At 43.6% G+C, this 72,089-nt stretch overlaps 1 protein-coding gene and 1 long non-coding RNA gene across 2 annotated transcripts; both read left to right on the top strand.

Annotated features, from left to right (window-relative positions):
- Positions 1–37,246: 37,246 nt before the first annotated feature.
- On the top strand, positions 37,247–37,701 carry LOC308459678 (mitochondrial import inner membrane translocase subunit Tim13). The gene has a single exon (XM_080975232.1). The coding sequence runs from the start codon at positions 37,278–37,280 to the stop codon at positions 37,554–37,556; it is 279 nt and encodes a 92-aa protein (XP_080831358.1). The 5' UTR covers positions 37,247–37,277; the 3' UTR covers positions 37,557–37,701.
- An 8,234-nt stretch (positions 37,702–45,935) lies between these two features.
- On the top strand, positions 45,936–56,302 carry LOC308460082. Its single transcript, XR_013978463.1, has 3 exons — positions 45,936–45,999; positions 47,411–47,539; positions 56,236–56,302. It is a non-coding gene; the product is annotated as an uncharacterized lncRNA (long non-coding RNA).
- The last annotated feature ends 15,787 nt before the right edge of the window (positions 56,303–72,089 follow it).

Here is a 72,089-nt window from a genome sequence, read left to right as displayed (position 1 = left end):
CCGTTTGAAGGACTCAGGCTTTTCTTGTGAAGCCTGTGATGCAGCAAGTCACTGCTGATCATAATGCTGTTAAACCTTAGCTGGAAGCTTAGCTATCTAGCTTTTTTTGGAGGCAGGCAGACAGAGTGAGACATGCCAGCGAGGGTGACTGCGACAGGACAGCTCATAGGAAGATTTTGTTTGAGAGGAGAGGGAGAGAGAAAAGGGCTGAACTTTCATGCTACGACAGCTCATTTTATGAGTGTTCAGGAAGAGGTGGGCTATAATTGGCAGCTCTTGAGCTTAGAAGAGCGTGAGGAGAGAACGTTGTTCTCTCCATCCACCATGTGATGAACTTTGAAAACGAGGACATTGCTTTAATAATTCATAAGTCATAACGAACCTCAACCCCTAACAGCCAATAACAAAAAATCCTATGAGTAAACCAGCAGGGAGCTGTGAAAATATTCGTTTAATACTATGAAGGTTTTATTAAACTCTTCCTTTCCATGAAGCTTTCAGGCACACCACACAACCCTCTGGTTCTCACGCTCTACTCAGCCCAAACCTAAGCCTAAGCATGTGCGACTGAAACAGCAATGTCATGCTTCCCTCTTTACTCCTGCCTCCTCTTCCCTCCCTTCAGGACAGGGACCTGGGATTCTGCAAAACAAGATGGACAGGGGGCACAGCTGTCAATAACAGCAACAACCCTTCTTAAGGCAGCGCGTCGCAAAATGTTTCTGCCCCTTGGTTCTGTGCAGAGAGGTGTGCGCCTACTGTCATGAGACAAAGGTTCTTGAGAGCAGAAGCAGGCAAGGCCCAGGCAGTATGGCCTATGAGGCCTACCTGATAGCAGTAAAATGCTGTGTCCCTGTGACTCGTGACTCATCCTGGGTTCCCTATAAAAGTAGCAAGCCTCTCTATGGGCCTCAGTCAGTGCAGAGTGTGTGTCTCAGCCAGTATGTTGTGTTGTTGCAGAGAGAGCGGCTCCAGTACTTCAGTTAATCAGTAACGAAGATCTGTGCCTCTGTGAAGACTAAGAAAGCTGTTATGAGCACTCTGTGTATGCTCTTTAACTATGCTGTTTCTGAACATGTTTATTTTCTTCAGTAAATTTTTATTCTGTTTATGAAGAAGACTCTGCTTGATTAATTTACCGCTGCACAACACCTACGTATGGGTCAGCCCAATGAAATCCATAGGTGACTGGGACGCAAAAGAACTGCACGTCAGGCTGCGCTTTGCACAAAAAGCATTTACGAAATCAAACCATTGCAAAAAACAATCCAAATGGTTAATTCCAGTTAACCATGGCAGCACCTAAAGAACAGTTGTCTATATGTATATTTTATTGAAAATTTTCAGCGAACAAATAAAGTGAAAGAAATGAAAAAAGAACAAAAATAAAAGGTGCTTGAAACTAATGCAATATGATATACAGGTACATAAGTTATGCTATCATTCCAACGAGTATACAATTATTAACTGATCATTATAATGCTTGTAAATGCATTCCAAGTATCATTACATTTATCCATACACAATCTGTGTCTAAAAGCAATCCGTTCATATGTTGCAAAAGTTGTCATCAGTGCTTCTTTTCTGGGGTTACTCAGGGGTATGCAGTACTGGGAACCCGTTTTTCCTAGAAGAAAAGCACTGTTTAAAAGTGTGTCACTTACTGTAATACCACGGTGAATACTGGCACCTTTGTTTCTGGGAGAAAAACACTGGCTGTCATGATTGATATATTGGTCAAAGGGGGCCATATCTTTCCAATGAATCAATATCAGTCTTTTGGCAGAAGTAAGGGGGTGAAGAGTCCTTCAAAGTTGTCCAGCTCTCAAGCCCCATATAATTAGTATGTGGCTTAGAATAATACTATCATTTGACAATTTTAATTTCCCCCCAAATTAGTATTTATGCATCCTAATACTTTTCTTTAAAAAAATTTAAGCATCAGACATAAGAGCAAATTTCTAATGCTGTTGCACTGCTGCTTTTGAATATTGCACAGCAATTTTAAATGAGTATATCTCCCTGACACTGAAGGACACAGAGGATGTCCAGGCAATCCTCCTCATGTACGTATTGAATGCAGGATTGTGCCTTCAAACTGTGCCTCCCACCCTTGATGTGCCTGCCAGACATACCTTTTAGCAGAAGTCTGAAGGGGCCCCATCCCAATGCAGATGGATGCACATTTGCCTTGCTCTGCTAGTCTGTAAATCTTGCCCCACCTTTGAAGGTTTTCAATCTAGTGACACTCAAAGATTCTTTTGAATTGTTTAGTACTGCAACTGTAACCAAATGATCTAACATTCCTTGTAGGAAGCAGAGAAGGTCATGGAAAAAGAGGGAAAGCAGAAAGCATTGAGTGGTGATGGCTTATCTTCACTATAGCAGAGCAAAGGGAAATCCTTGCATTCTGAAGCAGGAAAATATCATCCCTCATGCAGTAGATCTACAATGTACTCATTTTATTGCTGAGCATATTTATTGTATAAAACTGTGTGAGGTCTGAGACAGTGTGTTTAAAGTTGGAAAATATAATGTATTAATATAACGTAGCCCCGGATCAATAGAGGCTTAAGGCTACCAATTGGTGAAGTCTCTGCTGGAGGAACTGAGAAACACTGACATGACTCACCCACCCATAAGTACTCCGTACTTCCACTATACCATATGGCCTCCAAATGGCCTTTCAAACGCCGTTTTGATGACTAGACCAACTAATAAATTATAGTTTACTTTTATATAACACATTTCCTCTGGGGCTCTTTACAAGCTAGTTGATCTGACCGAACAATGAAAAGAAAAATGTGAGCAATTTTTTCTTTGGCAACTACTAGAAGAATTTTGCCAAACTTTTCACTCCAAAACCAATCTCCAAAAACACTTCCACAAATCAAATGAACCTATATCTCAGCCTCGTCTTTGAAATGTGCCTCCAAACTTCAAACTGTTCACTATAGCGTGTTCTCCTTCATGGAGAGCACGTGTTGCAGTGGGGGCCGCCAGGACACTCCAAAGTTGGGGGGTGGGCTAATTGATCGTTGGCCACTGATGCGATTGGGGCTTCCCTTGTTGTTGGGAAGAAGTTAATGTTGCCATTTATTGATTGACAGCCAGAAATAGTAAAACTCCTTGCACGAGGCTAGGGCTTCCTCTTTTCGCCCGTGCATCAGATTGCCCGTCCCTCCCTCCCTAGAATAGGGTTGTTCGCTTTGACCTTGCTATGCCTGTCATGGGGTCGTCTGCTTTGGAGCGGGGGCCTGGTAGGAATTTTGTCCATCTGGCTGATTGGCTGGGGCCATTTGGTTTTTGCCTACTGCGTAGCAAATCATCAGAACTTGTAAGGTTCGCGGTTAGGCATTGGTTTATGGTTTGGTTGGTTGAGGGGCATGGATTGGCTGTGCCTGCCCCTCTAATGCTGCTGCTGCAAGGGATTCCGTTAAAGGAATTGGGAGCTAACTCTTGCTTGTCCACTCTGTCAAGGGGGCTCGGGCCATAGCAATGAGCTCCTGGTTGCATTTGGGGTGAGGGCAGGTTCCCTGCTCTGCGTAACCCCCAAGTGTATTCCCCCATTCTGACTTTCGCATCGTGCGGAATGTCAGTCTGTCCCCCATGGTGGGGTCAGATAGTCGCAACCAATGCCTACGCAACCACTCACAAATTTGTATTTTAATAAAGTTGTGGCCAAAATTATGCCAAAAATCTTAAACAAAAACTTCTGTGTGATGTGTGAGTTATTGGGGTGGACCTGGGGACCTCGACACGCAACTAATCACAGACAGATGTACATATTGTCAAAAACTTTTCATCTTTATAAATGGATAAATCAACACCTTGGTATGAACACACCCAAAAGTTGAGGGATTGGCCAATGTTCCTTCAGTTGACCTGCCCCACATATTCTCTCCTTTTTCTTCCTTCCCCTATGCTTCCCCTGGATTTTTCTCAATGCCTGTCCCTAGAAAACCTCGTCTCCTTCTCCGTTTCATCTCACTCACTTTCAATTTAGTCTTTAAAGCGACACTACTTCATCAACAGAAACTTCCATTTCCGTTGGAGATTAGAAGATGGTAAAAGGGATCTGGTTCTATGATTAGATGATCAAGTTCAATTAAATATTTTGGGGGGAATCTTGAGGTACCTCATGAAAGTGTGGGTGGTTGTTGAAGGCTCTCTCTCTCATACGCACAAATGCATGACACCATTTTGAATCCAACCCCTTAATCCGTGAAAGAAAGCAGCTACAATCAGAATTAACAGTATGGGAATACTCATCTCAAATCAAAATGTGACTCAACATTCTATTGATGTTTGAAACTTAAGTAATATACAGGTGGGTGAAATGATGGGGAAGGGAAAAGCCTGACTACATGCTTTTCAAATGGCTGGTTAAAAAATCAGATAGGGTAAACATAGCCTACCCTATGTGACAAACTCCAAATAAGTCAACTCTGATCTTGGAGGCCAGTGTCTAAACTTGTCCCCTACAGAGGTCCTGATGTTGCAGCAGACCACTTGTTATCTCTTACTGTCTTCTAAAGGATGGTTGCTGCTGCCACCACCAGGTGCAACCATGTTGCATTAAATGCCCATGGACACCCGTAGGCACAGAACAATATACAAACAAACCTCTCAATGCCTTTTAAGGGCAATCATCAAAGTTTAGAGGCATCTACTTCTTTCTTTTACCAATAACAGTAAAATACCCCAATCAATCATCAATCTCAGAATTTTGAGCTCTCTCTATGTGTTCATTGTGCTCATTTGTGTATTGGATTGCAGCTACTAACTACTGTCTTATAATTTTTTTTAAAAAAAAGGCATCTGGGGCTGGGGGGCTGGGATGTGTCTAATATGATCTTGTAAATTTACAACCATTGCATGAATAAAAATTAGACACTGTCTGAATTCAAACTGATCATGAAGGAAGACATCCTCTGCTAGCACAATTCTCTCTCTCTCTCTCTCTCTCTCTCTCTCTCCTCTTTTAAAAAAGTGAACATCTGATAAGGGAAGATTATGCTGCTGTTTGCCCAGTGTTGGAGAACTACCTTTTCAATGTTACTGCATAAACAGTGTTTGGATTTTTCTTGCAGATTTAAAAACAGGTTGGGGCTGGGGTGCCTAAGATCACGTCATTGTGACTCATCTCGCAAGAATGTGCAGTGCCTGATATGAAGCTGGTTGTCTATGGAGGTTGATTGTCTATTGAGTCATGTGGTAAGCGTCTAGATAATTATTCCTTTCCCACCCAGTCTGCGCACAATCAATCCATTCCTGGGCTGAGGAAGGGAAACCACATTCACCTAGAAGGCTCTGTGGAGGCTACACCTAAGTCTATACTGTACCTGCCTCCACCTGTCCACACCCACAACTACCTTTGTCAGGACCGGAGCTGAGTAATAGGCTTTCTCTCCCTCTCTCTCAACAGCCCAGTGGTATGCTGCTGAAAGATTAAGAGAAACAGTAGCAGAGCCACAAGGGAAATATAGTTAATTATAAGGTGTTTTCCAATGGAAATGTATCATGTTAATATAATGTAAGGGAATTTCTAATGGTCACTCTCACCTGTTTGAAGATTGCTCACCGTCCCTGATGTATTTTGGTCTTTCTCTGCCCACTATGAATCAGTATTAGATTGTAGAAACAAACAAATCCTCATTGTCCGAGGTATTTTTCTTATAGTAGACTGCTGACTGGCACTGATGAGAGGGTCTATGAAAATATGAACCCAAATCCACATGTCCGTGTGTTTGTTTATCCACTAGAGAACTATGGGTCACGGGGCCTTGGGCTGAAGGGACTGGGCTCCAAGCTGACCTGGCACCCATGAAAGAGCTTTTAATTTAGCAAACGTTTCTGCTAATGCAACAGGAGGTTGTATTTGGCTGTTTGCCCTCCCCCCACCCCCCGCAGCGCCCTCTTGCCCTGTTCTGGACCATCCCACAACTTTCTGGTGCTGATATTTGGTCCAGCAGGGAGTTGGCAAAAATCTGCTCCCCTCTGGTTCCATTAGTAGAGGCATCCACTGGGTCAAATGCTCTTCTGTGGGCACAAAGGTGCTAGCTGAATTCCACCCAAAGTCCACTCAGGCCTCATTCTTCCAAACTTCTGGAACTTGGGTATCAGTGCCCAAGCACTAAATACACAAGCGATATGTCAAAGGTGAACCATGTCTGCCTATGTGTCTGAATTTGTGCCTGAGTACAAAAGAGTCATAGGAGCCAGCCCTAAAAGAAGCCCTGTGAGATGACTTCCTATGCATATTATTATTATTATTATTATTATTATTATTATTATTATTATCATTATTACACTTTGTACTCTGTAAGCAGTAAGCATAAAACCACTTACACAAACATTAAAATGTAAACCTTTATAATTAAAATACACGATAAAACAATCCAATTAAAACTTTAAAATATATACGTCTATAATTACAACATGTAATAAAAGAATCTCATTGAAACAATACAGAAATTAACACAGGAGATTCAGGTCTTTGTAGCCAATCAGAGAGAGGCTCCAGTCATCAGGTGGAATTCTGAGGCACTGCATCACCAGACTCTGGTCTGGCTCTACTGTCCGTCACTCCCTTACATACTCTGCTCTGGCATGCATAATGAAATCAACTTGATGGGACCTGGTTCTAATCTCAAAGCTTTAGGACAGTAGACATTTTTGGCCTCATCTATTCTACTATGAAGATGTCCATTTCTTTCTGGCAAATACTGACCACACTGGTTCCCTATGTGGCGATGGGACAGCATTTACCACGTTCAGATGTTTCTAGTGGAGGATAAATGGCTTTTCAGCAGTTTGGGCCACTGAGTTGTCAAGTGGTTGAGGGTTTCCTTTCCTCTGTATTGTGTTGACTTGAGTGGGAGGGAAGGGCAATTTGACACTTTCCAGACAACACTCAACACCTCACTTAAGTAACTTCTGGTGTTTGTGGCATGGGCACCTCATAAAGTTTAATAAGGATTTTCCCAATCCACACATGGATTTGAATTAGCAAAATGCTCAAAGTACATCACAATTCATTTGTAATTAATTCCTTCATGCTTGCCAACAGCGTACTGAATGTATTTATACATTTTTATTTGTTTTCACACTATTAGTCAACCCTATTAACAAGATACCAACACTCCCCTCCACTGTTTCGTGTATTCTTCAGATGACTGGCCTTTACAATGACAGGGCAACATGGGTAAAATTCTATCATGAACGGGAGAAAGAAGGCTAAGAAAGGAATTTTGCACATATCCCATGTATAACAATCTCCAGACCCACTAAGAAATTTTGCAAATCTTACTAAAACTGGTTTTTCTTCCCTCAAAATTGCTTAGAAGCTATGCTTGAGCAAGCACCTCCTAATTCACCTTGAAATATCCAGTAGTAATCAGTAGCAATAACCTGGGCTTTGAAAACGTTTAGAATTACTAGATAACAGCATCAAATGTTTAAGCAGTTGTAGAGGACATGTGTCTCTCCTGATGCTCTTGGACTCCAAACTCCATCAGCCCCAGTCAGCATGACCAAAAACCAGGGAGGATAGGACTTGTAGTGCTCAACAACATCTGGAGGTTCACAGGTTCTCACTGGTTTCAGGTGAATGGCCAACTAGGTACCTGGAATTTTTCAGCCCCAAGAAATAACCAAGAAATATGGGTTGAAGCAGAGGTAGAAGAACTGCTGTGCAGCTTCTCTTCACCAGAGATTTCACTCACTCATTCTAAGGAAGAAAGAATTGCATTCTTCAGAGGAAAATATAAAACTTGCATAATATACCTAATTGAGATATATGATGCCATTGGGAGAAAGCTCTTCCTGACCCCAGCTGGTAATCAGTTTATGCCCCAAAGCATGAAGATTAATAGAACTTGTAACTTAATCCTTGCTAGTGTAAATGCAGATGCAGTTATCTTATACCTATCCTATAAATCAAAGGACCTCTGTTTCTTATATAGCACATGCCACAGCTTAATACAGATAAATTATTGAGAGCCACCTCCTCCCCCATTCCTCTTCCCTCACCTTTCGTTTGCAATGGCATCCTGTCCCCACTGCAACTACAACCACTGACTAGAATGGCAACTAATAATAAAAACCATGCACCTATTTTAATAGTGTAACACAACTCAGGATGCCAGAGCAAGGCACCAAACATGTCTTACATAATATATATTGAGTTGGCCAATTCACTGCAGATTAGCATTGTCTCCTAAGCTTCCTTGTTGACTCAAGTGTACAACTGTATATTAAAACTTCCTAAGAACCCGATACTTGTAGTGCTACTCTTAACAGAAGTTCACTCCTCAAGGAGATGTATAGAACCATTGATAGGGAAAGGCACAAAATCCCTTAGCAAACAGCAATAGAGATGGCTCGTACATATTTCCATGTCCACAAGCACCACACATCAACCCACTCTTGTTCTAATTTTGCCACATAGAACACAAATATTTGGATTATCTTGGTGATAACTCCAGCCAACTCAAAGCACCAAGCGGCTGAAGGACCACTGAGTCATATGTTCAATAGATCAAGGAGGTCTCCCAGGATGTCACTGTTTTATCAAGGCCTGTAGTAGATGGTGTGCTGCTTAGCTCCATCTGCAACTGCAGGCATTCATTTTGCTCCAGATATTTAGCAGCAACCGCAGCAGCAGCAATATCCTGCATTTACAGCATAGCGTGTGTGTGTGTTATGTGTGTGTGTGTTGCATTTCAAATGCCAACTTGGATGGATGATGCACACCCCCTGGAAGCATCTGCGTCTGAATTTAAATGGATGGGGGAGTGACAGCAAGATCGAGTTCTCCTTCTGACAAGCCTTTGGCAGATCATTGGTTGTCATCAAACCTATTTCATTCCTTGCTCCCTGCCAGAACTGCCACCTACATGCCTGATGGCAATTAGTCCTTTGGAGGTGCTAATGAATAAAAACAGCATGCATACTTTTGCAGGACTGAGAAGAATATCCTGGTCCACATATATGTGTACACACACACACACACACACACACACACACCCTATCTCTGTGTGTCTGTTGTGTAGTGTGTGAGCACCCACAGGAACATAGCCTGACATCTCTCCTTCCACATACAAGTAAAAACCCAGTTCCCTTATGATATTTGAGGAAGGGGATGTTGTCAGTTCAGTAATAAAAAAGCAGAATTTATTTATAATGAATCACTGCCATTTTTCAATAACTCAGTACTATGAAAGCATTAATTTAGATCTACTGACAAGTATACGTAACACCCATGGTTTTCCCACACTGAACACAAAGGTTACAAGAGAATCCTATCCATGAGACTTTTCCTTATGGATTGACTTCTGAATTTAAGTGTACCTGGGATTTACTGGTTCAAACACAGCTTGGAAGAATGGATGCTAAATTCAGAGTGACAAAATAGGTGTATTTATGGTTTGGTATTTATGGTATTTATGGGTTGGCCAGTAACAGGAATTTCTAAGTAGAAAATCTGTTCTTGTGACATTTCTATCCCAAATGCTGCGTATCTAATGTGTCTGGACAGCTACACAGACTAGTGGGTGATGCACCAAATATTTGTATTTCCTCTGTAATGAAGCAGCATGCTTTTCTATGGAATGATTGTGATCCAGTGTGTACTAATGTCAGGGAGTTTTTGTGTTTGTTTGTTTTTTAGATATGTACTCCTAATTCTTACACACAGAATGGTGGACTACCAGCTTATGGAAATGTTAATCATTTTGCCACATAAGGTTCTCCTTAAGCCCCATTAACATCATCGGTGATAAAAGAAGCTGAGTAACATAATCAATGAGGAAAATGAGCAATCATCTTCAGCCCAATGTTTGCAGTAAGTGCTCTTCAAGAAAGGGCAAAGCACTGTGGCACTACTGTAACAACTGGAATTGGATCAGGCCACTGGAACATTTAAGTCCAGGGGTTTTCTGTGACAGGCAGCAACTCTTCTTAGACTGAAGGCAAGGGTAGATATTCCTGAGATCCCTTTTTCCACTGGCGATGCCATGGATGCTCTCCATGTAAAGATGGAAAGCATGTGCTCTACATGGACCTACAGCCTCTTTCCTCCCCACCCAAAATTATGTGGTGTACATTTCCATAGAAATGGTAACAGACAGTCATAGATCTCCCTTATGTAAGCTATTTTTAAGATACAGCTTCTTACTCAAGCCACACAGTCGTCTACTGCGAATGCCACCAGAATGTTGCTTTTAGATTCTGCCTAGGTGAAATAGAAGGCATCTCTTCTTCTTCTTCTTCTTCTTCTTCTTCTTCTTCATCTTCATCTTCTTCTTCTTCTTCTTCTTCTTCTTCCTCTTCCTCTTCCTCTTCCTCTTCTTCAGAAGGGGAGAGATTTAAAAGGAATAATTGTTTCATCATATGCTGACACACAGAATTTCCACAAATAAAGATGAGATCCTTTTTTTCTCCTTTTTTCCTGTTTGCAAAAATTCTCCTGCAACAGAAGCCAAGGCATTTGTGCTAACAAGGAGTACTTTTGTCGATATATGTATATCAGCAGTGCATGTGCACATACATATACACAACAGGTGCTACATGCAGTTGCATTTTCACAATCCTTGGAATTTTTCCATTGCTCTGCTGAACATGTTCCCACAAGGAAGTCTCCTTCTCAAAGGAGGCCTTTCTGGATGCCAGAGAATGAAGGAACCTCACCACAAATCAAATCACAATAAACAGAGACAGAAAAAAATAAAGAAAAATAAGACAGTGGTACCTCGGGTTACAGACGCTTCAGGTTACAGACTCCGCTAACCCAGAAATATTACCTCGGGTTAAGAACTTTGCTTCAGGATGAGAACAGAAACTGGGCGGTGGCGGCAGTGGGAGGCCCCATTAGCTAAAGTGGTGCTTCAAGTTAAGAACAGTTTCAGGTTAAGAACGGACCTCCGGAACGAATTAAGTTCTTAACCTGAGGTACCACTGTACATACAAAGGCTCTTCATCATATTTACATCATATCCTTTATCCATCCCCAGAAAGGTAGACCTTCCCAGCTCCCACCTGTTTCTTCCCCCGGCCTCCCACCCTGGGAGACCCTTTCTACCCAGCTTCTCATGCGGGAGCCCCCATCTTCCAGCTGTTACCTTCCTGTGAGGGGCCACTTTAGAAGGCTCTACCGTGTAAAAATCTTCTCTGCAAGTAAAAAGAAATAGTACGTCAGGGAGAAATCATAATTTCAGAAATATCACCATTTTTTGCAATGTTTCATGAACTGTCAACGAGGAAAGCATTCTAAGCATACTGAGAAAGCACACTGATGATGGTGAGAATTACACCCATAAGACAACAATTTGAGAAAACAATCGTTTTGTGCTTTCGATCCCCAGCTTTTGCTGTGTAAAAATGGCAGGAGACAGTAGCCACCCTCCTGACACTGCCAAGGCTGCTGCTTACCTCGACAGATCTGATGCAGGGCAGGGTGGCAGTGAGGTCGGGGCACATAAGGGCAAGGCAGTCCTTCAAGTAAACTGGTCCCAAGTACACACACACACAATTCTATCAATGTCTAACTGTTTTTAATGATTTTCCTCCCTAAGTTTATAGCAGTTCTTATTTTCTGTAAGCCACCTTGAGTCCCTGTCAGGGGGAAAGATGGGATAGATAGAAATTATAGAATAGAATAGAATAGAGTAGAGTAGAGTAGAGTAGAGTAGAGTATAATAATATAATATAATATAATATAATATAATATAATATAATATAATATAATATAATATAATATAATATAATATAATAGTAGAGTTGGAAGGGATCCCAATGGTAAACTAGACCAATGCCTGCAATGCAGGAATTCTGCCCACAGTCATCCCTGGGTGGGCTTGAAACACCAACCTTCTGGTTAACAGCCAGACACACTGACCAACAACACCACAGTGCCCCTAATCCCACAGAGCTGGTTCAGGAGGATACCGTGGTCAGAAGTATTAAAAGTCACAGACAGATTGAGAAAGAGGAGCTTGGTCACGCTCCCCTTGTTCCACTCTTAGTAAAGGTGGTTCCACAGCCAGGCCTGAATGCAAATTAGAATGGGTCTAGACCATCCAATAATATTTACACCTGCCCTACTGCAACCCTCTCCACCACCTTCCTTAAGGAATACTTGTGACTGGTATGTTAGTCCAAACAACAGGTCCAGGGCCAGCTTCTTTAGCATTGACCACACCGCCACCTCTTTCGAGGTGCCAGGGACACCCCTCACACACTGAAGTATTACCCGTGCTCTGGACATAACCAGTCAACTTGCCTCTGCTAGATCTAATAAGTGAAGTGGGACAGGGGTCAAGAGGACATGTGGCCAGATGTGCATTTTGGCAACTGGAGAAGAAAACCCCCAAGTGCCTTTCCACCTCCCTGGCAGTACAGATAAAATAAGAATAAATTAATGCCCAATAATTGCTGCCCTTTCATGAAACTCAAAATCTGCTGCCTGAGGCAGCCACCTACCTAATGCTAGGGCCAGCCCGGATTGGGATGTTGATATAATAGTCTAATCCTCATTCAGAAATTCTTCATATAGATGATTCCATTATATTTAATCACCTGAGGTTCTTGGGCAGTAAAATTGTTCTATTTTTCTTTCCAGCTAAATGTCAGCTGTAGAGTAAAAATAAAACCGAGGCAAATAGTAACAGCAATGAAGTAATATTTCAGGTACATGATTATCTTTCAATGTATTTTTAATTATGGCACGATTCAAAATAACTTCGCACACAGTAATCACTCCAACTGTTGACTCATCCTCACGTCCACATGGCTTCATTAAAAAAAATCTCCTTTTTAAATGATCAAAACATAACATTTTGCTGGAACAGATGCCTTGTTTGAGCAAAGTGCGACATTTCTTTATTATTCAAAATGCTTCAATTTTAAACAAAATATGAGTAATAGCCAATGAGGAGGGAAAGGTGCTGAGGGCAAAGTCTGTGGCAAGCCTCGCTCTAAGTGACATTACCCTGAGGCCATTTCCACAACCAGAGCTTGCCTGACATTGAGACATGACTTTAAATTGATTGAACTTAACTTACTTGTTACATTTTGCCTTCAAATTTTGCCAAGTCAAGGCAAAAGGAAGTTCAAAACATTGTAGTCACAGGAACTTGCCAATGATTCATTTCATCATTTTTGATGCTATGAATTACAGCCTACACCTTATTTCTCCTTATTGTTAGGTCCCAAGAAAGACACCTACTCTGGTAACTAATGAAGCTTAATGCATCAGATGATCTGACAGCTCTTCTCATCTCCTTTACATTTCTGTTTTTCCCTATGGAAGCCCCCAAATAACCCTTTCTGAAACATTCTCTAGATGCACAACATAAGCTATTTGCCTTGAAGTTTGTTCTAGCAAGAAGAAATAATGCTTGGTTTTTTGTCATAGCTCCCATTCTATTGAATGCTTTCTCCAAAGAGGCCTGCCTGACACAATCTTTGTCCTTTTTTTCAACAACAGGCAAATATGCTTGTGTTTTCCTGGGCCTTTGGGTAACACCAATGATCGTATGCTTTCTTTAAATTCTAGGTTTTAAATATGCTTTAATATGTTTACAATTTTTATTACTGTACTTTATTTGCTTTGGGACTTTTTGTTGTGAGACGTGTGTCATAAATTGAATCAGCCTAAGTCTAAAGTAGGGACACGGGTGGCACTGTGGTCTAAACCACTGAGCCTCTTGGGCTTGCCAATCAGAAGGTCGGCGGTTCAAATCCCCGCAACGGGGTGAGCTCCCATTGCTCGGTCCTAGCTCCTTCCAACCTAGAAGCGGCTTAGTCGTGCTGGCCACATGACCTGGAAAAACTGTCTGAGGACAAACGCCGGCTCCCTTGGCCTGTAAAGCGAGATGAGCACCGCAACCCAGAGTCGTCTGCGACTGGACTTAACTGTCAGGGGTCCTTTACCTTTTTTAAAAGTCTTGCAAGAACAGCAAGGAGTCATAAGGCACCCTCAAGACCAGAATCTAGAGAACCAACACTTATTTCCATACTAAATTTGTTGGTTTATAAGGTGTCATGAGACTTTTTATAATTGTTTGCTGTTTCAAAAGGTGCATTTAAGATATCCTCAATTATTAATATTTATTTGCAAACGTCTGGTTCCTCTTACGAAAGTTCAGAGTGACTTACCCAGAGCTTCTCATGGTCTTTGATTCAGACACCGATACAATCAGACACACCAAGATAAATCAATGGGCCTTACAATCACCGGGACAATGAGATGGCTAACTCACATCCAAACCTCAGGCATGATTTTAAGTGCGCTCAGGATGAATTACAAGCGCATGTTGGCTCACATATATACATATATTGCCTCCTTGTTCAACAAGGCATGCTCCTGGGAGCTGCTCCACTCCAAGATAATCAGACTCAACAAACACAGATCAGTTGTTCAGACAGTTTTGCTTTGTAATCTAGGGATTTTTTTATTTGTTTTCTGCCACTGCAGAATAAAAAGGTGTGTTTTCATCCCTTTGCCAATCCTCTTTAGAAAAACAAAAGTACATGTGTCATCCTGGATCAGACCACTTCTTTGTTTGGTCTTGCTGCAGAGTCAATTTCACTTGGGGGAAGGAAAAAACCTGCCCAGAGGGTCAGGAAAGTAAATATATGGCAAGAAAGAATGACGTTGACGTTTAATGACTAAAGTCAGACATATCTCCACAACAAAAGCCCAGAAAATGTGAACATACTCAATCCTGGCTTCATAAAGTGATTCATTATTATGTCACACACAGGAAGTTAGAATCACCCCAGTAAAATCATCAGAAATGTTATCAGAAACAGCTTCCTGTTTACTCAGAGCCGAAGCAACGGGCACACATAGCAGCAATGGCCATTGTAATGGATACGGCCTTTGAGTTTATTGTAATAAAGTAAATATCAATCTTCAGATCAGTGTCACAGATGCCCCTCGGTATCCATAGAAACAGGAAGTGCTTTCTTTACCCCCAGAAACTCTCCCATACATAAAAACTTGCTTGCAGCTAAAACATGTATGCAGCTAAATTCTACTGAGAGTAGACTGGTTTAAATTAATGGACCTAAGAAGTTTATCACGTTCATCCATTTCAATGGGTCTACTCTGAGTATGACAAGCATCAGAGGTGGATTTAGGGGAGCGTGACTTGTGCGCCCACATTGGGTGCGGAGCCAAGAGTGTGCTGCAGGGGGTGTCACAACAATGACAAACAACGGAAAGTGAGAACATGGGAGTGTGGTGCCAGCGCAGTGGGGGAATGCATGGCACATGTCCGGGGGCGCAGCCGCGATTGTACCCCCCTCCCCGATGGTGTCGGGGGCAGTGCGCTCCCCCCGCCCCCGTTCCTCCGCCAGTGCCTACTTGTGATTTCCTGCAGCTTCCATTCAAGATCTTCCACACAAAGCTCCACAGAAGCCGAAGTGTGGGGTCAGGGGGAGATCTTTGTGGCAGGGGATTATTTAAGCAGCTGTCTGAGGAGACTTCCACATGGGAGGTTATTGTGGACTTGGTGCCGCTGACGCACGCAAGGTTTGCACAGCATCTACATGACATCCTCCACCTCAAAATGAGACCCTATTTTACAGTGGTACCTCAGGTTACAGACGCTTTGGGTTACAGACGCGTCGGGTTACAAACTCCACTAACCAGGAAGTGGTTGCTCCAGGTTAAGAACTTTGCCCCAGGATAAGTACGGAAATCGCATGCCAGCAGTGCAGCGGCAGCAGGAGGCCCCATTAGTGAAAGCACACCTCAGGTTAAGAACGGACCTCTGGAACGAATTAAGTTCTTAACCCGAGGTACCACTGTACTTTCCCTTTTAATCTGGATTTACCATTTCCATGGAAATCCCCAAGTACCAGTCTGGATTGAACCGGGGGTTAGGGGAGAATGTGGGTTGGCATGATGTATGGACACTGCACAAAACTTACATTTGTAAGCCCACAATAAACTTCCACCCTCAGCCACGCAGCCCAACTAACAAGCATAGAAAGAAAGAAAGAAAGAAAGAAAGAAAGAAAGAAAGAAAGAGGAAGGAAGGAAGGAAGGAAAATTTGACTGGGGGGAGACAAGAAGAGAAGGGGAGGTCCCTTGCAAGGAATGGAAGAGGAAGGGAAAGCTCCAGAAGAGTTTAATGAAGGTGGAAAGGAAGTTGCATTTGACTTTATCTTCTCTTTTTAAATTCTCCTTTTTTTCCATCTATTTTTTCCCCCTATGTTATTCTTGAGCGCCATATGCCCAACTGCACAGAAACTCTTCTCTGTAGAGAGTGGTTTGCCAGTTGATTAATGAGGAAGAGGGGGGAGTGATCCATTTGCGTGTGGCAAGACGTTCTAGATGTGTTCCCTCATTCCCCTTAGCAACAGGCCCCAGGGAAGTACAATAGCTGCCCTCAGACATGAAAGTGAGTCCTTGCTCAAATCCACTCCTGACCATTACCCGGCATTCCCTATTATTTTACAATAATACTCGCTACCCGCCCCCAAATAAATTGATTGGTATTTTAGAACATAGGCTAATCTTCTGTGTTATCTGTGCCAAGACTCAGTTCAATCTCAAAGATGTCTAGTCTACCTTTCATTAATTTGCCATTCCTGCTATCTGATGTCATTCTCTAATACATAAATACAGGAAGGATCATTAATCACAGATACTCGATCAGGAACTTTGAAATGTTGAAACATGCATACAAAGTTTTATTGGCACATATCTATGAGTACAAAGCTTCGACAATTCCACTTGGGAGAAAAAATACTTTCACTTACAAAAAATTTAACATACTTGAAAAAAATATTAACCCTGTCAAAGAATTAACATTAGACAGATTAGGCCGTGCTTTATATATATTTTTATCTGAATTCAGGATGTCAGAATTCTGCTCTAAGTGGATGCAGATACAGACATTTCCTCCATGCGTATATTCATTCAGCGTTCAGTAACACCATGCCTTTAAGCAAATGCAATCTGCATTCATTCACAGTGGGTTATTGTTTTATGTCCACAGATTATACATATTAATAGTGCATTTTTTGACATGTCACTTTCTTTGACATTTCCTAATATTGCTATCATGAGGCTCAAAAGAGGTTTAGAACCCTGCAGGGAGATGCCTAATAGACGAGCTGTTTGCTGCTTCTTTTACTTTGAAGGGGAATGCAGAGGGAATTGAATAACTGAAGCTAATTTGCTTTTAAGGGCTGCCAAGCTATGAGAAAGTATTTATGCACACTGGTGCCTCTTTGCTTTTCTTATGCAGCCTATATGCACTAAGATTGCAATCCTTAGCATGTCTGCTCAGAGGTTAGTTTCACTTGGGCTCTTACCATCATATGAGGTGCAGTTGTCTAAAGGTGCAAAGATTCTAGGTTGTGATCTTCTTGGTCTTTATAACTTCACCCTGGAAAACAAAGGAATTACTCTAGGCAAGTGGTTCAGACAGGTATGGCAAACTGCCCTGGAAAATTTAACTATTTGGTATTGCAATATTTTGAAATATTTATTATGCCCGTGCATGATAAACTTTCACTAAGTGAAAGTTTTATAGAGTAATAAAATTCAAAGCTGTAATTGAATAATATGTGATAGAGTTATAATAATTATAACATCATTGTAATTAGATTATAATTATAACAATTATATTTTAATAATCAGGTTTAATTTATGAAATCATCAGAGACTAGATTTCAATTAGAGGAGACACAAGACCGGCGCTTGAATGAATGCGGTATTTAGGCAGTCAGTTAAGTACTTCAGCAATCAACACCACCATATTTTCAGTAGTTGTGCCTAATGCAAGAAAGGTATTTTTTAATTGGAAATACATTTTCCTTATCCCTACCTAGTCAAACATAATTGACAGAATTCCTTTACATTTTCCTAGACTTTGAGAAAATACTTTATTTATTCATCCCCTCCACCCACAGTTTCACTGCAACATTACTAGGGGATAAGCTTGTAAAAATGAAGACTCTGGTCCAAATTTCACCGGAGTGAAACATACGTTAAGGCTGGGGGGGGGGTCTATTTAGGTAGGGATCAAAAAGGAAAAGTGGTGGATGTTTACTTTAGTACTTTTGAACTGTGTGGGTGTGGCTTAAAAATGCCTTGGTTCCTCTTTTTCTAGACAGGTTGTCTAGACTTCCCTTCCCTGCCACACATGAGTACATGGACCTAATACCGCGATCAGTCTTCTGAACATTAAACAGACATTACATTTCCTCTGAAAAATAAGCACATTCCCCCCCCACACTCACACCTTTTTTCCACCTATGAGTGAATGTAATCTTTCAGAAGGATGTTCACACCTATGCACCCAGACATAGTTTCATATTTTGTCCATTTGTCCTGTGGGAAGGACTAACCTTTGAAGACGCACCCATGGGCCTTTTCACGCCTGCAGAAGTGTCCCTTTTATTCCATGGGAGAGGGGTCCTGGTTCAGTAGCAGGCCACATCAAGTGCAGACAGAAGGTCTCAGGTTCAAACGCTGATGTCTCCAGTTAGAATAATTGGATAGCAAGTGACAATTGGAAAGACCTCTGTCTGATATCTTGGAGAGCCACTGTCGATCACAGAAGGCAATGCTGGTCGAGCTCAGTAAACAAACAGTCTGTCCTGATATAAAGGGAGTTTCTGTGTTCAAGGGAGGCAGGAGATTGCTCCTTAAATTTTTTGGGTTCATTGAACAGCACAATATACAAGAATATACAAGAATACAGGACTGGTAACCAATAATTTTGATAGTAATACTAGTAAACATTGGCCAGTATTTCCATAGAATCATCCGATTGTAGAGTTGGAAGGGACCATGAGGGCCATCTAGTCCAGCCCCCTGCAGTGCAGGGATCTTTCACCCAATGTGGGGCTCAAACCCACAACCCTGAGGTTAGGAGTCTCATGCTCTACTGACTGATAGGTTTGGATCCAGAATATATTAGCTCAATTGAGCCCCCCTCCCTGAATTCAGTGGGGCAAACTAGTCATCACTTCTATTCATTTCAGTAGGAACTAAGTTCAACTAGCTTAGTCTGGATGCATCCCATTCTGTCTGTTCCATTATGCTCCATGGCCAGGTGTACAAGGGGGTGTACCAGGTGCACAAGAGACAACTGATGGTGCAGTACACTTTCTTGAGGTTGTCTCTATGGTCATTTAGAGAAGTATAGTATATCCTCCAACATTTCTCTGATGGAAACAGAAACGTCCCATTCCATAATGATAATTTTACTATTTATACCCCACACATCTTACTGGGTTGCCCCAGCCACTCTGGGTGGTTTCCAACCTATATAAAAACATAATAAAACATTAAACATTTTTTAAAAGCTTCCTGATACAAGATTCCCTTCAGACAGCTCATGGGTTACTCCATACCCTCCAACATCTATCCAATGAAAATAGGGAATCCTAAGGAAAAGCGGGATATTCTGGGATCTGATCAGAAACCAGGATAGCCTCTCTAAATCAGGGCCTTCCCTGGAAAATAGGGACACTTGGAGGATCTGGTATAGATGTTCTCTTGCATAGCTTTAAAGCATTTCAGTTTGAAAAATGCATGCCATGTCAGATGGAAAACATATGGTAAGGAGATATTTATTTTATGTATCATATTTGTATACTGCCCTTCATCTGGAGATCACAGGGCAGTTCAAAAGATAAAAACACAAAATGTTAATAATAATAATATTTAAATATTATTTATACCCTGTCCAACTGTCTAGGTTGCCACTCTGGGAGGCTTCCAACACATATAGAAACATAATCAAACATCAAACATTAATAATAACAATCTGATCTGTTACAAAAAAATCACAATAACTTTGAAATAAACAACTTATATCAAATAAAGCAATATTCAATAATCTATTAGAATATAAAAGTAAACAGTAAAATTAAATATCAGCAAATAATTGTTAAACAGTTTACACTTAAACTATAATCAATAAAAATAATTGCCGAGTCATGATGCATAAAATACCACAAAACATGTAAAAGGATCAAATTGAGAAACAAGGGCACACAACTTACAAAATTATTTTCAAAAAGTATCCCTGAACTCCTCTTCTCTCTTCCCAGCTGCTTATGCTGTTCTCAAAGTCATGGTCTGGGAAAAACTGCTGGACCTGGAAGATGAGGCAAGGCAGGTGGGAAAAACCATTGCCTGGTGAAGAACAGAAAGTCTCTCTCCCCTCATGTTGAATTCTTGGGCTGCTCTCAAAATACATAAAAAAGCAAAAGCAAAACAAACCAATGATCACACCCTCCACAAACACATTTAAATGTCCTAGAATGTTAATCAGCCAAAGACCCAATTATAGAGAAACATTTTTGCTTGGTGCCTAAAGATACTGTATGTAAGGAAGGCATCCGGTGAGCCTCCCCAGGGAGAGTGTTCCATAAGCAGGGAGCCACCACAGAAAAGGCCCGATCTTGTGTTGCCGCCCTCTGGATCTCTTATGGAGGAGGCACACGAAGAGGAGCCTCAGATGATGAGCACAAGGCCCGGCTCAGTTCATATGGGGAGAGGCATCCTTGAGGTATTGCACTCCTGAGCCATTTAAGGCTTTATTCATGGTTTACTGATACCAGGTTGATTAGCCCATTTCATAACTGTCCTAATAGCACTGCAATATATATCTCCATATAAAAATATAAAATGTAAAAATACATAAAAATGTAAAAATCTTTTAAAAATATGAATGCACAAATAAGAGGAAAAAAATATGATTCCTAAACTCTGCACATAGCCTTAGTAAAAACAAGCCTTTAGAGTATAACTTCTTACAATCACAGAAGTAGGGAAGACTTCAGACCTGTACAACAAAACCATTGTAGTTACACAGTGTGGAAAATTCAATCCTGGTTTTCTTTAATTCAGTTTTACGAGCTTCATTCTACTAGCGTTCAGTTATGCTGCAGTACAGAAATGTGTCTTCTTGTTTCCATTACAAACAAGTCTTTGTGCTCTAAATTCATATTGTACCAAAACTTGGCATTCTCAGCCCAAACCACAAAATTACGTTTGTTTGTTTCCTGAGACCTAGGAAAGTATACTTGGCAATTTTTGAGTCGTGTGACAACAGGATTGTTTAGATTTTCCATAGGCTATTCTCATATAATTGCTGCATCCAGCAGTCCTGATGCCAGGGCATGCCAGAGGGATGCTGCAGACCACAAGCAAGAGAGTGCTGTTGTGCTCGTGTTGTGCACGTAGCCTTCTCCTAGGCCTCTGGTTGACCACCGTGAGAGCAGAAGGCTGGACCAAGGCTGGACCATCCAGTCTGGTCAGCAGGATATGTCTTACATATCATATGCTATGTTCTCTGGCAGAGGAATCAATTTATCTACTCAGTTCTGATGGAAATGTATCTATGGATGTAAACAGGTTGAGGATATCATGCACTGTTTGTTGATTTGCCCTTTATATATGGTGCCCTGAGAATTATTATTTTTTAATTAATCTTCTATTCTCTACAGGTTCTCAGATCGACCCCCCCCCCCCCCCCCGGAAATGATAGTTGAACTCTTAGCTGAAAAATACCTACAGATTAAACTTCTGTTAGCAAAGTTTGCTCTGGCAGATAGGAAGCTTTGCTCCAGTTACGTTAAAGCATTGTAATTTCAAAACGTTATACTGTGTAATTTTAAATGTATGTTGTGCAATTCTAGATAAATGTTTATTCATTTCTGTGGAGGCCATTTCCTCAGTGGGGTGATTGATTACCCAGTTCTCTCCTCTTCTTACTTAAAGAACACAAGAGCGCCAATAATTCCTACTCGCTAAGAAGAAGGGTGAACTGAGCCTAGCATTAAGCAGTCATATTTCTTTGAAGCACTCAGGGGTCCCCAACCCATATGCGCCCACTTGACTGCTTCGACAGGCGGAATTGGACCTTTTACAGCTGCCACATAATACCTGCACCACATCTGTAAGAACTCGGCCACGTAGTATGGCAGCACCGACATTTTGGAACTCCCTGTCCATGGATATCAGTCAGGGGCCTCTACTGTATTATTTTTTGGTGCCTGCAGAATGCATTTTTATTTAGACAAGCCTACCCAGATGTTTTAAAAAGTTGTAGGAGTTTTAATCTGTTTTAGTCTATTCTGTGGTGGTTTTAACTTTTTTGTATGTTTTAAGTTGTGATTGTAATTTTTTTTAGCGATTGTTTTATCTTTTTTTCTAAACTGTTTACAGGTTTTTTTTCTGCAATCAAGTAGCACATAAGTTTCATGAAATAAATAATTTTTTAGCACAGGAATGTGAGAGGGCAGAGTGGCAGTGATGGCCTTCCGGGGACACTGCATTTACAAAGATGGCGGCAACTTCAAGGGACCTCTGAGTTGGCAGTGGCAACTGCAGCTGTACACACAGTTTTGCGGTGCCACCACTGCCAACTCAGAGCATCGCCCGTCTCTTTCTTGCCTCACCCCATTCCAGTGAAGGCAGTGCAATATGAGTGCCACTGCCACACCACACACCTTCCCCACACTCTGCTGCTGTAGATAGGATGTCAAACAATGCCTGCTTTAAATTCCTAGAAGAAACCAGCAGGGCATTTTGAAGATAGGATGTCATCTGGCAAAATACTCAGTTGCCCACCAAAGGAAACTATCTTAAAAATGCAAAGCTAGATAGAAAGAAAAAAACCTTGTGTTTTTAGACAAGCGTACCCATAATTTATTTTCATTATCTGTTCTAGATTAATATGGAAACCTATACAGTATGTATTAAACTGATAGATACAGATATACACAGACATAGTTTGAGCAGTTGCATGAAACAAGACTGAAAGTGCAGCAAAAGTACTTCGCCCACCCTCTATTTTCCAAATCAAAATTTTAAAGGTCTGGTTTTGACCCGCTCACCCGCCAGAGCACAGAAAGTGCTCTAAAAAAACATACCCAACCAGCCGTGCTCCTAAAACAAGAACAACCACTGTTTTCTTTAACAAAATAAGCCACAACCAGAAAATGGAGGAGGCTTCTGTTTTCCTAAAGACCTTCATAATGATTTGTTTGTTCTCTGTGGAGAGATTCTCTTTAGTCTGAAGTGCTGGCTAAATCTTCACCATGTATTTGTGACTTCACAAAACCTGCTTACTTATTTATTTTACGACGTGGTTGTTAATCTTGACAGCTCATAAATGATGCGAGGAAGCCTTGAAATGTGTGTGTGTTCTACTCAGAGAATCATTCAGATATTCGGACACATATTAATCAAGACCTCTTGACTAGTTTTTGTGCTGCGGTTAAAAGAATCCACAGGATGCAATGCCCCCCCCCCAGCTGGCCCGTAAACCGCCCAGTGTCAGGCTATGTAAAAATACCTAACGTGGTGAAAGACCTGATTAAATACTTGATGGAGCATCTGTATACCGGTGGATCCATACCTCTCTCTTCCAAATAGCATGGGGGGAGTTAATTAAAATGAATGGAGGGGGACTTGCAAAAAAGGTAAGTATTACTTCGTACACACATGCATTGGGACTGCACGACAAGTTTTAATTAATCAGTAAATGGCTAAGTTTAACCAAGGTGAGCAAATCTGAATTGGTGAGACTGAATTAAAAGCACACTTGTCTATTTTTGTACACCTTTTTTATTCTAATGTGTTGTTGCAACAAGGAAAGCCAACCAGCAAGAGGGGCAAGCCCCCACCATTTTATAAACCGTTCCCCTTTTTATTTAGAGTAGGCCTGAGTGTGCATCTTTTTGTTTTTGTTTTCTTTTGAGCAAAAACAATCCTCCAGCATCACAGCTACCCTCTTTGCACCAACCATTGTACTACTGATACACTATGAGCCCTGAATCTCAGCTAGTGTTAAGTTTGAGCTAAATACAGAGCCCGTTCCCACCCCCAGCCCGTGTCTGGAAGGGCTCTCCTGATTCCATCAGAATTAAACAACACCTTTCCATGCTTCCTTAATGACTAATGCTGCTGGAATCATAACCCCAAAAGTGTGGGAGGCTACAGCACCATAGACTGGAAGGTGGGACTTTCCAAAGCTGCAGGTAGAATTGGCCTGAGGGATTTTTGACCATGGGAAAATCTGAAAAATCCCCTTTGCCTCCCCCACACAAGGCCAAGTGCTATATTTCCGCTTTTAAATCCAGGCCTAAATAACTAATCTGTGCTACAATATTCCACAATTTTTATTACCTGGTTCTCAGCTATTCCACAGACCAATCAAAGGATAAGTCTGGAGGTGGTATAAAACAAAACATTTGGAAATTACCTTTTGAGCAAATGTATCTGAGGTAGCTAACAAGACATACTGAAAAGTGGCACAAAAGCAAACATCATATAAAAGCACACCATGTTTCTCAAACACATCATATAAAACTGTCACTAGCAGCAACCCAAATACACTTCTCCAAAAAGGAGCCAATTCTCACCTCACAGAAGAATAGGTTTCCAAAAAAAGAAATAGATAGACAGACAGAATTTTACATTTATTTATACGCCATTTTTTCCCCTGACAGAGACTCAAGGCGGCTTAGAGATAAAAAGAAGAACCACTAAAACCAGAGAAAAATCAATCATGAAAATATAATTGAACATTGATAGAATTAAAACTACATGCAACTATAAAATTTGTTTAAAACATACCAAGAATTGCAATAAAAGTAGCATGGCACCAGTTAGCCCTGCCTCTTTCCTTAAACAACAGAAATGGGTGTTGGGTTTCCAAGTGTTTTTAGTGAGTTTTTCTCACCAGTCAGAGATGGTCGGCAGAATATGAAAGGGGCTGTTGTTAGTCTTTCTTGCTGGTCCTCATACTCTGCCACTCAGCCACTGACTGATATTGAATAAACTAATTAAAAGGAAGGTTCTCTTTCTTCCTTCATCTATTTCCAGAATGACTTCCAAGGAGCCCTAGTTAACCCTTCACTAGAGAAGATATGAATTAGGTTCCTCTGCACATTTGAAAATGTACCAGCATTGTTCAGGTTTTTGCCCCAGCTTTGGCTACCCCTCCCCATCCCGGTATCCTCCTCTCTTCCCTCTCAGTTGTGGTGAATATGGAAGGCATCTCTGATGTTTGTTGATTTCTCTGGCTTCTTCTGATTTCCCTGATCAACTGTTTTTGTCTCTTCTTATTTCTTATCCAAACAGCCAGGAAGTATGGAAGGGCTGTCTGTTAGAATACATCCAGACTCGGACTAAATATAATTTTGGAAAGGTTTTTACTTTAAATAATATTTTCCCCGGCTTAGAAAGAATTCCCATATACTTCTGAGATATCATTATGCTTCTCTGTGTGATGAGACGTTCCAGGAATGAGATGATTCCCCAGTTTGTTTACCTTTGGAAGAAAGTCGCTGGAGGCTTATTGCATTCTGAAATGTTTGTGTTTATTTACAGTTACGTAGGTTGACCATAGGCGGTGGCACATAGCTTAAGCTCTCCAACAGACAGCATAAAGTTCACTTTTCCCATATCAGATCTCCAGGGAGACAGGCGTCCTCCTAAAATGATTCCAGTCTGCCTGCCTCGATTTGAAAGCTATTGTCCTTTTCACACACCCCTTTCCCTCTCACCTTGGGAGTGGGGACCCAGACAACCCATCTCCTCTAAGAACCATTGCCCCCAACCATTGCCTTCTCAGTTCCCACAGGGCCATCGGGGCCATCAACAGTCTTTTGTCAATTCTTAAAAGTCTGGGCAGGTATTGCCTCAGGCAGCTCAGTTGGCTTTACTTACAGAAATCTGATAAGAGATCCATAACAATATATGTTTGAGATGCTGAAAGATAACATGTATTTCACATGCAGAAACTCTTGAAGTATCAGCTTTAATGCTGCTTCGTTCAGCTATAAGACATTTTATCAACATGATCGTGACATGAGGATTCGCCATTATCCCAGAGTACAAAGATGACAGATAAACCCACTGGTGATGGGTGAACACGGAATGAAACAATTTCAAGCCAGGTCAGAGATGTGCTTGACAAGTTGCTCAGAGACTATTGAACGAGAGTCCGCTTGTGTGGGCAATTACAGCATGAACTTGAACCCTGAAAGCTAAATCAATTGCTCGCCAAATTGTGTCTATTGGGGCAGAGGCTAAAGTAATTGCTCAGGGTGTTATAGACCATGTCCAAGATTGTTTATTCATTAGCATGCACATCTCTAAACTTGTGACACACAAGACACTAGTAAATGGAAGACATGCGATATATCTCAAAAGCTCTGTGCCACCTCACCACACTCCAGTACTTCCAAAGTTCAGGATTGCATTGTGCAGTTTTCCTATACATTTGCCAATTAACAAAGCCGTTGGTTGCCAGGAGGCACTGAAGAAATCACTGACTGGGCAGATAAAACCATGTGGACTCATTTCTCTCTTACACTAGTAGCAGATTAATGCAATTAAAACAGCTTTGTTTTTACTATTGCTGCACAACTGTAATGAAAAATGAAGTGTCTCAGATGTAACTGAGTGATAGAACACATATTTTCCATGCAAAAGGTCTCTGAGAATACCAAATCTCGAGAGCTGGAGACTTGAGCTAGATGGACCAGTAATCTGACCAATAATCTACCATGGATGAGAGCTCAATATCAAGCCTACCAAGTGGTAAAAGCAATGGCAAGGAAGACTTTCTTTGCCACCTCTGTTGCATATGTGGAAAACAGTTCCAGGACACTCTTTCAGGTGGTTCGTAGTCTAACAGAGCCACCTTCACCATTCCGGTCTGGTAAGGACTCAAAAATATCCTGCAATGGTTTTGCAAAGTTTTTTGCAGATAAATTTGCTCGAATTTGGAAAGAAGTAGACTCCACCATGGTAGCAGAGCGTGGGGGGAGAGTGCCAGCACTCTGTCTAATCAAGTTGTAGGAGATCAATTTCAACCTGTTATCTCCATGGATGTGGACAGGCTGCTCAGATGAGCGAAACCGATAGGTAGCAGTGTGATGGTGGGAAGGTGATGAAGAGGGAGGTTACTGCCAGTCAAAGGCTGTTTCCAGGAACACTGGAAACCAAAGTTGGGTTTTACAATTAAGGAGTGGTTTGTTTAATGTGGACCACTGTTTTGCCTGAAAAATCGTTGCATCACAGCCGGCTACTGTTAAGTATGATTGAGGCACTATTTGCATTATTTCAGTCTATTGATAAAAGACTGGTTGCATGGGCATAGCCAGTGGGGGGGGGGGGGCAGCTGCCCAGCCCCAAATCAAGTAAATCAATGCAAAATAGTTAAGTAAAGTCAGGTTCCACCCCCTCCCGCCCCAACATAAATCCTGGCTATGCCCATGAGTGGCTGATCCCAAATCCCCAGGAACTCAGAGCACCTTTTGGATAAAACAAAAATAGTGAAAAGAACAAAAGCAGGAAGTTTAGCACGTAACAAAGACCTGTGTGGATTAAAAATGGCTTGCCTTTGTTTTGTTATACAGTGAAATATCAGTAAATGGGTAATGGTTTGTTCTGGTTCTTGAATGATAATGTTCAATGTTTTGTATATTTTGTAAACTTAATAAAAACTATTTAAAAGATATTTATTTTCAATATGCATTTTATTTCAATGTACACCTTTCTAAAATATGTAATGTCACAGATTTTTCAAAACATGTTTTTAACTGTATAGCAAAAGATATCTGGAGAAGTGCAAAATCTGAATGATAATTACATTTCAATTCATTTATTAGTCCAATTCATCTATTAGCAAAATAGATCCATTTGCTTGAAAATGCAGACCAAATTACATTTTTTTCTAATAAATAGAATTGTAAATCACTTAGAATCCAATATAATAAAGCAGATTTTAAGACTGAACCTTTTGGGTCAGAAACTTTCAGTATTTATTTTGAAAAAGTATTAGTGCAAGCATACTGGTTTCCCATCATTTCCTAGGATATGACTCACAGCAAGGCAAATTTATTCCAAATTATGCAACAGTTGTACAACCTTTCAAGGAACAGTTGCGTGCTGAGGTCCCCCAAAACACCCTTATCCCAAATAACTCACACTTCACACATAATTTTTGTTTAAGGTTTTTGGCATAATTTTTTGGCCACAACTTTATTATCATACAAAATTGTGAGTGGTTGCTTAGGCATTGGTTAAGACTAGCTGTCCCCCCGCCATGGGGACAGCACTGACTTCCGGATTCCAGCGAAAGCCAGTGTGGAGGAACAAGATCAGGGGATAACTGGAGCTGCGACACAGACCCTCAGCTTCTCCCCACATGCTCCTAGGGGCTTACACGGCCCAAACCCGATTCCAGGGGTTTGGACGAAAGGATGGTAAGCCCCTGAATTCCTTTAACGGAATTCCCGTGCAGCAGCATCACCTGAGGGGCAGGCACAGCCAATCCATACCCCTCCACCAACCAATTTAAACCAATGCCTAACCGCCAACCTTACAAGTTGTGACGATTTGCTACGCGGTAGGCAAAAACCAGATGGCACACACTAATCAGCCAAATGGCAAAATTCCTACCAGGCCCTCGCACCAATGCAAACGACCCCATGACAGGCATAGCAAGGTCAAGCGGAAGCCCAACAAGGGAGGGCGGGCGGGTGATCCGATGCCCACAGCGAAAGAGAAAGCAACTCTCTGTGGGCCTTCCTTAAATATCCTCTGATCTCCACCCCCAAAGTGGCAACATACAAATTGCCCCAGCAACACCATCACCAATCCTTGCCAGGCCCTTTCCTTCAATTTTGCCTGGCAACTACAGGGTGCTTTGCCTAGCCCCAGCCGCAACACGTGCTCTCCTTTAATGAGAACACGCTTTGCGTGCTGAGGTCCCCCAAAACACCCTTATCCCAAATAACTCACACTTCACACATAATTTTTGTTTAAGGTTTTTGGCATAATTTTTTGGCCACAACTTTATTATCATACAAAATTGTGAGTGGTTGCTTAGGCATTGGTTAAGACTAGCTGTCCCCCCGCCATGGGGACAGCACTGACTTCCGGATTCCAGCGAAAGCCAGTGTGGAGGAACAAGATCAGGGGATAACTGGAGCTGCGACACAGACCCTCAGCTTCTCCCCACATGCTCCTAGGGGCTTACACGGCCCAAACCCGATTCCAGGGGTTTGGACGAAAGGATGGTAAGCCCCTGAATTCCTTTAACGGAATTCCCGTGCAGCAGCATCACCTGAGGGGCAGGCACAGCCAATCCATACCCCTCCACCAACCAATTTAAACCAATGCCTAACCGCCACCTGAGCCCTTACGCTCACCGCCAACCACTCACAAACCTAAACACACTCTCAACTTAGCCACCACTGACCTCAACCATACATCATTCCCAACAGAGGTAAGATGAACCCCATCAAACCTGTAGCAATCAGTGGCTTTAACATTAATATCTGGGTGGGGAATCACAAGCCCACCCAGATCAGACACCAGCTTGCTCGCAGCTGAATTAATACGCTTTCGCACCCTTTCGGTGGCCGCAGGGCAGGGACTACCCCTCCAGATGCAACGCTGAAGCAACTGTGACCAAATTAGCTTAGTAGCGGGCACCAAGGCCGCCAGGTCCCTCAAATCCTGCAAAATAACAGCACGTAAAACATAACAGGAAAAAGAAACCATATCATTTTCCCCAAGCTGCACCACAATCGCCGTAGGGGGGCCCTCCAGAAGAACACGCCTCTGCATTAGCGGTAAGAACTCCTTCCACCGCATCCCCCTTCTGGAGATCCAGGACACTCGCACGTGCTGCGGAAGGCCGAGGCCAACTCCCAGTTCAGATTGCCGAGCTCTGCAAGCGGCCCAATGCACAATACTGTGCCCCACTATCCAAACCCGGACAGTGGGTAGACCTAGGGTAAAACAAAAGATGTGAGTACACGAGATCAACACCATTTCCGCACATAACCCTTATATGCGTCCGACTTCCAGCGACCCAGGTCTTTAATCCTCCTTGCCGACAAGCCCCAATGGGCGGCTGTTGTTGCAGCCCCAATCCTGAAGGAATGCGGAGCAAACTCAGAGGCTGCATGGCCACAAGCAGCAACGACCCTGCGCAAAACACCAGTGAATTGATGGCGTGCCAATGGACGCCCATCTTCATGAATGAACAGGGCCCCTCCCCCAGGAGGCCGCAACGCCATATATTTCTGGAGATCCTTGACTGGGCAAGGGCCCCCTAGCCCAGTTGCTGGGAGCCGAATAACTGCCCCTCTACCCAGTTGATCAGTTTTGGAACTCCTGACAAGGATCTGCAGTTCTGACTGAGACAAGCTCACGTCCTGCAGCAACAAACCTCTCGAACCTCCATCCTGCTTAGGTTCACACACCACCTCCCCAACCCTCAGGGCTCCAAAAAAGGCTAACGAATAGGCTGCGGAAAATAACCGCGCCTCAAACCTGGACCAACAGATGCCCTTTAGTTTACTTCGCATCCTGGTCAACAATCCAAACGTTATAGGCCTCCTTGTAGCTGGTCTGGAGGGGCAAAGCCTCCCCCACCCCTCCAAAGCCTTGCGCACCACGAACTTCCCACATGGATCATTATTAAAATAAACTTTGCTAAAGAAGGAAATTGCAGCCGCATGCAATCTCAGCGTCCTGGCTGCCCTCCGCATCTGAAATAGATGCGCCAAATATTGGAGCACCTGTGCAGTAGAATGAGGTGTGCATGTTCCCCCTACCACGGATTGCCCAGTGAAATGCAAAAAATCGGTCCAAGCCTTCTTATAGGACCTCAATGTGGAGGGGGCAATAGATGCAGCTACTCCCTGTAAAACTAAGTGCTGCCAAGGTTCCAGAGATGATCCGGGAAAAATTCCGGACGGTCTCGAGCCACTGGCGCCAGGGACCTGAACCGCTGCATCTGAAAACGGGACAGAGCATCAGCAATCTCGTTAGACACTCCAGGAACAAAACGAGCAGAAAATACAATGTTAAAACGTAAGCAATGCAAAACAAAGACCCTCAGCAGGGCTGATACCCTAGGTGATCGTGAAGACTGCTTGGCTAGCACGTTCACCACCGCCAGGTTATCTGTCCAAAAACATACACGACGGTCCCTGAAATGCTCGACCCATAAATGGACTGCCACTACAATGGGAAAAAACTCAAGAAAAGTTAAGTCCCGAGTTATAGCTTCCCCACGCCAAGCTGAAGGCCAACGCTCGGCACACCACCTGCCATCCCAATACAAACCAAAACCCAACGACCCCGCAGCATCAGAGTGCACCTGAAAATCGGTATAAAGGTTCAAGGTGTCCTGCCAAAGAGACACCCCATTGAATTCCTCCAGGAATTCCAACCAAATACGAAGGTCAGCACGCACCTGAGCTGACAGGCGCACCCTATGCCTCGGGGACCTCAAACCTGACATAAGCCTGGCCAAGCGGGAACAGAAAGGTCGCCCTGGGGCGATCACCCTGCAAGCAAAGTTTAGGTGGCCCAGCAAGGACTGCAGCTGCCGCAGAGTAACTTTTTTCATGGGAATGAGTTCAGCGATGACACCCTTCAGCGTGAGTATCTTATCCGCCGGCAAACTGGAAGTTTGCGCCACCGTATCCAACGAAATACCCAGGTAAGTCAGCTGCGTAGAAGGACCTTCAGTTTTCTCCGCAGCTAACGGCACGCCCAGTTCCTCGGTTAAGGCAGCAAAGGCCTGCAGCAACACCACGCAATTCCCCGTATCGCTAGCTGAGGCCAATAAAAAACCATCCAAATAATGAGTGACTCCGCCCAAACCAGTTCTTTTGCGCAGAGCCCAGTCCAGAAATGAACTAAAACACTCGAAGGCCGCACAGGCTACCGAGCAGCCCATGGGCATGGCCTTATCAAAGTAAACTTCCCCGTCGAACTGAAATCCCAGCAACCAGAAGTCATCAGGATGAATTGGAAGCAGCCGAAATGCAGACTCAATGTCACATTTGGCTAGCAGGGCACCCTGTCCAAATTTTCTTATCATTTTGATCGCTTGATCAAGCGAGGCATACTTCACCGAACAAAGCTCCGGGGGAATAACATCATTTACTGATGTGCCCCTAGGGTGTGAAAGGTTGTGTATCAGGCGAAATTCCCCCGGAGCTTTTTTAGGAACCATACCTAAGGGTGAAATATGCAGATTAGGAAAGGGTGGAACGGCAAAAGGGCCTGCCATACGGCGTAGAGCCAGTTCTTTCCCAATTTTCTTACGCGCCACGTCAGGCATATCCTTCACAGACTTCTGGTTTGAAGGGTTTCTAGCTACAGGATTTGCCGCCACTGGGATTCGAAAACCCAGGGAAAAACCGTCACGCAAATAAGATGCTAAGAGGGTATAACTGTAACAATGACAACAACGGCTGTAGCCTAACCGGGGTATGAGCTAAGGAGGAAAGTACACTATTTTCCTGCACCGGCGGCTGCAGCCTGGGGCGCGGCTTTCGGGGGCTGCTGTGAGCCCCACCCCTTCCGAAAGGGCCGTCGAACCCCTGCACAGGCAGAAGCTGGATGGTTCCCTGAACACTTCTCACAACTATGAGAATATCTGCAGAATTGGCGCTGACAGGTTCCTTTGTTAAAATCCCAACAAAAGAACTTGCGACCCGTCTTAGCTGGCACAATCCTAGTTTTTTGCGATTCAGGGATCTTATTGTCAATACGTGGAGCCACATAAGTGGTCCATACATCTAAATCCTTTCGGTCCCAGCGGGCAGTGGGGATCTTGGCAGCCCTGCGTCTGAAATTCTCATCATAAGAAATCGCAGCAGACGCTCCAGCCATCGTAAATGCTGAGCGAACTATGGACAAATAAACCCATAAATGCATGGACCTCCGTGGGTAGGCCGCTGCCACCACTCCAGCGAACACCTGGAAACTATCCAGCCATCGCTCGAAGGTCCTTTCAACCTTTGGCAAAACCACCCTCTTTTTCGTGGCTGCCAAACCTCTATCCTGGGAGTCCTGACACTCCTGAGGGGGTGCCAAGCTAAATATATCAATGTAACGGCCATCCAGAATCCTAGATCGCAGCTTTGTAGTCAAGTGGGCACCTGGTATAATATCCCTAGCTGAGTTGGTGGAAACTTTCACATCAGGCATGAGGACCCCTTCCAGACAGTCCTGCACCGCCCCATACTTTGCCCTGTGAGAGTTTGCCCTCCGCTCCCAAGCCCATTTTGGAAGTCCCGATGTCTCCCCAAAGCCCCAGTATAGCGAAAGCGAAGCTTCCTCATCACTACTGGAGGTTTGAGACGAAGTACCTGCGGAAGAGGATGAGGTGTCTCCCCGTCTCCTCTTAGCACGCTTCTTGGAACTCTTTTTCCGGCGACGGAGCCCACCAGAAGAGGACTTTGGAGGGAGAGGAAGGCTGTCCTCCACCGAAGACTCAGATGCGTCGCCTTGCAGCACAACGCCTGGAACTGACTGAGAAGAGACTACAGGTGAATGACCAGGAACAGACCTCACCACTGATGAGGACTGTACAACTGAACCCCGTGCCGCCCGAATCCGGGTGGATGACCTCCGCCTGGTCGGACCCCTGGGGCCGCCCCGTACCCTTGGCGCTGCAGCCTGGGAGACAGGTGAGACCGACGACTGGGACAATTGATTAGTACGCGAAAGACCCCCAGCTAACAAATCCTCCCCCTCATCTTCAGCCGAAGATGACACCGAAGGAGGTGCGTCAACAGGCGGAGCTGGACTAGCAGAAGAAGTCGTCGGAGTCGAGCAGCGTTGAATCAAACCATCCATTTCAGCCTCAACACGTGCTAACACCACTGGGTCACTGGCCAAGCCAGTGACCATGGACTGAAGGCGTCTCAAAGATCGCTGTGGCACTGGAGAACGCAAAGCTTGGGACGGGCCTTTTATGGGCCGCTTCGCTGAGGAAGCGAGATCAAGCCTCCGTGACACCTTCTTCTTTGGAGCCATACCTGCTACTAGTAAAAAAGACAAATAATAGAATTAATGCAAGGCTACACCAGTGCTCTTTGTTATAATGAATAGTCAATCAGCCTGAAAAACAATCAATCCCGATAGGTGCAACTATATGGCTCACCAGCAGGTGGCGCAGCCAGTAATCAAGGCCAATGGTATAGCTGCGTTTCAATAAACGGCCACTAGAGGCCAGCACGCAATGAGGAGGCAGTAGAAAATGGCGCTCCCGCCAAAATTCCCCAAAATGGAGGCCTCCCAACTGACTTCAGGCAGAAGGCCTCCCCCAATGCCCAAAGCAGGCCGCAAGCAGGCCTCCAACCACCAAAGCCGCTGTGCGCGCTAAGCGCCACCGGCTAAAGCTGGAACGTCCGAGGAGGGCCCCCCCGCAGCCTAAAACGGCCCAACTCCGCAGGCCGCAGGCGCCGAAGCGCGGCAAAAGCCGCTACCGCTCGGAGCCGGGTGGGGGGGGCGCCCAAATAGGCCCCGAGCCCAAGGCACGTCCCACGGCCTCCCCCAGCTCCCCCAGGCACTCCCCGCTATACCCGGGCCAAGAGGGGAAAGGCTTGACTAAGCCTCCCCAAGCCCGGCCCGAACAGGGCCGAATAAGCAAGCGCCGAGCGCCGCGTGCGAATCGGCGGCTCCAACGGCGCCTGCGCGCCAGCCGGCCCGCCCCGGCTAGTAAGAGCGCGCCGAAGCGCGCGAAAAGGGGGCCGCCGCCGTGAGAGGCCAGGGGAGGACTACGGTAAGCACCCGCTTTTTTCTCTAGTAACCCTACGAAGTGGGGGGGGGGGAATGGTAAAGCTCCGAGGGCCCGAAGGTCAACCAGCCCCGTCCCCGGCGCCTCGGCTACGAACCGGGCCGAAAGGCCTAGGGTCCGCCCCCCCCTCCCGGCCACCCCCAGCAGCCCCACGGGACCAAAAGCCCACGAGGAAAGTTGGGGGGGGAAGGCTAGTAAAATGGAAACAAGAGTCAGAACAAAAACAAATAAAAATTGAAAACTAAAGACAAAGAACCTGGAAAATAAATTAAAGAAGGGGGGGGTAGACTTTGGGGAGATAAACACAAAAGGCCAAGATCAAATAAATAAATAAAATAAAATAGGAGAAAATGAGGAATGAGATATAGATTTATACAACCGGTCTTTAGCTGTGTTCGATCCGATGCCCACAGCGAAAGAGAAAGCAACTCTCTGTGGGCCTTCCTTAAATATCCTCTGATCTCCACCCCCAAAGTGGCAACATACAAATTGCCCCAGCAACACCATCACCAATCCTTGCCAGGCCCTTTCCTTCAATTTTGCCTGGCAACTACAGGGTGCTTTGCCTAGCCCCAGCCGCAACACGTGCTCTCCTTTAATGAGAACACGCTATATGGGGCAATGGAAGCCTCAAGGAGGAGTTACAAAGCAACAGAAGTCTTTGCTATATGACAGTCAATCTCTTCCTGCAACTGTTTATCTTAATGTAAATTGCTCACGTTTACTGAGTCCTGCTTTGTCTTGGGATGTGTGAAATCTGAGCATTCATTCCCCACTTTCCTTCGTTTGCCTCCCCACACTCTTGAAGTCTGTGGGGTGACTTTGTTATTTTTTTTTTTAATGATATTTATTAAAGTTTCAAAGAATACAAAAATAGAAAATAAAAATACAAGAAAATACAAAATACAGAAAAAAGAATAAAGTTTTTAAGATATAACAAAAATAAATAAATAAAAGGAAACATACAAAATAAAAACAATTAAAAACACATCGTTAGTTTTCCATAACATATCTTCCTTTCACTTATTTCCCCGGACCTCCTCGTACCTCCCTTTTTTGTATTCCAGTTCAGTTTGTTTGTTCAGCAAGTCCTTACCATTAAGCTTTTACCCATTTATAAAACCTTTTTTCGTATCTCTTAAAGCATTACAGCTGGAAACCACTTAGTTTCTATCCAACATCCTTCTAAAATTCCTTAATTTTACAATATTTCTGTAAATAGTCTTTAAATTTCTTCCAGTCTTCTTTCACCGACTCTTCTCCCTGGTCTCGGATTCTGCCAGTCATTTCCGCCAATTCCATGTAGTCAATCACCTTTGTTATTTTTGCTCATCTCTCCCCACCCCTGGAAGTCAGTTGCATAAACTGATACACATAGAAATGGTTAGCTGTTGCTAACAACCTTGTTATTGATCCTGGTAGAGCTTTCTTGTATAGATTTTGTGACAGAAGGAAAGGTCTCTGTTGTCTCTTTTTAGATTGGATCTTTCTGGCTTGCCATGTTCAAGTTCGGTACTCAACTCAGCCCGGGCAGTCTGTAGCATATGCGCTGCTGGGGTGCAAAGATCTGCCCAGCGCCCGCAAATTTAGTTTAGCCACCCTTTGGGGGGGCGAACTCTTTTTTTTGGGGGGGGGGAATTGCTCACTTGTAACAATGATGCAGCGGGAAAAACTGCTTTTGTTTCCTGACTCGTCAGGAATATTTGATGGTACGGAGTAACAGAGCGATGGAGGAGCAGGGCGGGGACTTTTGCTCCATTGCTTTTCACTGCCGCCAATCGAGAGGGACCGGTATACAGTAGGGATACATTTGCCCGCCCGCCCCTGAATTCGGCGCCCGGGTGCACCGCACCCCTTGCACCCCCGGGTAAATACGGCCCTGAACTCAGCCATAGCTTTGATGATGCATTGTCCAGGAATGAGATGGCACATTTCTGTGAGCTGCCCCAGAGGGAACCAGAGATTATGCCAGCAGAGCCCTGGGATCTCAGAAGACAGAGGCAGGCAGGCAGGCAGGCAGATGGAGCCATAATGTTGTTACTCAGTGTTGTAGCACTCAAGCAAGTTGTTGGAGAGCAGCTGGGAGTTCAGTGCTTTTAGGGCATACAGTGATTGAGATCAAGCTATATATAGTGAACAAGAACATGAGAGGTTTCCTCTGAAATAGCTCCTTGGGTAGTTCTATTTGATTTATAACAAAACGTTTCTCAATTTGATGGTGTTGGAATTTAATGTCCAAAATGGCCCCGGACTCACTCACTTCAATAATCATCTCTTCCTCTATGAGCCTGTCTGGTTCAGCTTGCTGCCATCCCATGTGAGGAGATACTGTACTGGTTGTTTTAAATGTATACGTATGTATATCTGCAAAATTCTCTAGCTAGTTTACCCAAAAACTTGAATTATTTAAAAAATCAAAATCCAATAATTAAACAAAAATCAATTCACAATATACACCATACCCTAGTAGAGACAGAATAAAGAATTTGGATTAAAACCATACTAAAAGAATGAAAACAGAGGTTTATTTAAAACTATATTAAAATACTTTTTGTTTTAAAACTCAAGTTTAAAATGCCTGGATGGGGGGGGGGGGGAGGTCTTCACCTGAAGAGAGCATAAAGAAGTTCCTTCCTTCCTTCCGGCGGCGGGTCTGGAGCGGCGATGGCGTCGGGCAGCGGGGACTTCGCGTCGGGGGGTCGCCTGGACCCCGGGGCCCTGATGGAGCAGGTCAAGGTGCAGATCGCCGTGGCCAACGCGCAGGAGCTGCTGCAGAGGATGACAGACAAATGTTTCCGGAAGTGCATTGGGAAGCCTGGGAGCTCACTCGACAACTCCGAACAGAAATGCGTCGCGATGTGCATGGACCGCTATATGGATGCCTGGAACACCGTCTCGAGGGCCTACAACTCCCGGCTGCAGAGGGAGAGAGCCAACATGTGATGGGGGCCAGTGGGGTTGCTGAGGAGCCCCACCATGGACTTGGCTGAGGGACCTATCCTGGCCACCCACCAAGGTGGTTTAATTAGGGTGGGCAGGATTTTGGTCCGGGTGGCAGGAAATAAAATGACAAACCTGTAAAAAAAAAGAGAGAGAGAGAGAGAGCATAAAGAAGATGCTCATCAAGACTCTTTGAATAAGATATTCCATAACTTGGGTGCCACCACTAAGAAGGTCCTCTCCATAGATTTTAAGGTTTGGGTAGATGTATATAGGAAGATCTTTCAGGCAGCTTGGTCTCTTTACCCAATCTCCATCAATTTTAATATATATATACACACTTTCATAAAGAAGGGAGAGAAAAACAGTTGGATACCCTCCAACATTTCTCTGACGAAAATAGGCACACCCTAAGGAAAAGTGGGACAGCTTCTCTAAATCAGGGATGTCCCTGGAAAATAGGGACACTTGGAGGGTCTGCAACCAGGATTAGCAGAAGCTGGGTATTTTTTAAAGCACAAAGTTAAAAAAGAAAAAGAAAAAGACAACAGCTGCTCCTTCAGCCTTATAATATATCCACATGGCTACAGTGCAATGGGTTCAATGGGGCTCGCTCCTAGGTAAGTGTGTATAAGATTGCTGCCTTAAAGACACTCATATATGTAAAAACATTATTTGACAAAATAAAAGCTTCTAAAAATGAATTCCAATATTGTAACATAGTCACGGTCACCATTCCAAGTGGCATTAGTTGAATTTTTGAGCAATTTTGAGTTTTTGAACATTAAAAAACAAGACTGCTAATGTAAATACAGTCAATTTTTTCCATATGGCCTCAAAGGAGCAACTTGCACAAGAGTTCATCTGGAGTATTGCAGACTAGGGCCAGGATTCAGGTTGATAAATAAGAAATAAAAATTATGGGAGGGTAGGAATTGAATTACTACCATGGATTCCCTTGATCTGAGGCATGCCTTGTTTTGTGACCCAGAGTGATCTGCTTTGCATAAATTTGGAGGGTTGTCAATGCATTTCACAGCGAAGTTCATCTGTTTGTGTTATGCACTTGTTCTCTCTTTGTACTTGAGACACAGTTGGAGCATGTTACGATCACATTTCTGCCTGAGTAAACACTTAGGAATGATATGTGCACCCTGAGCCTAAGAGGGAAAAGGGAGCAAAAACCAGTAGAGGGGAAGGGGAAGCATGCATAAACTCATAACCTTATGGCACATACTTTGGCCATCCCAGTTCTTTGCATTTTTGAGACCCATACCTATGGGAAGTGGAAGCAGGTGGCAATCCATAGCAGTTATGGCTATCTTTGCTCTACTTCTTGATCTGAAATGAAGTATTCCTTTGATGCCAACTCTGTACATGTCCAGAGGCATTTTGACTTGCGGAGGAGCCATTTGCTGCTTTGCCTCAGGCAGCAAAAAGTCTGGGGGCCGGGGCTGACCAAAATCTTGTTACGTACCAGAAGTGTCAGCGTGTGCACATTTTCCTTTTACACTCTTTCCATGTAAGGAAGAATTCATGGTAAAACACTTCTTGGTGTCTTGATTAATTAATCCGACAGGCCACAGCAAGATCCAGAAAGGAGCCAAGCTTTTCTGCAGTGTTCAGCATTCTTGGTCTAGCAGAATTTTGCATGCTAAATCACCTGGTCTCTGGCGGGAAGCAAAACAGACTGGCGTGATGTCACTGCATTTGACTCCTAACATCATGCTAGGATGTAAGAGAAACTTAAAGGAGAAATTTGCTCCTAAGGTTGTGGTCTGAAGCCCATGTATTGGGAATAAGCAAACCAGGCCTGGATGAGAGACAATTTGGTCCAAATCAAACATATTTGCTGTGTTTCACAAAAAATATGGTTTCAAAATGGTTTATGAAGCCACGAACAAGCACCAGGGCTGGGTGCCCCTCCCTTGCCCTTCTCCTTGCTTTCCTGGCAACTCTGGTTTCCTATTGGTTAAGTAACCAGGATTATAAGTATACTACTATGAGTTCTTTTGAGGAAATGTGAGCTACACATGTAACAAATAAATAAGTGCATACCATTTTGAACTTTCCCAGATCCCTTTCCCCCCAAAACCACACCTGGGTGTGTCCCATCCTGATACCATAACATCTGTCTGGAAGAAAGATGAGGTTTGTTTGCCTTTTAAGCTGAACATGACCTTCTGACTGCCATCTGTAAACAATTTAAGGCAGCAATTACAATATTATCTTACTTTTGCTGAAAGAAACACAATGTTTGCAAAAAATATTTGATCATGAGAATTTATCTAGAATGTAGCTCTACAGTGAATGAACAAAGGAACATATTGAAACCATCTCCTGTTGCTTTCAATATTCCTGTTGAAAGCAATATTAGAACAACTTTAAGTGCAATCATATATATGATGTCTTTCCTAAAAATAATTAAATTGTCAGTATTAATTAGTCAAAGAAGTTGCTGATTACATATCCAGAACATTACCTGTGTTGAGGTGCTGTAACATTGTGTTTATGCAGACAATGAAATAATGACTGTATCTACTTAAAAATAAGTTGCTTAATTAACAGATAGACTCTCAAGGTAAAGCTCAGCCCAATCCCAGAAAAAGGGGACTTGTACAGAGATTACATGTCTTCTAAGCCTTGGGAGTACCAAAGCCTAAACTAATGACTTAAACCTGTCAGTGCCATATTTATTCTCTGGTGGTTGGGGAGGGAAACACCAACAGTGGCAGCAAGAGACAATAGAGTCGATAGAGGAGGACCATAGCTCAATGGCAGAGCATCATCTTTGCATTCAGTAGGTCCCATGTTCAACCCCAGGCAACTCCTGGTAGGACCGGGAATGTCTCCTGCCTGAAACCCGGGAGAGCAACTACTGGTCAGGGAGGTCTTTAAGCAGAGGCTTGACAACCATATGTCAGGAGTGCTCTGATGGTGTTTCCTGCTTGGCAGGGGTTTGGACTCGATGGCCCTTGTGGTCTCTTCCAACTCTATGATTCTATGATTCTATGAGAACATGGACTTCCTACATTGCTCCTGCATGTGACAAAATGGATGCAAAGAGGCAGCAGGTTGGGTGATAGAAAGCAATGGGAGAAAATATCAAGCTCTAGCACCAAATTCCAACTTACAGACTGATCCTATGCATGTTTACTGAGGAAGTCCCATTGAGTTCAGTGGGAGTCTCTCCACAAAAAGCGCACATAGGATGAGAGCCTTAGTCTCGCTCGATATGCTAACTACAACAGCATGATTGTCAACACCTCTGTGGTTTCTCCCTTGCTGTGCATCTGCTATATGTGGCTCAGGAAGACCGAATGCTTATGTCCCATGCTCAGAGCACATCTGCAGGTATGACTTGGGGCAGCATGGGAGTAACCACACCCAGAGGAGATAACATGTGAAAGGGGCCACTCCTTTTAGACGGCTCCTAGCTTTCTCAGTTAGGAGAAAGTTCAAAGCTAGGCATCTGTCTGGCATATTGCACAGCTGTGTTTTGGTAATGTATACTGAACATCAGTAGTTCCATATGTGAAAATGCTCCCGCTCAATTAAAACAACAACACTTAGTGGAAAGAGACAGATTAGCCCATTCACTGCCTCTGATATTTAAACTTCCAGGAGCTGCTGAGTCTTGCCCCTGTGAAAGACGAGGCAGTGGCTTTGAGGGGCTATTGGTCTAACCTTGTGTGGTTACTGATCATCCGCAGGGAACAGGTAGCAACAGCACATTTCAGCGTGGTTTCACAGCACTTTCGTTAAGGCCAAGTGCGCCTTTGAATCATAGCAGGCAGCGGCTTAAAACTTTTTTTTTTTTTAATAATATTTATTAAATTTTAAAGGGTTACAAAAAGAAAAAAATAAAAAACAGCATATTTAAGAAATACAAAACATCACATCACAATAATATAAAAAAAGCAAAAAAAAAGAGAAAATACAATAAATCTTCCCATATCTTATCTTTCATTTGCTTATTTCCTTGACCTCCTCACACCTCCCTTTTTTGTATTCTAGCTCAATTAACTATTTCAGCAAATCCTTTCCCTCCTTTCCAGTTTTTGTCCTCTATTTTATCTTAATATAATGTAACTTTACTTTCCCTCCTTCACCGTTTAGCAATCTATTTTTCCTTAATCCTTTATAACATTTCTGCTAAAACCGCATTATTTCATTCCAACATCCTTCTAGCATTCCTTAATTTTACAATGTTTCTGTAAATAAACTTTAAATTTCTTCCAATCTTCTTCCACCAACTCTTCTCCCTGGTCTCGGATTCCGAGACGGCTTAAAACTTAATTCCTATAACACTAAAGATTCCCACTGGCAAAGGTGAAGATGGTTAGATGGTCACTGCTTTTGCTTCCTGCTTGTGCATAAAATGGTTACAAGCAGAGCAGCACACCCAAGCCGTAATAATCACTGAACCTTCTATTTATTTTCAAAGAATGCCTTCCTTCCTCTGGGTTTCCCCTCTGTCTTTCGCCCCCACAGTCTAACCCTGCCCTGTCTGGTATGTGGGCTTATTTGTTTCTAAGCATAACAAATGTAAGTTAACTTTTAGCCATGGTGACTTATCTGACAGCTCAGCACGCCGTTGGGTTTTGATGGGTAGAGCCCTGCCTCACAAAGTGGCAGTGAGCCAAACCACAGGGTGTTTGGGGTGTTTTTAAAATGGATTCTCTCCCCCTCCCCCATATTCCTCATAATTTTCTATTTAGTTTTCACAAGAGAGGAACCTGCTGTTTTGAGGGGAAACATTATTTACTCTTTCTGCATCATACTTTGCTGATGTGTACAGGATGCAGGCTGATAAAGTTAACTGGTGGGTTTTTCCCCTGTCTTCTCCAATCTCCGTAGAGAAAAGCAAACAAAACAGAAGTCTTCCTAGAAATCTCCACTGTTGATAAACTACAGCTTCATCTTAACTATCTGCTTTCCAAAGTGCACTGGCCCAACTTCCTGCTAAGACTGCAACCTCAAACGCACCACAAAGATAGCGTTTAAAAGTATAAGGTGCTTTATAGATTCTTTTATTTCCTTTTAAATGACACCACAAACCAACAGTGTTGTAAAATCCTGAATATATCTTCCCCATTGGTTCATCATAAAGTTGTTCTCTTTTTTTTTTTTACTACATTGTTTTTTACAAAGGTAGCCACAGGTACGGCAAGGGAATGATCATTAAAGCTTGTGGACAACAGTGGTACATTTTCAGGTGATCCCCAAGACTATGATAAAAAAGAAGAAAATATCTATGGCCTTTTCCAGAGCAAATACACACATGAAACTGCTGAGTGGGGCTATCCAAAGTTTTTGGAATGCATTGTCAGCATGATGTTGATGACACACAGCTCTACTTCTCCTTTACACCTTCAGGTGAGGCAGTGGATGTGCTGGACCAATGTCTTGCCTTGGTAATGGACTGGATGAAAGCCAACAAACTGAAGCTCAATTCACTGTTAGCGGGTGGCTCCCTAGACCGGATGGCTGAGAGGCTGCCTGCCCGTAATTGGGTTACATTCTCTCTGAAGGAGCAGGTATGTTGCTTGTGGGTACTTCTGGATCTTCTGCTGTCCCTTGAGGCTCAGTTGGTGCTGAGTGCCTTTCTACAGCTTTGGCTGGTGGCCCAGTTGCGCCCCTCTCTGGACAAGGATAGCCAAATTTCTGTTGTTTACGCTCTGGTAACCTCTAGGTTAGATTACTGCAACACTTTATACATAGGGCTGCCTCTGAAGACAATTTTGAGACTTCAGCTGGTGCAGAATTCAGCGGCCAAATGGCTCACTGAGGCAAGATGGTTTGAGTGTAGAACACCAATCCTGGCCCAACTGCTCTGGCTATCAATTAGTTTCTGGTCCCAATTCAAAGTGCTGGTTTTGACCTACAAAGTCCTAAATGGCTCAGGACTGCAATACTTCAAGGACTGCCACTCCCCATACAAACCGACCCAGACTCTGCATTCATTACCTGAGGCCCTCCTCCATGAGAGGCCTGGAGAGTGGCAACACGAGAATGAGACTTTTCTGTGGTGGCTCCCAATTTGTGGAATGCTCTCCCCAGGGCGGCTCGCCTGGTGCCTTCATTACATATCTTTAGGCACCAGGCAAAAACATTTCTCTTTAAACATGCTTTTGGTTTATTAATATTCATTTTAAAGGTGTTTGTGGGAGACGGGTTATTGGTTTGTTTTTGTTCTTGTTTTTATTATGTATTTTGTGTCCTCATTTTGTATTTTTATGTTGTTAACCACCCTGGGATCTTCAGATGAAGGGCAGTATACAAATTTAATAAACAAATGAATAAGGAATAACAAATAAGTTACATGCAGGACGTATCCATCTTCATGATAAAGTAGGCCTGTGCCCGAGGCAAAACGCCTCTGGTGGTCTGCATTAGATTTTGTGGGGTTCTCGCGAGACCTTGCTGAAACCCAGAAGCCGCTGCCACAACTTCTCACTTCTTCAGCAGCGGTGGCGGGAGGATGGGGGCACAGAGGTGTTCCTTAAATCCACCCACTTTAGAGCAAAGGTTTCTCTTTCCATTCACTCTTCACATTCAGAAAGGCCAAACTTGAATGTTGAAGGCAACTACATTAGGGATGGGAGGGAAAAGCCACCTACCAGAATGATCTTGTCCTGCAGCTGCAAAGTTGGTGAATTATCCATTAGTGGAGTCAGCCTGGCCACATTTCGCATTTGTCAGCCTCTCTGTGTATAGATATACTTTGACCATATGTAGCCAAATGGTCAATAAGACAAGGGCCCAAGTCCTGAGTCATGTTTAACTCAGCTGCTGTTGAGTCAAATATCAGTTGACTCAAATCCATTTAAGGACCTTAGGGGAAGACCTCAAATGATCAGCCGTATCACCCCATTGCGAGTCACAAAGGAGTCCAGGCATGCACACTCTACCTGTGTCTGAGAGTTCTGTCTATTGTCTAGCCCTTGGAATAGCAGATTTTCAGTTGATTATGAAACATCAGGACTGAGAAATAAGTCAAGAATGGAAAGAAGAGTGCATCATTTGATTGGAAGGATGGGTAACTTGTGATTAAGGATGATGGGAGTTGTAATCCAATGACATCTAGAGGCCCACATGTCCCCACAGCTGCTTTCATAGTTTCCTGTCTGTGGTGGGTTCTTCAACAGTTCACCCCACAAAATACAAAAAGCTAACAGATTTTCTCATCCATACAGATGTTTCTGCATTACTTTTAATGCAGCTTTCATGCTACAAAATGCAAAGTTTGAAATCAACATACTACATACGGAAAGCACACAGGCCAAGGACCTGCAAGGCCAAGGAAGTCAAGAGTTTGATGTTCCAAATCTATAAGAATTTGCTGACAGAAAATTAATCATTGTATTAAGATTTCTATTTTTCTAAAAATCTTCTCAAGCAATGCCAAAGGAAAAGAAGAATGAGAAGCAAAATTATCAGGACACAGGCCATAGCTGGCTCTTCCTTGACTTGGGGCAGTCAAGATCACCAGAAAGAGAAGAACCCAAAGAGGCTGGAACGGAATCGCTAAGAAGCAACTCTGAGAAATCACATTGTTTCTCTACTGTTTTAAAGCCAGAAAGGAGGATTAAATCATGGCTTCTCTCATCCCACTGATATCATTCACACTCTGTTCTTATTTGTTCTATGAGAACAGGAGTATCTGGTTTGCTCCAACAAAATGGAAGGAAAGGGTGGCTCTGTTGTCATTCATGGCTGCCAGGAAACTCCAGGCTTTGAACTTGCATGAAACCAATTTTCCAGATACATTTTAATAAGGGTTTAGGCCCAATTTGGGCATGGAAACTGCCTTGGTTTGCCTTGTATGGTGACCTTTGTCAGGAGAGAGACTGTGGGAGTGTGTCCCTGTTAATTCTGTTTGAGTTGCAGCTGTTTGAGTTGTGCATGGGTGGCATCATTTTGTGGTGGTTCCATTCTATGTGGATGAAGGGTGGTATAACAACAACAACAACACACAAAACTGTTATTAGTCTTTTACTGAGTTAGTAATAACAAAGCTAATGCACATTGACCAATCTGGTTTTCTACCAGGCAGACAAATTGCAGATCTGATTAGGCAAATGTTAAATTTGATTCATTGGTGCAAAAAGACTAATTTCTCTCTAGCATTACTGGCCATGTGCAGTTAATGCAAGAATCTTGAACTTGCCTTGGTAGTTAATGGGCAGCCAGTGCAGCTGTTTTAACAATGGTGTCGCATGTTCTCAAGCAGAAGCTCCCATCAACAGTCTGGTCACCACATTCTGGACCAGCTGGAGCTTCTGAATGAGACCCAAGGGCGGCCCCACATAGAGCGCATTACATCACAATCTGGAATTCTTAGACTCTCTTTTCTGGTGGAAATTGCTTCCCGCTGATCTTCTGGGTTCTACACCATATGACTACTGGTCGAAGGCCTGGCCACCTCATCAAAGATTCTGTAGTAATAAAAAACAAACTCTCACTTTGTTATTGTTAAACATTGTTATTGTTAAACATGGCATACATATGAAACTACTGCTATGCATGGGGCCTTGGATGCCAATAACTTGTATTTCCTGTTTTTCTGAAGATGTACAGTTAATACTGTGCCTGGATTTTTCCTTTCTTCATTTCTGCTGATTATAAATGTCTGAAAATCAATAGAGAATAATAGTAGAGCAGGCAGGAAAGAAATAAAGAAACATAGATCACTGATGTTAATTAAAATTTTATCAGAGTTGTTTTTGTTGATAAGACATATTTTTTAGATCTACTGTTTTGACACTGTTGGATATTTTATTATTCCTAGCGGTTTTATCATTATATTTACAAAGTTGTCTTTAATAATAATATTAATAATAATAAACCAACAAGGCAATTTGCAAATGGTTAAATAAGTATTTTCCTTTTACTTTGAAAGTAAAGCAAAGCTGCACTGCAAGACCCAAGCATTTAAACAACCACCACCCAACTTTCTGGCTTCATTAGTCTCCATAAACAATGTCATTGTACGGCAACCAAATAGCTGTGAAAGATAACTAAGACATTTGACTTCTAGACAAGTTGAAAATACAGTAGTAGCTGCTAACCCATCACAGTACGCACATAGCAGTGGCCACTCAAATCTAATCATTTTGCAAGAAATATTTAGCATTGTTTTGCTCACACAAAAATGTGACCATAGGACAATTACATCCAGAAACATGGGAAGCTAAAATGTCTGTATATACTGTGAATATGCTAAGCACACCAGCTGAAGACTGAATACCTTTGTGTTTTCCCCCTTTCTGCGCACGGATATTTCCTGCATTACCACGGCCTATTTAAGAGCCAGTAAATTTTTGTTATGTCTAGTAATGCTTCTTGGATGACTTTTTGGCTCTCATTTATTTTCTATATCTTTGGCATAGATCATGCTTGATATTTTGGATGTGAGCAGAACCCGGAAAGTCATTAAGTTATAGAGCAAAATAAATAACGTAAGAGCCAGTGCGTGGTGTGATCTCCCAGCCCCTCCACCCCCATCCCAGCTTGGCCTTGGATGGAGGTCAGCGGTGGGTCAATGGGCAAGGCCTCTCAACCTGCTCAGAGCATGAGAAGGAAAAGGGAGAGGCAGCATGTGAGAGAATGTGCACATGAAGACAGAGCCACATGGACTCGATCCTACAGACTGGGGATTTCATTGGCTTTGTTATGTAATAGCAAGCCACTGAGTAATAAACAGCATATTCACTCCAGAAAAAATGCAGATACAGTGGAAGGTTATACTGTGAAAGAAGTACCACAGGGTTAGACTTGTGACAAAACCCAAGAGAAAGGTGTTACTGATCAGCTTTCCCGCCTCTCTCTCCTCTAATCCTTCTCTTATACAGTAGCTACAGGACAAAGGCTTTTGTTCAGATTCCAGAGAGTTATCAGGAAGGTTTGGAAAAGGCTGCTCCCATGAGAAACTTATTTGTCCTCTACTCCCATGAGAAACCTACTTGCAGTATAATAAAAAGGTAAAGGGATCCCTAACCATTAGGTCCAGTCGTGACCGACTCTGGGGTTGCGGCGCTCATCTCGCTTTATTGGCCGAGAGAGCCAGCGTACAGCTTCCGGGTCATGTGGCCAGCATGACCAAGTCGCTTCTGGCGAACCAGAGGAGCGCACGGAAACGCTGTTTACCTTCTTGCCGGAGCACTACCTATTTATCTACTTGCACTTTGACATGCTTTCGAACTGCTAGGTTGGCAGGAGCAGGGACTGAGCAACGGGAGCTCACCCCGCTGCAGGGATTCGAACCGCCGACCTTCTGATTGGCAAGTCCTAGCCTCTGTGGTTTAACCCACAGCGCCACCCACGTCCCTGCAGTATAATAACCCCTGTATTAAAACATGGGTGACAAGGGAGCTGACTGTGTGAAACCAGTTGGTGAGCTTGGATGCTTCATTTTTGCTCTTGACGAACCAGTTCAGCCTGCCCCCTGCAGAAGAATGGCGAATGAATGAATGAATGAATGATAAAAAACTGTACCTTGTAGTTGTTTGTGGACCGGCATTAAGTACCTCTGAAACCCCAGATTTGTTGTACGCCCTGATAGCTTTGGCACACTATTCAAAACCCACAATCTTCCTTTATAAGATCCTATTGCGCAATGGGAAATTTGATGTGAATGGCCTAAAGGAAGACTGAAAGAGGGAACTGGACTACTCCATACCCTTGATCCACAGTTATCTTTCCTCTGCTCTTTCCAAGCACAGTTTGCACTTTAAAGCTCCGTGCCTGAGTGTGCTTTTGTTTGCTCCAGTTTTCCCTGTGAAAACCCGCTCCTTCGGGGACATGTTGGACTCATCATTGTCTTTGTCAGAAATGCCTTGCATCCACAGATATCTTCTGGTGCTGTGGTACCGTGGGGTGGCACTGGAAAAAATATGATCTGGCCATTCCTTATACTAGCTCTGTTTCGCACCCAAGTAATTGTCTGTATGAACTAGGGCCTGGGAGAATTCCTGACATTATCAGATGTTCATTCTATACTCAGTGATATTCCAACCCTGTGGACCTTAGCAGAGAGGCAACATCATTGGACTTTGCACACATTGTTGGGTGGTCCAAAGGCTGGTGTTAAACCCTGAGAGGAGTTGTTCATGGTAGTGGTTGTTCATGTGGTGTCTTAGCCACTATCCTACAGCAGAATGTGCCACTCTGAAGAGGCCTAACACAGCCTGCACAATGGCAGAACCATTGTGGATCCCTCCTCCCAAATTCCACAGCATGTTCTTCCCAACTAGATGTTAACATTACCCATCAAGTGCAAGGATTTCCCATATTCCTAAACTGAGACAAGTAAAGTCAAACAGCCATTTTAAACTGTCTCAGAGAGAGGGCGGGGGGGAGACCGACCTGTCAAACTGAAGATATGGCCATGAGATGAAAAACATTATTTTGCCTTTTTAAGATATTCGTTCTGTGGTGTTCCCACTTATGCTCCAGTAGAGCAGCTGCCAAGGTACTGATTATTTCTTTTATTATAAAGTAATACAATACAAGATGGTAGGGTTTTATTATTTGTTTTACCTTCCACCTTTATTATATTAGAAGCCTGACACACTGTTCTCACTTGCTTCCTCTGCCAGGCTGAGGCTCCCTCTTCCTACTAAAATAAAACCCTCAAAAGCCGCCCAGGGAGTTTCCTTCCAAAATATAACAATCCTCTTAAAGAGATATCACAACGCACACCCCAGCCCTTCCTCTTTTTTATTTTATGTTAAAGACTTAGTGGTGTGGTGCCCCCCCAAAAATGTATGACTTCATGAGGAAAAGCCCATTTGGAAGAGACATTCATCATCTTCCCAACCAGATTGAACTGTTCTAGGACTGAGCCCAAGCGACTCGCTCTTTCTCACAGGCATTTCCAGCAATGATAAAAATGTCTCCCTTTTCCATGTCATTCATTGCTCCTTGAGATGATGTTGGCTTGTGCTCAGTTACTTTCAGTGTGTCATCATGCAGTCAAGTCTAAGGTAAGCCACATCTGAACCAAACATTTAAAGCACTGTTACGCTTGCTTTATGCATGAGGCTCCCCTCAAATGAGCAGGGAAGTGTCCTTTGCTATGTGTGCTGTGCATTGTTAGGAGACTCCCCTGTTTCCCCCACAGAACTACAATTCCCAGAGTTCCCTAGGAAGAGGGATTGACTGCTAAAGCCCACGGATTATGGTGGTGGTAATATATAAAAGGAAGGGCTGGAGGACTTGGAACGTTGGTACTTGTGTGGGCCACCTACCAGAGAATCTGAGATTCTCACAACAGTAGCAAGTTCATCCAACAAACACCCCAAGGAGGCAGTAAAGTATTATTACCCCATTTGCAAGTGCATTGCCAAAAATGACACAATTCTGAAACAGAACTGGGAACAGAACCAATCAATCCTGAGGTCTAGTTCAATGCTTCTCATAACCACAACTCCCTCCTTTCCCATGTTTGGTCTGGACACCTGTTCTTTGGACTAAGCCGGGCCACTTCAGGTTTGAATTGCATTTGAACCAACTTCTTAAGACGTGGAAAGCTACATATTCCATTACCAGGACCTCCAGAGACAAAGTGCTAATCAATGTAAATATGAGCTGGTAATTCCAGCTCAGTTTCTAAACCAGCAAATGTCAATATGCTTTAAGTTACTGGGATTCAATACAGTAAAGAGGGTGGGTTCTTTTTCCTTTCTTTTCTTTTTTCCAAGGGAACATTAGAAAATCAACTGCAAGGATGTGAGCAAAGTTTAAATGTCAGCTGAAAAAACAGCTGCTAGTAAAAAAAAGAAAGAAAGAAAAGAACACCATTCTATGAGCCAAAGGAATTGGGTTGGGAGGAAGTTGAAATGAGAGATGTTTAGCTCTTTAATGCTCCCGTGTGAGGATAAAAGGGCGAGACATAGGGAATCTTCTTTGGCATAAGGTCATTCTGGAAGTTTCTGTTCTGCAAAATCTGATCTCTCCATATGGCTGATTTGTGCAAGGAAAGTGGTCCAAGCATATGTGGCAGTGATGTAACAAGCCTAAGAGCTCATGCACCTGTGGCTGCTCACGGCCACATTGAGCTCTCCAGAAGCTGCTCTGTGACTTGCCAGAGCAGTTTTCCATCACAGATGTGTAAAACATTTTTGCAAATATGGGTTTCCTGACCCATTCGAGCTATTTTCCCCCTCTCCTTGTGTTTTCGTGAATATGGAGATTAAATTGCTTCTGAAAGAAAGCTTACCTTCTGTTTTAGAATTTATCATTCACTTCTCTTTAATATTATGCCACACGTCAGTTGTCAGCTAAAGAGATTGTTATCTGTCAGCTTTGGCTTTGGGGCATTGAGTAAAAACAGTGAGCAAGACAACAAAGAGTTCAATGGCACCTTAAAGACTAATAAATTTACCAAGGCAGAGCCTGCCTCACCAGACGGATGAGGAATCACTCGGACGCTCAAGGCCCAACTAACCCCTTCTTTAGCAAGCAAGTGCTCCTTCTTGCTTGTGCTACTACAAGCACCGGGACCCCTCTGCAACAAAGCAATGCCCTTTAATTCAGCAAAATATCACTTTCCACATAACAGTTCTGATCTTCAGATAATTGGTTTATTATGCTGTAAGCCAGGGGGAGGAAACAGAAGGCTTACATGCTGTGCTGTGTGGCAACTTTCTCATGCAGTGGCTGCTTCACTGCACTTGTTGTCAGGCAGCCCCACTGGGGATATAAGGGGGAAAGAGGAGGGGGGATTTTCTGTGGAGGAAAGCCATATGTCGCGGGAGTGAGTCCTATCTGAGACTCCGTATAACTGCAATGGAAAAGCCAGAGGTTGAGGGATTTCTCTCTCCGACTGCAGCACAAGCCAAAAGAGATTGGGGAGCATGACCTCCCAGCATGCTGCTTACTTGGAACATTAAAGGATGGGGGAAATGTGGCGTGGGGAGACGGGGAGAAAGAAAAAGAGAGAGAAAGCATGAAATATTCACAGATAAGTGGTGGGAATAAATTGGCCACAAGACAATCCTGAATCGTGCTAACTTGGGTCATTAAGGGCTCATCCACACACCTGTTTGCTCCACCTCTTTTGTCCTGGAAAACCCAAGGTTTAGTGCTCAGCTGGAATAAATGGCAACCAGGTTTCCCACAGGTTTCCTGTTTGTTCTGATTTAGCGCTAAAGAATGGGTTTTCCAGGGGAAAGCAGCGGGGCAAAGGCAAAGCCGCTCTGACCTGTGCCTAGAAAATACGGGGCAAGCGGAAAACCTCTCAGACTCCTGCCTTCTGGGCACGGGATGAGTGGAAGTGTGAACAAGCCCTCTCTCTCTCTCTCTGTAGACCATGGTACTAAGTGAGTGTTGTAAATCCTGCTCCTTCTAATCTCAGGTGAGAATAAGCATAAATGAGACCAATGGGGAGGACAGAAAGCCCCTTCACAATGATGCCTTGTGTAGGGGGAACCCACATGGTGTCTTCCAGTTGTTTTGGACTACAACTCCCATCATTCGCTGCCAAAATAGCCAGTGGTAGGGGATAAGTGGAGTTGTAGTCCAAAACATTTGTACAGCATCATGTTGGCTAGCCCCGGCCTGGTTCTTCTGTTTACTGCTATGCTTAATTCATATTCTACGCGCCACAGGGAAGACACCAAGAATACAAAAGTCGCCGTCTTCTGCACAGAAGGTCATTGTTCAAATTGACCTTACTGCACAGGTCAGCCCAGTAGTACGGCATGTCTCCAAAGAAGCACCACATGTAATATTTACACATGCAGTAAATCCAATATAAATGCTATGCCCCACTCACTGCATGGAGCACCATCATGCACAAGTGTTTTTGGCAACCTCCATATGACATGATTAAATTCTGAAACAGCATCTAGTCTCCAGATTTTTTTTTTTTAAAGATTGCAATTTACCAGTAATAATGGCATTGTGAATTGCCCTGCCTTTTGACAATTGCTCTGCCTTTAGAGAGAATGTTTGCATCTAATACTTTTTCCATTGTGTTATTGTTTTTATTTTGATTTTATATACTGTGATCTTTTCTGTGAACTGCCCTGAGACCTCCAAGTATAGGGTGGTATATAAATTCTAATAATAATAATAATAATAATAATAATTCAAAAGAGAAGTGGAGTCACATGACTCCCATAGTGTGCAGCTGCCCCTACAAACTCCTCACACTGAGCTCCAGGGCCAATAGGAGATGGAAGGACAGGGGTTGTGGGGCGTCACCGTGGAACTGCAGACGCCAATTAATTTTTGGTTGTAATGTCCCAGATTTCAGTTTTTGCCAGTAGTCGTCACTCAACCCCTTTGCAGTTCATGGCCGAACAATAATTTGCTTGACTTCCGGGGTCAAACCCCAGCACACTGGTGCACTTTTTTCTGCCTCTTTCCCACTATCAGAAGTAGAATGGGGTGCACAAAAGCCAAAATGCTCATAATGTGCAGCCTCCCCTCCCTCTAGGGGTCCTCAATTAACCTCAAACACTGAGGGCTGAGTCACCTTTAAAAAAAACACCTTCAGGCAAGAGGAGCACATCACTTTAGGCCATGTATGGTTTGGCCTAAGCAGTCCTTTTCTTATAGAAAAAAAATGTGTTGGTATTCACCATGAAGCTGCTACAGTAAGCGCCTCACTTTTAATCAGTGTTTTTAATCTAGAAATAAAGTGCTGCTACTGCAGACCCTTGAGTACCCCCAGGGGGAAAAAACCACTGGCCCTAAGACTCTCAGGTCAGGGGCTTGAAAAAAGGCAGCATATTTTCAAAGAGTATGTATTGCGAAAAAGACCAAAGACAATTGAACAAGGGCTTAAGATTCATACATTTTTTTAAAGTGAAACTTTTCTATTTTGGAATTCCACAACATCATTGGTGGTTACATCAGAGTACTTTCTCAGGGATGAATCAGGCCCTCAACATTGTGACTGTTAAGAGCAGACCCATCTGCATCAAAGGACATTTTGTTAATCATTGATCGCTCATCTGCTCAGATCCTGATGTCAAATGTATTCATCCTCAAAGTTCCCAGACAAATGCTACCTCACAGAGGGACGCTGCCACAACAATTTCAAGTCACCTGTATATAAACAACTCACCCCACCTGTCCATATGTATCTCCACAAGAGCTTTGTAGGGAAGCTTGAGGAATTCAGTTTTTGTGGATTTCAGCATGAACTGCCCCGATCCACATCTACCAGACCAATGTGCAGATGGGGACTTCATTATCTACCATCTTCCATGCTTTCCAAATGTTCCAACAAAGTTCTAAGTTAAGAGGTAGGCCAGAATATGTTTGAAAATGCTTATTTTAGGAAAAGAAAATACGTTCAGAAATGGGCAATTTTTTAAAAAATTACTTTGGATCCAGACTACCCATGGGCAGAATTCCATCTGTGAGGAGAGGCAATTTTTGCTGATGCCTTGATCCCACTGCTGTCCCCTTTGCCTCACAAAAAGCTGTTCTGTAGCGGCAGAGGGGCCTCTTGAGCACCATGGGGTCAGGAGAGGGAGAAGGAATCAGCAAAAATGGTGGCTTTCTTTTTGCCCTGTTGAAGCTTTAACTGAATCTCAGTCCCTTCCAAGAACAGAAGGAGTCGTTTTGCTCTGGGAAGGGTAAATCTGGCTCAAACCTATAATATTTAAACATTTCCATCTCATGTGGATTTTGTGGGAATGGGATGGATGAATTTATGAAGCAGTAGGGGACGTGGGTGGTGCTGTGGGTTAAACCACAGAGCCTAGGACTTGCTGATCAGAAGGTCAGCGGTTCGAATCCCCGTGATGGGGTGAGCTCCTGTTGCTCGGTCCCTGCTCCTGCCAACCTAGCAGTTCAAAAGCACATCAAAGTGCAAGTAGATAAATAGGTACCGCTCTGGTGGGAAGGTAAATGGTGTTTCCATGCGCTGCTCTGGTTCGCCAGAAGCAGCTTAGTCATGCTGGCCACATGATCCGGAAGCTGTTCGCCGGGCCAATAAAGTGAGATGAGCGCCGCAACCCCAGAGTCGGCCACGACTGGACCTAATGGTCAGGGGTCCCTTTACCTTTAGTGGCGCAGGCTGGAAACAAGCCAGCTGGATCCCTATCTGGGTGTTATCATTAAGAGTACAGAAAACATATAGGGGGAGGGACAGTGGAAATGAGTGTGCCAGCACAGGCCCTTCCCCATTGCTGTTTACAACCTCTTTAAACTTGTGGGGGAGAAAAGCCAGAAGAGGGGGGAAGACTCCTGTAATCATGGAGGCTTCTTACATATTTCAGAAGACAGAAAAGCCTCAATTGTAGCCTCAATTGTTTCATGAAACATCCCACAATGGGGATGTAGCTAGTACAGTGGTACCTCAGGTTACAGATGCTTCAGCTTACAGACGCTTCAGGTTACAGACGCTTCAGGTTACAGACTCCACTAACCCAGAAATAGTACTTTGGGTTAAGAACTTTGCTTCAGGATGAGAACAGAAATCATGTGGTGGCGGCAGCAGGAGGCCCCATTAGCTACAGTGGTACCTCAGGTTAGGAACAGTTTCAGGTTAAGAACGGATCTCCAGAATGAATTAAGTACTTAACCCGAGGTACCACTGGACACACATCCCCCCAACATGCTTTCTGTACACTTAATGATAGCACCAGAATAGGCTTTTTGCTGAAAAGGGTGTGGAAGATGGCACGCCAGACTCCAGGCTCTTCCATCCAAAGGCACTGCCAGGCACAGGCACTTTTCCCTTCAAACTCTTCACTTGCCCCAGGAAACAAGGGCAGGGAGCTGATATTGGTACTTTCCCAGGGTCCAGTTTCTGGCAGCTAATTCATAATATAAAGTGATTAAAATGAGAGTTGGGTTTTGTTTTGTTTTTCATTCTCATTTCCAAGGAGAGCAAACCATTACCAAAGTTTCTGGTTCAAACCTTCCATTTCATTGGAAAGACTCTCCAGACCTCTGCTATCCAGTTTCTGGGAAATGGGCATTTTTAGAGTAGCAGATGATAAATGGGCTGTGGACTTTGGCGCATCAAGTCCAGTCATTCCAGAGCAAGGAACATCTTCCTGGCTGGCACCATATATGGGCAAATTGGTCATTCCCTGCACCATACCTTGCATGACTGTGTGCTGAATACACACCAGTCTTGACTGCGTTGTGTGAGGGTGAACCCAGAGTCTGGAAGGTCAGCACATCGGCAGTTCACTGGCATTTGACATTGTTTGTGACAACGCCAGCAAGGAATCATAAGTGGATGCTATCAAGGCTTGCTATTTGTGTATTAATGAGTCACATTGTGCCAAATTCACAACAGCCAGATGTCCCAACTGACCCAGACAAGGCACTCAGACAGATCCCACGCGTTTCATGTGTCAGTTATACCCATTCATAAAAACAGCTCCCTCCTCACATCTAATTCCCTGGGAAGGCTTAAGATCATTGTGCAATTTTCAGTATTCTTTCCATTGATTTCCTCATCAATTTGTGTCTTTCTTACTTTGTTACGTCCATAAAAATCATCTTGTGGTTAATAAAAAGGGTGGGACAGGAAGCATTGTCCATCAGAGAAAAGAATTCAAAAAAGGACACGGAGTCCGTCCTGGAAAAATAACATTATTCTGTGCTCTTATAAGTGTTACAGCTATAGAAACAATCTTGTGGACCAAGTCAGACAGATGTTTTTCCTTTTTTTCCCCCTCCCCCTTCCTCTCCCTTTGAATAGAGTTTCTCAACAGCACAGCTGAAAAACCTTTGGAAAAAACACACAGGCGGGCGTTGGAGGTGTCTGGGGCAGAGGATTGCAGAAGTTCAAGCTAGCTCTCCCTGTCAGAAATACAGCTGCACAAAAGATGGTACAGTAGAGCAGCCCAGAGCTCAAAATGACTTTTCCGGTTCTCAAGAATGGCGCAGGTCTTGAAAAAAAGCAGCTGTTCCCTCATCAGATGGAATATTTTGGCTGAAGCTATTCATTTCCCTGCTCTCTTCTGCTTATCCCAAATAGATGCCAACCTGTTCAGAGCCATAATAATACTGTCCTGTGTGCTGCACGTTTCTCATTCAGACTGCAATCCCAAACACAATAATAATAATCTATATAGCAGTAACAGCGCACATGGCATCTTCCAAAGCAAAAAGAGCAAGCCCCTGAGCCAAAGAGCTGTATTGTCAGTGGGAAAAGGCAATAGGGTGACAAGAAGAGGGGGAAAGAGGAACAGGATGAGGAAATCCAGGCTACAGACTGACAATAGTTTCCTTTGGGAGTTCAAGGCTGTTTGGAAAAGGGGCGACTACTTCTGGTGTGTGCATTCATGCCCTTTTCAATTCTGGTAAGCATGTGGGCAGGAGGGGGGAGTGTATTGCTTCAAAAGCTTGCAAAACGTGCTTGAGCACATCCAACCAGAGCCCTTCCCCAACAGATAATCCAGGATGAGTGGAGAGGGATCATGGGGACAAACGCTGGCCCAGGCCTCCAGATAAGTAAACCTGAGCCCTACGCACAGACAAACAGTATTGGCTTGTGCATGCCGTCTGTTCTCACACTGTCTGCCACCAGGATCCTGCTCACACTATGCGTGCTGGTTCACCCTCCTTGAACCAATTACCTGAAAAGGATAAAAATTGTGTACTCCATCAGAAGTGGGTGTAGCCTACCTTGATTTCAGCAAGGCATTTGACAAGGTGCCCCATGATATTCTTGTAAAGAAGCTGGTAAAATGCGGTCTTGACTATGCTACCACTCAGTGGATTTGTAACTGGCTGACTGACCGAACCCAAAGGGTGCTCATCAATGGTTCCTCTTCATCCTGGAGAAGAGTGACTAGTGGGGTGCCACAGGGTTCTGTCTTGGGCCCGGTCTTATTCAACATCTTTATCAACGACTTGGATGATGGACTCAAGGGCATCCTGATCAAATTTGCAGATGACACCAAACTGGGAGGGGTGGCTAACACCCCAGAGGACAGGATCACACTTCAAAACGACCTTGATAGATTAGAGAACTGGGCCAAAACAAACAAGATGAATTTTAACAGGGAGAAATGTAAAGTATTGCACTTGGGCAAAAAAAATGAGAGGCACAAATACAAGATGGGTGACACCTGGCTTGAGAGCAGTACATGTGAAAAGGATCTAGGAGTCTTGGTTGACCACAAACTTGACATGAGCCAACAGTGTGACGCGGCAGCTAAAAAAGCCAATGCAATTCTGGGCTGCATCAATAGGAGTATAGCATCTAGATCAAGGGAAGTAATAGTGCCACTGTATTCTGCTCTGGTCAGACCTCACCTGGAGTACTGTGTCCAGTTCTGGGCACCACAGTTCAAGAAGGACACTGACAAACTGGAACGTGTCCAGAGGAGGGCAACCAAAATGGTCAAAGGCCTGGAAAGGATGCCTTATGAGGAACGGCTAAGGGAGCTGGGCATGTTTAGCCTGGAGAAGAGGAGGTTAAGGGGTGATATGATAGCCATGTTCAAATATATCAAAGGATGTCACATAGAGGAGGGAGAAAGGTTGTTTTCTGCTGCTCCAGAGAAGCGGACACGGAGCAATGGATCCAAACTACAAGAAAGAAGATTCCACCTAAACATTAGGAAGAACTTCCTGACAGTAAGAGCTGTTTGACAGTGGAATTTGCTGCCAAGGAGTGTGGTGGAGTCTCCTTCTTTGGAGGTCTTTAAGCAGAGGCTTGACAACCATATGTCAGGAGTGCTCTGATGGTGTTTCCTGCTTGGCAGGGGGTTGGACTCGATGGCCCTTGTGGTCTCTTCCAACTCGATGATTCTATGATTCTATGATTCTATGATTCTAGAAGCAAAGCCTGTTTAAAACCACTTCCAATTATTATGTGTCTGTGGAAGGGGCATTGTAACTCGTTTCCTTGGTCTTGATATCACCTCTGATCCAGGTTGATGAAGCATGGCAGAAACCTGCACACCTGTTTGGGCAAAGACAGTGAGTCAAGAAGTCTGTGCGTGCAGCACTAGAGGCGATGACAGCTGGAGCAAACCACGTTCAAGGGGTTGTGGGGAACAGTGACCTTTCTCAACTGCACTTTAGACAACCCTTTTGCTGGGGATGAGGACTGCAGGAGGGGTGCCAATTTGAATAAAATATTGGGGAGGGGCAGGTAAGCCCCATCCCTTCACAATCACAGTGAAGGCGGTGAAGGTCCTGTGTGAGTGTCTGGAGGCGGTTGGAGGATGGATGGCGGCTAACAGATTGAGGTTGAATCCTGACAAGACAGAAGTACTGTTTTGGGGGGACAGGGGGAGGGCGGGTGTGGGGGACTCCCTGGTCCTGAATGGGGTAACTGTGCCCCTGAAGGACCAGGTGCGCAGTCTGGGAGTCATTTTGGACTCACAGCTGTCCATGGAGACGCAGGTTAATTCTGTGTCCAGGGCGGCTGTCTACCAGCTCCATCTGGTACGCAGGCTGAGACCCTACCTGCCTGCAGCATGTCTCGCCACAGTAGTGCATGTTCTAGTTATCTCTTGCTTGGACTACTGCAATGCACTCTACGTGGGGCTACCTTTGAAGGTGACCCCAAAACCGCAATTAATCCAGAATGCAGCAGCTAGACTGGTGACTGGGAGGGGCCACCAAGACCACATAACACGTCTTGAAAGACCTGCATTTGCTCCCAGTACATTTCCGAGCACAATTCAAAGTGTTGATGCTGACCTTTAAAGCCCTAAACGGCCTCGGTCCAGTATACCTGAAGGAGCATCTCCACCCCCATCGTTCTGCCCGGACACTGAGGTCCAGCTCCAAGGGCCTTCTGGCTGTTCCCTCACTGCGAGAAGACAAGTTACAGGGAACCAGGCAGAGGGCCTTCTCGGTAGTGGCACCTGCCCTGTGGAACACCCTCCCACCAGATGTCAAAGAGAAAAATAACTACCAGACTTTTAGAAGACGTCTGAAGGCAGCCCTCTTTAGGGAAGCTTTTAATGTTTAACAGACCACTGTATTTTAATACTCTGTTGGAAGCTGCCCAGAGTGGCTGGGGAAACCCAGCCTGATGGGCGGGGTATAAATAATAAATTCTATTCTATTCTATTCACAAGACATGGTACACACACCCCATTTGAATGCCTATCAACTTGGAGGGGGCTCAAATATTTTATTGGGACCTTAGCCCCTAGGAGTTTGCTCCTATGGACTGAGGGTGTATTTTTTTCTTAGCACAGTATGAGCATGAACATACAGAATGTGCCTTGCTTTTGGAAAGAAAGGAAAGAAAGGAAAAGACACACAATCATCTTTGTCTGCCAAACAGATAAAGCAAATGGATTACAATTTATAGGCATGCTGCTGAGGTGTTGTCTTTATTTAACAACAAAAATGTGTTTCAAGGCCATAGTTCTCTTCAAGGCCATTGTTCTCTTCAAGTCTTCCACACACCCATCCATGACGAGCCTGTTAATCTCAAACTGTGGAGCTTGGGCAGGTGATGACTGCTGAGAGACCCCCTTTACAAGCTGAGGCACACCGCAGCTGGGGGGCTGCTTTGTCTGCTGCAGTTGGTCTGAACCTCCACCCCAGTGCGTGTCACATTCAGTTACAGCAGCATCCAAAAGTTGAAGGCAGGTGACTACACTTTCAATGATCACCGTCACCCTCCCTGACAGCTGGTGACTAAAGAGTGCGCAGGAGAATCCCCAGTTCACCTCTTACCTCAGCCACGACTTCCTGAGGTAGCCTCTGGGCCTAACTACACTTGAGGTTAATGATGCAATTTGCAATTGTGTCATGGGTTTCAAAAAAAAAATTAAATAGTATGTATTTAATAGTAGTCACTGGCGCCACAATGCGCAGGGAAGCAAGACTCCAGCTTTTCCTCCACAGTTGTAATTTCAGTAACCCGTCCCTCAACCAATGTAGCAGTAGACTTTTAGAATAAACCTCCCATTGGTACCATCAAGACTCCCCACTCTGGTATTTAAGCTTGTTTAAAAACCACAATGTGGTGGCTAATCGCATTATCGCTGTAGTGGGTAGTTGGCCCCAGACAAGTCTCTCTCTCAACCTCACCTGTTGGCTCTTCCCTTCTCCGCCATAGCTGGCTAACAACAATGGTCTGCCTTACAAAACTGTTGCAAGGTTCTAGTGCACAAAGGGGCTAAATCCAGGCTAAATCCTCAGGCTAAATCCTCACTAAACCATAAAGCCAGACTCAGGGTTGTTGTGAGAATAAAGTAGGGGGAAGTCCACATCTTCTCATCAATTTTAAGCTCCTCTTAGGAAGGGTACCTCTAAGCCGTCTAAGTTGTGGACATCACCAATGTACAGGGAAACTGCTACTAAACACTTACACAGCAGCTCGATTCCAGCATTTGAAATCTCTCACATAAAGGGAAGAGTAAAGAGGGGGCCACTTGCTCCACCCTCAACCCATTGCCGCCACCTCCCACAAGTTGAGGAGCCTGTTTTCCTACTCACAGAAGCTCCCCATGCATTTTGAGCCCCGGTTTTCCAGTTCTAGATTGTGTGGAAGTTTGCATGAATAGAACAGGCTCTTTGTTTTGAAGGAGAGCAGCTTGGACAATGATGGGGCAGAGCTAGAGTGCTCAGCCTAACTCTCCATCACTGCAGGAGAGATTTAGAATGGAACTACAGGTGAGTAGTGGAAGGAAGGAGGTGCATTTATACAAACATACTTTACTAATTGTGCACATAGTTTAGAAAACAATAAAATGCAACCAGGGAGAAATGGTGAATCACATGTGGATGGACAGCAGATAATAATAATAATAATAATAATAATAATAATAATAATAATATAGGTGACTAATGTATCTTAAACTTCACAGAAGAAATACAAACATAGGGAATGAGCAAAAAGAAGAGAAAATGGGGATGCAATAAACAAAGAATATCAATATAACTCTACAAAAACCACACCATTTTCACATATTCCATAAATATGCAGAGGCTGCCGTCCAGGATTGCCCTGTAAGTATATTCAGTAAGATCTCTAAGAAGTTGCATATTTGTCTAAGGGATTGATGTGTGTGGCGTTTGCCCTCTTAGGTGTGTGACATCATACTGGGTTCGTAAGGAAAGGGTTAACTAATTGTAAAATGACTAACCAATGGGAACCCAAGGGGAGGAGTTAGAGTTAGAGTTGGGGTGGTTGAGAAGTGAGTCTGGAGAGAGAAGAGACAGAGAGGATAAGTCTGTGGGTTGGGCTAGTCTGGTGTGAGAGAGTGAGAGACTCTGTTAAGAGGAATCAGTCAAACAGTTGATATAATCAGCCAGAAGGTATTAGGAAGGTATAGGCCAGTAAAGAAACTAAAGTTAAGAAACTGACAGAAATATTATCTGAGAAACCATAAACTTGTTGATGCTTATAAAATAAACTTGTTTATTTGGTTCAATTTTAACAACTGTCTGGACTCAGTGTTTTACCTGAGAGTAACGGGTTGGTGGCAGCGGGGAAGCGAGCACAGTGGTGGCACAGGGATCAATAGACTGTTAAACGTCTGGGGACCCTGTGTGATCGCCACAATGTGTTTAAAAAAGTAAAATAGAAATCTTATCTCAAGCCCTGTTCTCTACAAGATGGGTATAGAAGACAGATTGCATTTTGCCCCTTTCAAAATGTGTCAGGATCTCACTGTGCCTAATTCTATTCAGGCTTCCCTTCTAGCCATGCAATGCAACATCAAGGCCCCCATTTCATGATGAGACAACTGAAATAGTGCCATGGCTCTGATTCTCTTAGTTTCTCCTTAAAACAATAAAACTGATGCCTGCAATGTTCTCTTCTCTTTCCTACTCCCACTGCTAAAATGATTTTTGCCGTTCTTCAGTCTGATTTTGTTGCTTCTCCCTTCATATCCCTCTACTGGCTTCTTTTTTTCCACGCAGATCAAATTCATTTTTCCATCCTCAGAATCAAGTCTCTGCACAACTAATTCAGCCCCTCCCTCCTTCTCAGCTCATCCCCCCCCTTTGAATTCACTATAGCTACCATATGAAAATATAAGGATACATTGGATCTGACTCATCTGCAAAGTACTATATCCTGGATCTCTAGAACCAGAGAACTATGAATTCCAAGAAAACACACATTATCAGCAACCCATTGACTCCATCCTAATTACTGAGCTATTCTGAGCACCAAGTGCTTCAGGCAAGTGGCCAACTCTAAGACTGGCTTGGACAATATCTTCAGGCTGATCCAACATTGTACGGAGCAGAGCACACTTGCCCTCTCTGTCCTTGCCATGGATGGCATGTCTGAAGTCATCCTACACAAGTCAAATCCAATACACACTTAAGCCTCAATAATGCAGCCAGTTTCCTGGAAACACTGGAGAATTATGCAAGCGATGAGGCCAGTGTTCATTGAGTATTAAACACACAACTGGATTTCAGGTATGTCATCACCGCAGGGGTGGGAAGGCTAGGACTGGCAATCCTGGTGAGCAGGAAGGACTCAAGTGCCGTTATTCTGATCTATTTGATAGCCAGATTGACTCAAAGGTATCATTCGAACTCTATCATAAAGAAGGTTCAAGTGGCCCAGTCAGATGGCCTACAGAAATATTGTGAAAGAGGTCATTGGTGTGGGTCAGGGTAGAAAGATGGGGTAAGTGATATAAAAACTAGCAGTACATGGCAGTATTGTGCCAGGAAAAAGTTCCAAGCCCAGCTGCTGGCCCTAAGCTTTCAGCCAAACACAAAGTGAGATTTTTATGTATTTATTTTGTTGCATTTGATTGATTGTTTGATTAAAACATGCAGTTCCAGCCTATATCCAGTTTGGATTTTATGCAAGTGTAACATAGGATGAACACATTCTAACAATAACAATAACAAAACAGATGCTAACACGGTAACTGGACTCTGAGGCTCCTTTGGGTCCAATGGTGCCTTCAATGAGCCACACTAGCTAAAAGCAGACAATGGGTCATTTTAAATATGTAATCCTATGGAAACTAACCTGAAAGTAACTGAATTCAATGGGACTCATTTTTTTGTATGCATGCATAGGATCAGGTTGTAAATGTGCATGTGTTTAAATGAGATAGCCCAACAAGAGTATAGCATTCAAACAGCATAGAACAAAACATCAGCCAGTAACAACTGAGTGAGAAAACAGATTTATTATAGAAGAATGATACTAAAACTAAGACCCAACATGTTTTGAGCTGCATTCAGCACCTCATCAAGGAAAATTCAATTGCAATCTGATTTATGAGAAGTGAAAAGTTATTTTTCCCCAAACACAACAGCAGTGTTCAGTATGAAACATTGAACCTCCTCATTCAAAAGGAAGCAAGTCTGAAAATGGTTGAGTTATATGTCCTCCTGTTGAGTTACTCATACTTCCAAGTTCTCTTCACACTTGACGAAAAGAATCTCCAGTGTGTCAGATCCTCGTTAGGGAAATGTAATTGCAGGCTGATACATTGAAAGGTATTTTTGCTTTAGTGTGAAGGGAACTCGTCTACATGTAACAAAATTATTTTCAAGCTTATTCCTTTAGAATTAAGATGTTAAACCTTTGTTCTGAAAAGCCTTCCTAAATCAGTTTTCAACTGAATTCTCCATGATAGAGAGCTGCATGCTATTTGAAAGGCATTGTGCCTTTTAGGCTGCAACCCCTGTACAGGGAATAAGCCCCACTGAACACAATGGGGCTTATTCTGAGTAAATCTGCACAGGTTCCACTATCGGTCTGGTTTTGCACTTGGTTAAGGGCTGCTGCTTTTGTCCTCCATACATGCAAATGTGCTTTGACCATTTTCCTTTTATTCGAGGGCAGGCGGCCCACCTTGATGATTCATGCCTCATGGCAAACTGGTCATATTATGATAATGTACAACAGAGATGGGGACTCTGGGTCCTTCCAGATGTTGTTGGACTCCGACTTCCATCATCCCTGACCAGAGGCCATGCTGGCTGGCACTGATGGGAGTTGGAGTCTAACAACATCTGGAAAGACCCAGTCTTAATGTATAAGCACCACACATGTTCTTTGGTGATTGCTAATAATCTGTAACAGGGAAATAGATTATAGCTGTAAAAACACCAATCTTTTACCATGTACTGATATAGGAATTTACTGCATGTAGCTACATATTTCTAAACATTCCAAAACTCTGTTTCACATAAAATGCTTTGATGAGACTATAAAATTGTTCCCAGGTGCATGCCACTCACATATATAATCAAATATATACTCTGGCCAGGGTTCAGTTGATTTCTACGCTGCCCTTTGGCCATAAGGGGCCCACAAGGTGGCTTACAGAGTCATAAAAATAATGTAAACATCAATTGTAAAATTAATATATAAACATAAGAACATAAGAAGTGCCTTGCTTGATCAGACTAGAGGCCCATCTCGTCCATCGTGCTTTTCTCCCAGTGGCAAACCTGGTGTCTATGGGAAGCCAAGAAGGTAGGGACCTGCTATAAACAAATACAAAAGAGGCTAGATATTCAAATAACATATATTTATTGATCAAATCCTTTGTTGCCGTATCATAGGTCTGCCTGCTCCCAGCCCTTCCAGTTTGGGAACAAGTAATGGATTAGAAATGTATTCCTCATGCAAGGTCATTTTCAAAGCGCTCTTCAAACAGGTATGTGGTCTTCAGCATCATTTTTCCCAACTTCTTGTTGTTGTCAAGCAACATATTTGATAGTTATGAAACTGAGGAAATAATATCACTGGCTAAGTCCAGACAGAGAGGTCCCCCAATTGCGTTGATATGGGCCGTGATAAAAAATCAAGTGGGCTGGATCCAGGGCAGTGTAAGCAGACTACTTTGAAGTATAACAGCAAAGAGCCTTCACAAGCAGATACTTGAGTGTTTTTCCAAAACAAATGCTTTGACAAGCGTTTGTTAAGAATTACAGTGAACGCTGACATAATGCCCTACAGTCATGTGTCCAAAAACATAACTGAGCATATGCAGCTGTCTTAGTTAAACTGCTGCTCAATTTAGCCCAGCATTTTGTCTCCTCCGATTGGCAGCCGTTTTCCAAAGTCTCAAGGCAGGAGGCCCCCTTTCAGTCCTGCTACTTGAAAGCCTTTGCACTGAATATTCTCAGGACTCGCTGCATGCAAAGTCAATATGAGATGTAAGCCCTCCCCTTCATGTCAAAGTGTACCTTGTATGCATGCAGTGGGAAGCAAACCACTCTATTGCACACTAAAAGGTAAAGGACCCCTGACAGTTAAGTCCAGTTGCAAAAGACTCTGGGGTTGCAGCGCTCATCACGCTTTATTGGCCGAGGGAGACGGGTACAGCTTCTGGGTCATGTGGCTAGCATGACTAAGCCACTTCTGGAGAAACCAGAGCAGCGCACAGAAATGCCGTTTACCTTCCCTCCGGAGTGGTACCTATTTATCTACTTGCACTTTGACGGGCTCTCAAACTGCTAGGTTGGCAGGAGCTGGGACCAAGCAATGGGAGCTCACCTCGTCGCGAGGATTCAAACCGCCAACCTTCCGATCGGCAAGCCCTAGGCGCAGTGGTTTAGACCACAGCACCACCCGCGTCCCATATTGCACATTATCTTTCCAGAAAAGCCAATGCAAAGTGTGTTCCCTTGCAAAGACGCAAGGAAGCCTGTGTCTGGACAGTCAGACTATTCCCCTTTATAGTTTTAGGTGGCAGGCAAGAGCCATTCTCTGTATTTCAGTATTCCACTTGATAATTGAATGGTGGCTTCTTTGTGGCTCTGCTGATTTTAAGAACAAGATAATAGTGCCTCCAACCAGATGCAGAACCTCAAATAAAATTTGAGGGATTTTAAACCTCCATTAATTGGGTATAAAAGCATGGGCAAGCAAAATACCTAAGAATGTACAGTGGTGCCTCCCAAGACGAAATTAATTTGTTCTGCGAGTTTTTTCGTCTTGCGAATTTTTCGTCTTGCGAAGCACGGTTTCCCATAGGAATGCATTGAAAATCAATTAATGCGTTCCTATGGTCAAAAAAAGTCCAAACCAAGCCAAATTTGGTACAAAATTGCCTTGGAGGTACTTAAGAAGCAGGAAGTGGCTCAGGATACGGCGCTCAAAAACAAGAGCGCAGGACAACAGATGCATTGCTATTAGTCATAGGGAACCTCCAGTGTCAGGTGCAGTATATGCCGCCAGGTATTGACTAGGAAGTAAATAGCTCTCGCCTTCCTGCTGTGCATCTGGGAAGTGTCTGCTTAGCCACACTGGAATGCAGGATGGCAGAGTGCGTTGGACTTTGGGCCGATGCAGCAGGGCTCTTAATAATGGTAACGTTAATAGCAACAGCACCAACTTCTTACTCTTATCAGCGCAGAACACCTAGCCAAGGAGGACCAAAATTGAGAAGATCCATAATTGGTGTAGGACTGTAAATTATTTGATGTGTTAATGATTATTTGAATTATTTGATGTGTTAATGCGAATGGAAGTCGTTAAAATTGCAGCTGCGGTACTGTAAAAGGAAACAAACTTGCAAGATGTTTTCGTCTTGCGAAGCAAGCCCATAGGGAAATTCGTCTTGCGAAGCAACTCAAAAAACGAAAAACTCTTTCGTCTTGCGAGTTTTTCGTCTTGCGAGGCATTCGTCTTGCGAGGTACCACTGTATGAGATTTGACCATCAACAGCTTTTGTCTCAAAGAAGTCTCAAAGAAACGGAGAGCAGCAGTCTCCTTATTCATCTGATAAACGGCCTACTTAACGTATTGTCGGGGGTCCTCCCCATCTCCTGCTCATGTAAGTACCTCACCCCTTTCCTGGTACCTCTCAGGTCCTATCATGGCTGGAAATTTCCAAGATCTCATCACATGTTACGGCTTGTGCAACAGCGACAGGAATAATCACAAGCCGCACACATTTTGTGGGATGATAGTGCAGGTAAGCATGGCTGGCAGTGGCATTAGGGAAAGCATTTGACTCCATTCTAATCAGCCCTTGCTGCTGGAATGTGAATTCCAATTGGTTGGGAAGCACCCAAAGCCCCCTTTCAGAGATGGCCAGTGTTAGATCCTGACACGGTGCAGGCCAGGCATCAGGGATCTGGTGAGGGATTGCTGCAATGTCAGGCCTCTCCAGAAGTAGGGACCCAGCTTGCACATTCTCCCTCCCTCACGGGACCTCCAGGCTTTCTGTCCAAGTCCCCTCCCCCTATATTTGTTAACAGGCATTGCTGTCAGGTGACGGTGCACGAGATATTGGAAGGTATACAGATGAACAAGCTCTTGATAATACTGTGAGGCCAGAGCAGTTCAAGGGATTGTGCTGGTACAGTATTTGTCATAAGGCAACAGTCCTTTGATCTCAGTTTCTGCTGGGTGGTCCACTGCTGTCAGTGCATAGCTGTTGCAAGTTGGGGGTTAAGGTGCTGAGCTATGCTTTTGGAATTTGTCTCACTCCCCAATAAGTTAAATATTTGCCAGCAGATCCTCTACTAAAATTCATTCCTGAAACGAAATCTGACTTCACAGACCAGGAAAGAGAATGTGGAGCATACATTATAAGCCTCAAAAGGAATCTCCAAAGAAAATTACAGAAATTTGCTAAACCATATTATATATTTGTTGGTTAATTAGGAGAGCAAGACTATTTTACTTCATGTGTTATCCCACATCTCCCCGGTGTGAAGCAGGTTACACAACAAGCAAGCAGTAACATGATTTAAAACTAAAACTTAGAATTAGGCAAATTATGCAGCACCTGCTTTGAGAGTTTTCTTTTACACTTGAGCGGTATTTTGTGAAATCAAATAATAAAATAAACAAATAATCACATAGCAACTAGAAGGGGCCATTCTGACAACAGAAAGGTGTGGGGCACTAGATGGATCTAGCACTTTTCCCTGAGAATCAAATACTAAGAGACAGTCAGACTGTTACAAAAGTCCTTCCTATTCCCTCAGCCGTTGTTCTTCCTTCAGCTGAAAAGAGCCTAAGGCAGGGATGGCGAGGTTGTGGCCCTCAGGGATGAAGGCAGTTGCTATCCAACAGCATCTTGAAAGTCACAGCTTTCCCATCCCTGGTCTATGAAAAACTGTAGTACCGTATCATTACACACATCCAGGGGAAGGAGGATCTCTTACATAAATAATAATAATAATAATAATAATAATAATAATAATAATAAATTTTCTTTATACCCCACCCTCCCCAGCCAAGACCAGGCTCAGGGTAGCTAACACCAGATATAAACGCAATTGATTAAAATACAACTTAAAAACTAGATTAAAGTACAACATTAAAATTATATCTTGATATAAACCACACTCTCTGTTGTACTCGCATAAAGAAAGAGCCTGAGACACACAATTGGTTCATTAATGGCATAATGCAATGCTTAATTCCCTGCTTTACATCTTGCCTGGGTTTGACCTCACTAGGTCACCTCAGATAAACCACTCTCTCAATCTGAGCCTTATCCAACATGGGAATTATAATACTGATCTACCTTACAAGGTTCTTGAAAAGATTACACAAAGATAAGATATGCAAAGCACTTCAAACATTCAAAAATGCTACATAAATGTGAAATATTATTATAAGTAGCAACTGAAACCTTTTTAATGTCCATAGTACAAACCTATGAGGCAAATTCTCCTCCCCACCACTTCCTTTCTTACAGTCTTTATGCTTATCCTCAAGAAGATTTGATTTCTTTTATTGCTGCATTGATTCACACTAGGGATTTTAAAGCCCCCTTTTAATTTTAAGGAGAATTACATTCGGCTGTTTCAAAAATGGCTTTGCCCTTGGTTTGCAGTTGTCATTTATTCCAGCGTTGTGAGTTTGGGGGGTGGGGAGAGGGGTTAGGCTGTATGCTTGAGTCCCTTCTCATTCCTGGATCCAGCAAGGATTCAATCGTTGGACTTGCCAGGCCAGCCTCTTGGTGATGGCCCCCTAAGTATAGGTTGTTAGGGTAGCACAGGATGTGGCTCTTTGTCAGAGGGCAAAAAGTTGCCCCCTCCCTCAACTGGCTGGTAGTTAGAAGGACAAAAGGGAGAGCTAAGTTGTGTGAGAGCTGGGCTAGAGGCACAAGCGTAGCTGTCAACTTTCAGATTTGAAAATAAGGGATCAGCAGCCTCACCTGTCCCAGGGACAGTCTACGGGATATCTAACAATCCAGGATAGCAGCGGGAAATGGCGCTGGAATAAGGGAATTTCCCGCAAAAAAAGGGAAGGTTGACTGACAGCTATGAGCACAAGGCAGGCAGAAGGAGGAAGGAGAGACATGCTTGATTTCTGCTGGAATCCAAGGCTATGGCTATGGGAGAAGCAAGACTTTCTGCTCATACGTTGCTGGCACTGAAGAAGGAATATGAGCATGTGAACTTCTTACCCAGAGATCTGCTGTGTTAGTGTGTTGCCTGCTGAACACGCTAGTTGGTTTTCAAGCTATTTTAACAATAACAAAAATTAAGGCTCCATGTTTGGGCTGCTGAATACAAACTGTTTTATTAACTGGGTTTTGCACTGCTCCGTGGTTGGGAAGAGAGGGAAGGGGAAGCTTAGAGGCTGGGTTGCACTTCAAAGGAGAGGGCACAATTAATTCAGTGTGCCTGAAGACAACACATCTGGGATCATTGAAAATGGAGAACAATTTGGTTTGAAGCAGTAAGTCACGTTGCTTAAGTGCTTTGTCATGAAGAGAAACCCTTCCAAAACTGCATACATGGGAAATGGCAGAGTTGGATTAAAAGGAGAGCCAAGGGAATATGTAAGGAGTATGCAAAACTGCAGTGTCCCATCAAACAGGTCATCTCTTAGCCCCATGGCCCACCCACAACTTGAAATCATTCTTCAGCTCTGGATCCACAAAGGCCAGCTGCCCAGACTGACCACAAAGAATGCACTGGTGGGCCAGAGATTCTGGTTTGATTAAGGGAAAGATAGCAAAGTCTACTTATCACATTTGCACCTCACTCATTGTCCAGAGAGCTCAGGGTTAGTGTACATGGGATTTTGGCAGGCCCAGCTCCAGTCAAACTGGGACGAAAAAAGAGGTGAAATGAGGCAAGCGCCAGTGGCAGCAAGAGGGAGGCTTGGACATCAGGGAGCAGTCAAATCTAAATCTTCATTGTTTACCCAAAGACCTCCAGTGGTAGAGTCAGATAGTATGACCCAGTCTTCGTTAAACTGTGCATTATGCTAAGTGTGTGCTGTGCATCTGCATATAAATATTCTTAAATCTCACTGCACACCAGGAGGGAAAAGTCAAACCTTCCACTGCAGCCCCAGTGATACAAGTTGAGTCCTGCAGGATCAGGCCAAAGTCCCATCCAGTGCAGCCCCTGGTCCTCCCAAGCAGCACCCAAACTCAACAGCAGCTGCCGCCTGCCCACCTGCAGATCACAGCAAATGTTTGCTCAGAGGAGCAAACCTTCTCCTGTGGAGATAGGATGCAGCCCTGAAAAAGGGTTCCTCACCCCCACCTGAGCTGAAGCAAATGAGGGCGGGGTGTGTGTGTGTTGCCCCTGTAATTAAATAAAGGAAGAACTCAGTTTTGTTATGTAATTAACAGAATGTCTACTTTAGCCCAAGAAGTGCCTTTGCAGGCCTGGCTGCTTTCCATACATTGCCGTCCTCTTTTCTCCAGACATGCCCAAATGTTGTTAGCTCCCACCTTAGGTATGCCTCTAATGGGCACACCTTCTGTCATTCAGCAGTGCCGCAGCGCTCATTGGCTCATACCTACCTATGTCCCACCCTCCGTCATCATTGGATCTGGTCTCTCCCGCCTGCTGGGTTGCTTTGCTCTGGTTATCAGCTGTTAGTACAGCTCAAGGGAGGAAATTTATGGGTATGTAGTATCAAATGCAGGTCTAGCTTGGCTGCAAAAATGCACTATACATGTGTCAACATCCAACATCGGTTCATGTCCTTGGAATCATTGTTGTACCTTGATGGTAAAATGGGATGTTTTCAGGAGAGATCAATGTTGGTTGTGTTGCTTAGTGTAATGGTTTTGGGGTTGTTCTTTTAGTGTGTTTGTATCTGGGACAAATTGCATTTATTTGCTTCGAATGGCACATTGATTGAAAACTGCTTTTGAAAACTCTGGCTATACATTCTGGAGGAGACTTAGACATAACTGGTGGTTGAAGACTTGCTTCCTCTTCTCTTCTCCTGCCCCGCCCAGTAATTTATCACAGCTTCTATGGTCTACATATATTAGGGATATTTAAAATGAGAGTCATCATAGCATCGTCTTTTTTGCTCTTCAAAATATGGCAACCCTACAGTACCCTCCACCTCATTTAGCTTAAGCTGGTATGTGGCATACAGGTTAATAATAGTTTAGAAAATTTTATTTATTATTGTTTAGTGATATATAAATCTTGCTTAAAACAATATAAATTTCCTCTTTAATGGAGGAGGCATGGACGTGGGTATGACGGTGAAAACCCGGCTGCAAATCAGGGCTGCGGAACAGAAATTGGCAATGGCTTCAGAAATAGGGTTGGGAAGGTGAAAAGTGAACTTCGCAGTTGCATTGGGTCGGGAGGGAAAGCTGTGGGGGCTAATGTGGGGGCGGGAATGGCAGAGGGGCTGGTGAGTGAAGTTAGCAGGGGTGCAGCCCCTAGTAATAAAATACATAAATG

Source organism: Podarcis pityusensis (genome assembly GCF_964106645.2).
Source record: "Podarcis pityusensis genome assembly, chromosome: 12".
In the NCBI taxonomy this organism is placed as follows: Eukaryota; Metazoa; Chordata; class Lepidosauria; order Squamata; family Lacertidae; genus Podarcis; species Podarcis pityusensis.
Note: the sequence above shows the minus strand (reverse complement) of the source record. Positions and strands in the feature narration are given on the sequence as shown.

Bases quoted from the DNA above. Each gene is read 5' to 3' on its own strand.
- LOC308459678 (XM_080975232.1), top strand. From the start codon at position 37,278: ATGGCGTCGGGCAGCGGGGACTTCGCGTCGGGGGGTCGCCTGGACCCC.